At 43.1% G+C, this 72,089-nt stretch overlaps 1 long non-coding RNA gene across 1 annotated transcript; it reads left to right on the top strand.

The window, feature by feature from the left end:
- Positions 1 to 37,937: 37,937 nt before the first annotated feature.
- LOC115080692 lies at positions 37,938 to 52,089 on the top strand. The gene is made up of 5 exons (XR_003853633.1): positions 37,938 to 37,978; positions 38,291 to 38,356; positions 41,763 to 41,801; positions 45,036 to 45,191; positions 51,975 to 52,089. It is a non-coding gene; the product is annotated as an uncharacterized LOC115080692 (long non-coding RNA).
- The last annotated feature ends 20,000 nt before the right edge of the window (positions 52,090 to 72,089 follow it).

Genomic DNA, 72,089 nt, shown 5'->3' on the forward strand with positions numbered 1-72,089 from the left:
TCATGTTTCCCATTCATTTCTATAGTCCATTGAAATCTATGGCTCCACAATTAGTCAGGCCGATACAGAACGGTGCGCTTGGCTGAGCACACCATTTAGCCCCATTTGGCCGTGTATTTTTGATGCGCTATTATTACCCCTTATACTGTAAGGGGTAATAGCGCATGGAAAACGGGCCCCCCCCCCCCCCCCCCGAAAACTAATAGCGCTCATCACATGCAAATGCAGAAAAGAAGAAAAAAGGGTTTTCTGAACACCGATAGTTCTTAGCACACACACAGTACCACCTCAGGGGTCATGTTGTTACTGATTTGTCTGTGTCATGCCCCTTATACTGCCTTAGGGATTTTACTGCTATTGATGTCTACCTACCATGCCCCCAATGTACCACCTTAGGGGTCTTTCTGCTACCACTCTACCTTCGTACCTTGCCCCTGATATACCACCTTGGGGTCATGCTGTTAATATGCCTATCTTTCATGCATAATATGTATCAGCATAGAAGTTTCAGTGTCTCCATGTTGTTTGCAGTTTGTTGGTTACACTGAGGTGTTTCTTTTGACCCCGAAAAAAAATTGAAAAAAAAAGAAAAAATACATGTTTCTTAGGGATGTGAATCGTGTCCTCGATCGTCTTAAACGATCGATTTCGGCTGGGAGGGGGAGGGAATCGTATTGTTGCCGTTTTGGGGGGGTAAAAATAATGTGAAAAATCGTGAAAAAATCGTGAAAAATCGAAAAAATCGCAAAACCGGCACATTAAAACCTCCTAAAACCCACCCCCGACCCTTTAAATTAAATCCCCCACCCTCCCGAACCCCCCCAAATGACTTAAATAACCTGCGGGTCCAGCGGCGGTCCGGAACGGCAGCGGTCCGGAACGGGCTCCTGCTCCTCAATCTGTTGTCTTCAGCCGGCGCCATTTTCCAAAATGGCGGCGAAAAATGGCGGCGGCCATAGACGAACACGATTGGACGGCAGGAGGTCCTTCCGGACCCCCGCTGGACTTTTGGCAAGTCTCGTGGGGGTCAGGAGGCCCCCCACAAGCTGGCCAAAAGTTCCTGGAGGTCCAGCGGGGGTCAGGGAGCGATTTCCCGCCGCAAATCGTTTTTGTATGGAAAATGGCGCCGGCAGGAGATCGACTGCAGGAGGTCGTTCAGCGAGGGTTCCGGCGCCTCGCTGAACAACCTCCTGCAGTCGATCTCCTGCCGGCGCCATTTTCCATACAAAAACGATTTGCGGCGGGAAATCGCTCCCTGACCCCCGCTGGACCTCCAGGAACTTTTGGCCAGCTTGTGGGGGGCCTCCTGACCCCCACGAGACTTGCCAAAAGTCCAGCGGGGGTCCGGAAGGACCTCCTGCCGTCCAATCGTGTTTCGTCTATGGCCGCCGCCATTTTTCGCCGCCATTTTGGAAAATGGCGCCGGCTGAAGACAACAAGATTGAGGAGCAGGAGCCCGTTCCGGACCACTGCCGTTCCGGACCGCCGCTGGACCCGCAGGTTATTTAAGTCATTTGGGGGGGGTTCGGGAGGGTGGGGGATTTAATTTAAAGGGTCGGGGGTGGGTTTTAGGGGGTTTTAGTGTGCCGGCTCACGATTCTAACGATTTATAACGATAAATCGTTAGAATCTCTATTGTATTGTGTTCCATAACGGTTTAAGACGATATTAAAATTATCGGACGATAATTTTAATCGTCCTAAAACGATTCACATCCCTAATGTTTCTCCCCCCACACCACCTTTTCCTGGTTCTTTGTTTTGTTCTACTCCTCTACAATACCAGCCTGGTACTCCCACCCTGTTTGTTGGTTATTCTGTGGTGTTTTGTTGAATAAATACAGGCAGATCTTTTACATATTCTGAAAAGTTTTGAAAGGAAGAGAGAATTAATGCAACACCGGAAAATCAAGAAAGGAACATAAGAACATGCCATACTGGGTCAGACCAAGGGTCCATCAAGCCCAGCATCCTATTTCCAACAATGGCTAATCCATGCTACTGTTGCTAATAATAGCAATGGCTATTCTCTAATTCAACTTAATTAATAGGTAAAGGACTTCTCCTCCAATAACTTATCCAATCCTTTTTTAAACACAGCTACACTACCTGCACTAACCACATCCTCTGGCAACAAATTCCAGAGTTTAATTGTGCATTGAGTGAAAAAGAACTTTCTCCAATTAGTTTTAAATGTGCCCCATGCTAACTTCATGGAGTGCCCCCTAGTCTTTCTATTATCTGAAAGAGTAAATAACCGATTCACATCTACCCATTCTAGACCTCTCATGATTTTAATAAAGCAAACCTCACAAATTACCAGGAAAGCCATATTGGGAAGAAATCATTGTCATGTTCTGACTGTGACAAAAATAATACTGATGACAGATCATTCTCATATACTACTTCTAAGATGTGGCGGATGTTTCCAAACAAAGACTGATACCCCCATGCCATTCTGCCTGTTGCCCCATATACTTCACCTTAAAAGTCTTGTTCCCATTGCTGCCATTCTCGGAATTTTCAGCCTGAGGGTTTTGCCTTCACTCTGCTTACTGTCATATCCCAGATTCTACACCTTAGGGTACATCTGATGTATTCTTGTCACTTTTGGTGCCACTTTGCTTCTCGTGCTGCCTTTGAAGGTTCATGCCATTGTTTTTTATGCTTTCTTTTGAAACCTTCTCTGATGATGCCTTGGAGGACGCCTTTACAGTGTATGTCCTTTTGGTACCACATTGACACATTCTTAATGTTTTGGCATGCTTTCACCCTTCTGATGATGTCTACCCACCATTAGAAATTATTAGAAAATTCAAATTTCGGAGGCTGTGACATAGTGAGGGCAAAGGCGATCGGCGCCATTTTGAAACCAGTCCAGCACCGGCACCAGCACTGAGGGTATGATTGAAGGGATGGCTCCCGGACCCCCGCTAGACCACCAGGTACATATAAAATGTTTTTGGAGGGGTCGGGAGGGTGGGAGAAGCAAAGGGGTAATTTGTAAAGGGTCGGGTGGGTTTTTTTTTATCAGGCCATCGGCGCCATTTTTATCAGTGGTAGCAAAAATGGCGCCAAGGGCCCGAGAGCGGGAGATCGTGCCGGGACCCCCCCCCCCCCCCACTGGACCACCAGGTAATTTAACATTTTGGGGGGGGTTCGGGAGGGTGGGGGAGGGTAACGGATTGGTTTTAAAGGGTCGGGGTGGGTTTAGGGGTTGTTTTGGTGTGCCAGTTTTCCCGCCCTCCCCCCATATAATTCCTGTACTCGATTTAACGATTTTTCACGTTAAATCGAGGGAATTCATATTGTATCGAGTCCCTTACCGATTAATGATGATTTTAAAATTATCGTACAATAATTTAAATCGTTAAAAAACAATTCACATCACTATTGAACAGGCAGAAGTAAGAGTGGGTGGGAATCATAACAGTGATTACTTGTTCAGGAACCAGTTCTTATACCTGTACACAGAATTAATTAAACTCTCAAACTACTTTCCCACTAGATAAAGATACACAGGTTTACATTTAAACCCCAAACTACACACAATTAATTCAAATTCTCAAACTACTTCTCCTACTACTTAACATTTCTATAGCGCTACATGACATACACAGCGCTGTACAAAGATACAAAAAGACAATCCCTGCTCAATAGAGCTTACAATCTAATAAGTCAAACATACAGGACAAGAGACTTAGTTAAAAGAAAAGAAAGTTAGTCAAAACTAAAAGCAGACAATCAGGCATAAGATTTAAAAGCAGTTTCAAAAACAATATTCATACATAATATTCATACACAATAATAATTCAAACCTTCAACAAATTATTTAGAAAGCAAACCAATACTCACAAGTCCTCCTCACCCACCGGCAGCAAGTTCTTCTGCTATCAGCACTCAAAATCTTCCTGTAATGATACTGGCTGTTCAGCAGTCTCCCTGCCAGCAAGGGCCCTTAATGCCTTGAAGGCTGCATGAAGCTGCAAGGTCAGTCCTATAAAACCCTCCCTCACAGGTTATTCTCCACCTCAGCATGGATACTCTTCTCAATTTCTGGACCCTTGTCTGTATATGCTTTGTCTAGCATCCCTGTTTTGGAATTCCTTATTCTTGCATGCCTTGCCTGGTTCTTTGCCCTTTCTTTTGTTAGGCCTCCCAGTGACCTTTCTTGCCTGCATGTTCCTAGCCTTGATCCTGTTGTGTGTTATGCCTTCCAGTGGTCTCCTCGTCCATGTCTTTCCCTTGAGCTATCTGTTGTTGTTGCATTGCCTTGTCTGATCCTTGTTTGGTCTCTGGACCTATTCTGCCTTGTGCTTAATTGTTCATCCCTGTCTAGGTAGTGCTTGCCCTTGTTTGTGTTTAATGTAGCTAGGCCACTTTCCCATTGCTTGCGTCTCACTGTCTACTGGTTACAGTAGCTGCTCTGCCCCTGACCCTGCATACCCTCCCCCCCCCCCCCCCCCCCCCAAATAGAACTGCCAGCCACCAGCACCAGAGGGCTCAATCGAAAGGGAATGTGGCTGGTCAGGCAGAAAACCACACTCCTGACCTGCCTGTTCCTGACTCCTGTATACCCCTGTCTTGGGGTTAACTTCAAATCAGCCAATATGGCCATGACAGCCATTACCAGTGGTGGATTACAATTACATTGAGTTTCATTTCTGCCCTTATTAGTTCACATATTTGGACTGATGCACAGAGAACCATGATTAGATGTGGTTATACCAGGCTTTAGTTTATTCATAGTGACAAAGAAACATGATGTCAGAAAAAGACAATACGACCTATCTACTCCACTCATTCATACCAACTATTCTACTTTATAATCCCTACCACTCCCTCAGAGATCCTCTGTGTTTATCCCATGATTTTTTTAATTCAGAGACTGTTCATCTCTCCACCACTTCCACAGAGAGGCTACCCTGTCCTGCAAAGAAATATTTCCTTTAGGGATGTGCATTCGTTTTGAACGAATGCACAATCTGCAACATATAGCTCCCTATTCGTTGCATTCGTGGGGTTCTGAAACATATGGCGAGCCCCCACGAATGCAACGTATCATTAACGAATAAACCCCCCACCCTCCTGACCCCCCCTAAGACTTTCCATGTGACAGGAGCCGACCAATGGCACCGGTAGCCCCTGTGGCATAGTAAGGGCAAAGGCTATCGGCGCCATTTTGAATACCGGCAGCCGATGGCCGGAGTGCAGATCGCTCTGGACCTCCACTGGACCACCAGGGACTTTTGGCAAGTCTTGGGGGGGGGGGGGGGGTCAGGAGGTTTGGGGGTTGTAGTTAATTAAGTTTAAAGGATTGGGATGGTTTTGTTTTTTTTTTTACTTTAATGGGAAACGAATCCCATATGTAACTAATGGATGAATCGGGGTCCCCTGAAAACGAATGTAATGGATTTGGGTCCCGACGAATACGAATACCATATCAAACGTATCCGTCCCTGCTGCAATCCCTAATTTCAGTGAACCCTTACAACTTACTCATTCTTCCCGCCCCTCCAGAGCGAACCGCAAATACACCTTACAAGTCCCCCCACTTAAAAATGCTCGTATGACAGCCACCAGGGCCCGCGCCCTGTCAATTGCTGGCCCCATGCACTGGAACACTCTACCCCTTAACCTTCGTTTGGAGCCATGCCCTCTTAAGTTCAGAAAAATGCTAAAAACCTGGCTCTTTCACCAGGCTTTCCCGGATTAATTTTCCTCGTTTGACTACTATACACCTCCCTGGCACCTCTTACTCCTCCCGTCGCTCCATGACACCTCTCAGTTGCTCTCTGATGACTCCATGTAGCCACATACTACTGCTTGTATATTTGTAGATATGTTTTACATTTTGCATACTGTATTCTCTTTAGTTTTCATTTTTCATTTTGCTAAATTTCGCCTCTCTGTGCTTCCTTTTGTATTTATCAGTTGCCCCATTCCCCCTTTCCCTGTTTATTGTAATTTTCCACCTTTTTTACGTTAAAATGTAAACCGATATGATGTGTATTTTAATGTCGTTATAGAAAAGCTGTTAAATAAATAAATAAATAAACAAATAAATAAATAAATTTCCTTAGATTACTACTAAGTCTATCCATTTCACCCTCAATCCATGATTCTTTATTCAAGAGCCTCCTTTTCTTTAAAAGAGCCCCACCTCCTGTGCATGGAAACCTTAGAGGTATTTAAATCAAATTTAAGAAGGATAGGTTGGAAGAAAGGGGGAGGAGTATATATTAAAAATAATATTAAAGCAACAGAAATACAGAGTTTAAGTGATAAGGAGGATGAACATCCATTTTTATTGATGTATTATACACAGATCTCCTTTGCAGGCAGATGAAATGAAAATGCTATAAAAGAGAATGCACTATTCCTTGGTGATTTCAGTCTGCCAAATGTTGATTGGGACATCCCAGCTGCAGTGTCGTCAAGAAGCAAGGGGGTCCTAGATCATCTGCATGGAGAATTGTTCCAGCAACTGGTAACAGAACTCACATGGGAGGAAACAATCTAGACATGGTGCTTACAAATGTGGACAGTGTTTCTGATGTCATTGTATGGGATAACCCGGGATCCAGTGATCACCATCTGGAATGGTTCAGTATTTAAACACTGGTGGTGGGAATTCATTTAAAGGTGAGGGTCCTAGATTTCAGGAAAGCTAACTTTTTTGATGGGGGCATAACAAACAGTAGGAAAAAATAGGTGAAACAGATGATCAGTCTGCAAAACAAAACAAGATATCATATGGGAAAAAACGTTCTGTTAGAAATGTAAAGGTCAGAGGAAAATAAGAAGCCACTATGGTTTTCTAAGGAAGTGGCTGAAAAAGTAAGGAAAACAAGGTTAACATTCATATATTACAGCTATTAACTGCTATTAATCAAGTTTACTTAGGGAATAGCCACTGCTATTAATTGCATCAGTAGTATGGGATCTTCTTAGTGTTTGGGTATTTGCCAGGTTCTTGTGGCCTAGTTTGGCCTCTGTTGGAAACAGGATACTGGGCTTGATGGACCCTTGGTCTGACCCAACATGGCAATTTCTTATGTTCTTATGATACTGTAGGAAGAGGAAGACAGGCAACAACATCTGGGAAAGCTAAGAGAAGCTAATAAAGTAGTCAGGAGAGTAAAGGTGCAAAGGGAAGAAGAAAAAGCAATATGGCATAAACTGGTAAAATATTTTTTTCAGATGTTAGTGACAGACAGAAGTAGAAAAGTCGATTTGTAAGATTCAGAGGTAAGGGGTGAAATTTGTACAGTTTGACAGAGAGAAAGTACATTTGCTTAACAAATATTTCTTTCCAGAATTCACTGAGTAAGGGCTTGGAGTAGGATCATAGAAAACTGCCACAACAGAAAGAGCTATCAATACTAAAAGTAAATAAAGCTATGAGGCCAGATGAGATACATCTGAGGGACCTAAGAGAAATTTAAAAAGTCCTGGCAGCTCTGCTGGCTGACCTTTTCAATGCTTCTTTAGAGTCCGGAGTGTTTCCAAAGGAATGGAGATAGCCAGATGTGCTTCCTCTTGACAGATGTGGAAGTAAGGGAAGTCTGCGAAATACAGGATAATTAGATTGATCTTGATGATGAGTAACTGTTGCTAAAATAGGCAATAGTACAAATTCTAGAATCCAGTCAATTACAGGATCTGAGGCAGCATGGATTTTACCAGAAATAGGTTTTGTCAGATGAATGTAATCCATTTCTTTGATTCAGTAACTAGAAATTTAGATCAGGCAGTTCATGCTGAGGAAAGGAGGATTACCAGTGGTGTGTTGCAGGCATTGATCCTTGGTCTGGTTCGCTTTGATGTATTCATAAATGATAGTGTGGAAGAGCTCTTGGGTATGGCTTGCCTTTTTGAGGATGATACCAAAATCTGCCACAAGAAGACACCCTGGAAGGTGTAGAAAATATGAGGATGGAAGCTTAAGTTATGGTATAGAGTTTTGTAGCTAAATAAAATAAAAATGCAAGGTCAAGCATGGTCATTTGTGTTGTAAACACCCAAGGGAGCTATACAGCAGAGGTGGAGAACTTCTTTTTGATACAAAAGAAGAGTGTGATTTTGGAGTCATGATATCTAACTTAAAATGGCTGAACAGCCAGATCATGACAAAAGCCAGAAGGATGCTTGGGTACCTAGGAAGAGAAACTGTTGCGCTGTGATTGACGGGACCACTAGGGGGCACTCCCTAGCGTGGGATAAGTAGTGTGTACCCTTGCGGCGAAACATACCTCATCTGGGAACGGAGCACCCAAGCCCTGCCGACCTGCACGCCTCAATGAGACCACCAACGCAATGGTGGTCTCTGAATGGTCCTCCGACCGTTCCAAGCCCTTTCAGACCTGCTGCAGGGAGCAGCAGAGGCGGCAGGCCGGGCAAGAGGCAGAGATGGTTGAGGATTGGAATATGGCTGCTGATGGTGACCAGATTCAGATGATGAAGGATGATACGAGGACTCAGGCGTTGAAGGATGAGACGAGGACTCAGACGTCGAAGGATGAAGGATGAAGGATCCAACGAAGAACATGGAATGCCAAGCAGGAGTGGAGAATGCAGGAAGTGCATGGATACAGAATCAGAAGGACTCAGATTCAGGAGAGACGAGACAAGCTAAAACCAGGACAAAAACTCAAGATGGAGAAGACTCCGGGTAGACTCTAATACCCTCAGCTGGAGAGAACTGCAGTGGCCAGAACGGCCCTCAGTCTATCCACTGGAGCTTATTGCCAGGGGCTAGCCATAGCCGGAGTCCAGAGCATCGGAGAAGAGAAGGGACGAGCCTCCTAGGTGAGGATCCAGGATATCCGGGATGGACTCTCCGGACACTCAGTGAAGAGCAGCCAGGACGGACGAAGCGGACATCCAGAAGACACCATATCCAGTAGACAGACAGAAACAAGGAGATCCTCAGCTCCGACGATGGAAGAGACCCACCAGCACCCTACACATCCCAGCGGGGGTGGTCGTGGACCACTGGGCCGCAGCGCGCCCTACCTGCCCAGCCATGTTAGGATGGATCAACAAAGCCTGGGACATCAGACAGGATGGATATCAAGACATCAGGCTGGATGAAGGAAGATCAGGAAGGACAAGGCATCAGCAGAGACCAGAAGAGAAGACAATAGAGAAGAGGATGAAGGATCCAACGCAGAACATGGAATGTATAGCAGGAGCGGAGAATGCAAGAAGTCCATGAAGACCAGCTTCTTGGAGAACAATTCCAGGGAGGAACTTGCTCCTTGCAAAGGCAAGGAAAAACTGAGCTGAGGAGCGTTTGAAGGCTGAAGCAAGAAACACCCAAAGAGGAGTCAGAAGAGGACCACACCTGCACTGGCCCTTTAAAGCAGGCAGGGAGGCGCGGCCCCATGCCTAAAGGAAGCAGGAACAGGAAGTGCAGGACCATGGACAGCGGTCCTGCTGATGACGCTGAAGCAGAGAGGGAACCAGAGAAGGGCCGCAAGCAGGCCCCGACATAGAAGGCGGCTCCCTGCTGCTGTGCAGAGAGGAGATGGAGCGAAGAAGCTGGGCCTCAGGGCAGTCCCCGATGTAGTTGGCGGTGTCAGCCTCACAGAAGAGGTCTGGGGATGGCACAGCCGAATAGATCCCGGCTTCAGCAGCCTCTAGGCCGCGTTGGAGAGACCCTGCATGGCTCCTGCCGTGCCGGCAAGATGGCAGCCGGGCCGTGGAAGCACCCAGCATCAGCCGCTTCAGGCAAGGCCCTGGCTTCAGCTGCGGCCTCCAGGCCATGAAGGTAAGCACCTCCCATGGCTAGTGCCGCGGGAGAAGTGCAACAGAAACAGCCACTGTAGCAGTCCTTGTATTTTATACCAATTATTGTTTAGCAGTTCTACCAAAATTGGTAATTTCTGCACGATGCCCTGAAATCTGAGAAGCTTGTCATTTTATTGGTCCTTTATCGCCATCTTTAATGGATCCAGACTACAGAGGCCCAACTAACAAGAAATTGTTATGCCCAAAAGATTGTTTTATTGCAGGTACTGTAAATCTTTCTTTATCACCATAATGTTGGATAGTTAACCCAGTCTTGATATGTGGAATTATGAATTGCAATGTTACATGAATTATATGAATCACTAGGAAAATGCTGCCTCCATTTATGTCCAGCCTGCTGAATTCTAGGAGAGTGTCCAACTAACAAGAAATTGTTATTCCCTATGATTCTTTCATTCCAAATGACCTGAATAAAACCCCTTTGGAAATGTAGAGTTGGTATGCAATTTTTAAAAGAAGTAAGGGAATTAGCTATATGCCAAAGGGGAGAGGTCTAGATGCAGGAATCTGATTGAACATAGAAGGAAGGGAGCATCTCTCTGAGGGGAAGAAAGCAAGGTAAGATGGTTATACCAGCAAGAATAAGGAGGTGCTTTTGCCTCTGCATAAGTCTCTGGTGAGACCTCATTTGGAATCTTGTGTATAATTCTGGAGACCGCACCTTCAAAAGGATATAAACTGGATGGATTCTGTCCAAAGGGCCACTACTAAAATGATCAGTGGGCTTCATCATAAAGCATATGGGGACAGAAAGATTTAAATATGTATACACTGGCAAAGTGTGAGGGAAAGGAGTGATATGATAGGGATGTGAATCGTTTTTGAACGATTAAAATTATTGTCAGATAATTTTAAAATCGTCCTAAATCATCAGAGTGCACGATACAATACAAATGTCCCCGATTTATTGTCATAAATCGTCCTAAATTGTTAAATAGGGCACGGGAATTATTTGGGGGAGGGCGGGAAAACCGGCACACCAAAACAACCCCTAAATCCACCCCAACCCTTTAAAACCAATTCCTTACACTCCCCCACCCTCCTGAACCCCCCCCAAAATGTTAAATTACCTGGTGGTCCAATGGGGGGGGGGTCCCGGCGCGATCTCCCGCTCTCGGGCCATCGGCGCCATTTTGGCTGCCACTAATTAAAATGGCGCCGATGGCCCAATAAAAAAAAAACCCACCCGACCCTTTAAATCGACCCCCCTTAGCCTCCCCCACCCTCCCAACCCCCCCAAAACCTTTTAAAATTACCTGGTGGTCCAGGGGGGCCTCGGAGAGTGATTTCCCGTTCCCAGACATCAGCTGCACTAAAAAAAAAATGGCGCCGATGCCCCTTTGCCCTTACCATGTGACAGGGTATCCGTGCCATTGGCCGGCCCCTGTCACATGGTAGGAGCACTGGATGGCCAGCGCCATCTTTAAAGATGGCGCCGGCCATCTTTAAAGATCTTTACTCATCAGCCCCTATTATAGAGTATAGTATAATAGGGGCTGATGAGTAAAGATGGCCGGCGCCATCTTTAAAGCCCCTATTATAGAGTATAGTATAATAGGGGCTGATGAGTAAAGATGGCCGGCGCCATCTTTAAAGATGGCGCCGGCCATCCAGTGCTCCTACCATGTGACAGGGGCTGGCCAATGGCACGGATACCCTGTCACATGGTAAGGGCAAAGGGGCATCGGCGCCATTTTCTTTTAGCGCAGCTGATGCCTGAGAACGGGAAATCGCTCCCCGAGGCCCCCTGGACCACCAGGTAATTTTAAAAGGTTTTGGGGGGGTCGGGAGGGTGGGGGAGGCTAAGGGGAGTCGATTTAAAGAGTCGGGTGGGTTGTTTTTTTTAGCGGCGCGGGCCTCCCTAAAATAAAAATTAGCGATGTGAATTGGAATCGGAAACGATTCCAATTCACATATCTTATCGATCAGATTCCCCCCCCCCCAGCCGAACCTGATCATTAAGACGATCTGGCACACGATTCACATCTCTAATGATAGTGATATTTAAATACCTCCAAGGATTTGATGCATAGGAGGCAGGTCTCTTTAAATGGAAGGAGACTCTAGAACAAGGGGTCATGGAATGAGGGTGAAAAGGGGTAAAATCAGAAGTAACCTAAGGATATAATTCTTACAGAAAGTCTGATGGATGCATGGAACGGCTTCCAATTGGAAGTGGTGGAGATGGGGACAGTGTTAGAGTTCAAGAATGTATGGGACAAGCAAAAAGGATTTCTGAGGGTGAGGACGGGATTGTAAAACTGAGTGGAAGGAATGAACACACAGAATTGGGTTGTGTGATCATTATCTGCTGTCATGTTCTATATTTCTATATAAATTGAGATAATGCACTAAACAAATAAGGCCTTTCAACCTTATCAAATGCTTTCTCTTTATCAACAAGCAACAGAATAGTAAATCTGGCCACAAACTCTACTGTATAATAGAACTCAAGACATTAATCATGATTGTAACTCACCTTAAGCTAAGATTTGGAAAAAGAAGTAATTAAATCTAAAATCCAAATCTAATTGGATATTATCAGAGCCATACCACCCTTCCATAAACCCTGTTTGATCAGGATTGACTTGGGTTATATCATTCTCCACTGTACATTCAGCAATTTCATAAAAATCATATCATCACTAATTCAACATTTAATCAAGAAATTGGTCTATAACTGGTTCATAATAGAGGAACCTTCCCTTCCTTAGGGATCGCCGGGATTATGGCATTATAAAAGAATTAGGCAAATTCCCCATTGAGGTAATGTCACTGAATATTTCTATCAGAATTGGGGCTAACAAGTTTCTGATATGTTTGTACATTTCTGCTGGAAGACAGTCTAGTTTAGCAGCGGCAATATTCACTGTTTTAATTTCCTCCAGGATAAATGGTCTATTAATATTCTCCATAGCATTCTCATCGAATTTCAGTAAATCCAGTTTCTCTAACCATTGCAAAATACTATCCTGTGGTATTGATAACTATGTAGTACATATTGTTTTTCAGTTTTTGGCAAAACATTTTGCTATCTGACTAGATTTAGCTGTTTCCTCACTAGAATTTATTTTAATTCTGTTAATCCTTCTTTAAATCCTTTTTTCAACTGCCATAGCAATACTCTAGTTGGTTTATTAGCCTGCTTATAAAATGCTTATTAGCTTCAACAAATGCACAGCTTATGATAATTGTAAAGCATTAAGCTCACCCCTTGCATTAATTCATCTCTTCTCAGTGAGTCAGCAGCCTGTGTCTTTCTTTTATGTAATTTCTCTAATTGCACAACTTTGGCTTTCAGATCAATAATCCTTGCCTGCTTTTGTTTTTTCCTAGCCATAGATAAAGAGATTACAATTTCCTGCAAGACTCCTGTGGCAGCATCCCACACTGTTAAGTCACTTCATATATTCTGTGTAGGCATTGGAAAGCTTCACCATAAAGTCTGAATCAACCAGCAAATGTCTATGTGGCTTCTCTGTAAAGGGCCTACATCTGGTCCAGGGCTTCCCAAACCTATCCTGGGTTCTGCATGGCTATATGGTTGAATAATGTGGAGCAAAAGTGGCAATTTGCCATTATTACTCTTAGAACAGTTGTATACCTTACTGATTCTCTGACCAGAAAAGATCATAAAAGTAACTGAGGAAGGAGGTCACAAAACTCCCGTGAAATACTAGGAAGTTAGAATGTGTCACCAGCACCACCACCACAAAACACCTATGATTAAATTGCTATTTGGCAATACAACATTTAGGATAACTTTGGTCTCCTGTGCATTTTATTCCAGGGATATTACGGTACATGAGGCTGATTGATTTTTCTGAGTGCTGATGTGTGAGTACAGGTATCCGGGAAGGTCCCAGTAGTGTAGGTGTGTGAGAGTTAATGGAGAATGTATGAATACTGGGGGGAGAGGGGGGAAGTCTATGTGGTTGGTGAGGGTATTGGAGTCCTTGCCCAGTAGGTAGACCTTATCTAAGATACTTATAAACAGTGCTGCAATTTGCAATATGCTATGTCGATCACAACACTACATCTTTAAAAGGGCTGAGAAAAGACTCCAAAATAGTACTTTTTTTTCTGAATCCATTTTAATGGAAAGAGAATAAAAGAAGAGAATGTTCCATGGGCTGGCTCCTATAAATTTTCATGAGAAGAGAAGAATATTTAAAATTTATATTTTCTCTCACATGAAATAAACGGAGCTATGCAAGCAAAGGAGTCCATCCATACTTATTCTCTAAGGGGGAGGGGTGAATTACTCATTGTGGGCCAGATCTTAAAAAATAAGCTCAGGCGTAGATTTGTTCGTGCACCCCGGCGCAAACAAATCTACGCCCGATTTTATAACTTGCGTGCGCTGAGCCCAAGGGGAGTCCCGATGACTTTCCCCATTCCCTCCAAGGCCACACTGAAATCGGAGCAGCGTTGGAGGGAACTTTTTTTTGCGATTCCCCCCCACCTTCCCCTCCCTTCCCCTATCTAGCCCACCCCCCAGCCCTAACTAAATCCCCCCCTACCTTTTGTTTCCGAAGTTACGCCTGCCTGAGGCAGGCATAACTTGCGCGCACCTGCTCGCCATCCCCCGGCACAGGCTGCTGTGCTGGAGGATTCCGGACTGCCCCCGAACCACTGCCACGCCCCCGGCCCCGCCCCAGACCACCCATTTTTGAAAGCCCCGGGACATACGCACGTCCCGGGGCTTACGTGTGCCACCGAGCCTATGCAAAATAGGCTCAGCGTGCTCAGGGGTAGGTTTTTGGGGGTAACCCTTTGAAAATCTACCCCTGTGGTTTGAGCTGGTGGTAGAGTGTCATCTGACAATAACATATATAGCTGACCTCTGTCTTCTGCTTGCTTTGAATATTCTTATTTATTTATTTGTTTGTTTGTTTGAAGTATTTATATTTATTTATTTATTTTATTTAACAATTTTTATATACCGGCATTCGTAGGACACATCATGTCGGTTCACAATTAACTGAGAAAGGAAATTACAATGAACGAGGATAGAGAGAGTCAACGATATTACAATGAACTAGGAACAAGGATAGAGAGAGTCAACGAGCAGGGATACAACTTTGTAAAACGAACTGGATGATGATTATCCATGTTAAGAATAGGTATGCATCAGGATGTTAAGGATGCATGTACACTTAAGAACTTAACATATGAACTTATTTACAATATTAATATTAAATGCAGGGGCAGGGAGAAGGGGGAGAGGGGTAGCGAGGAGGGGAAAGGAAAGGAGGGGGTAGGGGTATAGGAGAACGTTAAGGCAATGGCACTTTCAAGGAAAGGCTGTTTGTAGGAAGAGAGGGGAGGGGTAGGGGAGAGGCAGCAGGGTGCTGGGGAAGGGTGATCAGATAAAAATCACAGCAATTTACAATAAACTTATTCTCTGAGTTAGAGTAAATCTATTCAGGATAGAGGCCTGAATCTAAGGGGGAGGGGTGAATTGCTCATTGTGGTTTGAGCTGGTGGTGGAGTGTCATCTGATAATAACATATATAGCGGACCTCTGTCTTCTGCTTGTTTTGAATATTCTTATTTATTTATTTATTTGTTTGTTTGTTTGAAGTATTTATATATCTTGATCAGATAAAAATCACAGCGATTCACAATAAATTTATTTATTTATTTATTTATTTAGTGGTTTTTTTTATACCGGCATTCATGAAAGGTATCACATCATGCCGGTTTACAATAAACAGGGTGTGAGCTATACAGCGAACAAAGAATTATAACAAGTGCATGGTAAGAAAATTGCATAAATATAATATAATATAAATATAAATAATATATATAAATATATTATAAATATAATATATAAATAATATATTTAAATATATAAATATATATATAAATATATATAAATATAATATAAATATAAATAATATGTTTTAAATATAATAAAACATAACCGGAAAGTATAATATTACAAGAAAACATTGGTATAATAAATATAAGATAATATATCAAAATACATAAAAATGAAATACAAATAAAAATGTAAAATCAATCTTATGAAATATTTAACGTTAAAATAAACAGAAAAGGAACATAAAATAAATGGAATGCCTCATTAGTATTCCAGTTTCAGGACTATAAAAGAGAATAGAGTCAGCTTTTAAGCCTTTTCTTCGTAGGCTAGTTTAAAAAGCCAGGTTTTCAGGCATTTTTTTTAAAGTGGTAAAATCATTCTGAAACCTTAATTCAACAGGCATTGAGTTCCATAGTTTAGGACCAGCTATTGATATAGATATGTCTAACTTTACTTAAATGTGCCAAACGAACTGATGAATTGTTAATAATCCCCTATTTGCAGTTCCCAGATCACATTGTGGAGTGTATAAATGAATCATGGAGTTTAAGCATTATACTTTCTCTTTATATAATCATTTGTGAAGAAAACATAAAACTTTAAAATCTATTCTATAGTTTATTGGTAACCAATGCAACACTATGAGAGTTGGAGTAATATGTTCATACTTATTCCTTCTTAGCAGAATTCTTGCCATGGCATTCTGTAACATCTGTAACAGTCCTAAGGTGCTTGATAGAAGACCCAACAACAAGGCATTATAGTAATCAAGATTAGAAAAAATCAGTGTCTATAATACAGAACAAAAGTTGTCTTTTTTAAACCAGAAAAAATTTAACAAATACAAAATCAACCCACCAGAAACAACTAAAACTAAACAAAGTGGCTGATAAATTATCTTCAACAGTTGTCAAGTCAAAGTGCCATCAATTCGTCACCTATCAAATAGCACATAGGGGAACACAGGTTTTAATTATTCACCCTTTTTTTTTTGTTTGGGCAGCAGCAGTGTTCTGAGCGAGATTTAGAGAAGAGCCAGGAGCCGGTGGTAAGATTCCCCTTCCCCATTAATACTTCTAAGCTGAGGTGCTAACGTCAGAGGGAGGCCCTGCCCAATGACCTAGTTCATCTGAGTGGCAGTGGTGCGCACCCACTGGTGTGCTGCCAAAGCCGCGTGCCAAAGAGGCATGCCCCTTTGCATGGATTTTTCTCTGGTTGTTTTTTTTCTTCATGGGAAGGAAAAGGAAGGCTACGATCTATATGACATCTCCCACCGTCCAAGGTCCGATGGATTGTCATCTAACCTAGCAAATTGAGGAAGCCATAGTAGCCTGTGAGGGGGAATCGTCCTCGATTTCAGAGGCCTCCCTTCATACAGGCATGAATTCACCACCTCTTCAACCAGAAGTAGTTACCACCACCCCAATATAGAACAGTTCTCCGGGTAGCGAGTCTCCCTTACAAGAGCAGAGGGGAATTGATGTTCAGTTAAAGTGTAATGTTCCTTCTATAGCTGATCCACTTATGAACTTATGAATTTATTATCAATTTCCTCAGCATGTGAAGCTTCTCTTTTGGTTGGCAGTGTTCCTTTATCTGCTTTTTTTTTTTTTTTTCAGAGAAGCCTATTGACTAGAGATGAGATTCGTTTTTCTGGCTCGGGTCGGGTTTCAGTTCGGGCACTTCGTGGGAAAACTCATTTTCCCACGGGTCATTTTTTGCCAAAAATGAAACTAGAACCCGAAACCAGAAAAACAAATTAAAAAAAAAAACATGAATCGGGAAAAAAACCCACTCCAACCCTTAAATTTTACTTTCTTACACCCCTCCCCCCCCCCATCCCGATCCCTCCCCAAGACTTTAAGGGTTGGGGTGAGGTATTTTTGTTTTGTTTTTTTTAATAAATGTGCCCCTCCCCCTGCACTAACCCAAAAAATGAATTTTCCCCGAAGCTTGGGGAAAATCCGTTTCGTGGTTCAGGTCCCTCCGAACCACAACGAATTAGGCAATTTCGTTGAAATTGCCTAATTCGTGATAAACGAATGCACATCTCTACTATTGACTGCTTTAATACTAAGGACATTACTCTGTTGCATATTTGGTAGGTGGTAACTTGGGTTTATAAATCCCTATCCACCTCTATGTTGCATTAGCATGTGCCAGGCTTGCCCACGTGCCTGGTGGCCAAAACCGTGCAATATAGGATGGCCAGACCCACCAGGGGGTACAATTCTTATTGCATGCTAACACACTCCCTCTGAGCAAATACCAGTTCAATGCTGTCCTCAAGTGCACCCTGGAAATGGCCAGTTTGAAGCCGGAGCAGTTCAGGACTCACTCCATCCAAATCAGGGTGGCCTCAAGTGCAGTGGCATCAGATTTGCCAGGCACTGCATCCAGCGTATTGGAAAATGGTGTTCCCCAGCACAACTATCCTACATCAAGCAAGGGAGTGAAGTCCCACATCCGATTGCACCTTATGTGCTGGCAGTGACTCACGTATCCCACCAGTGTGCTCTCCCATCCCATACCCCTATGACATCGTCACTAACACTTTGGGGTAGATATTCAAAAAGGGCGCCCTCGCGTACTTTTGTAGGCGCATCAGGCGCAAACAAAAGTACGCTGGATCGGCGCGCGCAAGGCTACCGATTTCGTGTAGCCGGCGCGCGCCGAGCCGCGCAGCCTACCTCCGTTCCCTCCGAGGCCGCTCCGAAATCGGAGCGGCCTCGGTGGGAATTCGCTAACGCCCTCCCCTCACCTTCCCCTCCCTTCCGCTACCTAACCCACCCCCCGGCCCTGTCTAAACCCCCCCCCCCTACCTTTGTTGGGGGATTTACGCCTCCCAGAGGGAGAAGTAAATCCCCGCGCGCCAGCGGGCCGCTGGCGCGCCTAGACGCAACCCAGGGGCGGTTCCGGAGGGCGCGACCACGCCCCCGGGCCCGCCCCCGAAACGCCACGTCCCGCCCCGAAAACGGCGCGCCACTCCGCCCCGCCCCTGACATGCCCCCCTCGGAAAATCCCGGGACTTACACGAGTCCCGGGGCTCTATGCGCGCCGGCAGGCCTATGTAAAATAGGCGCACCGGCGCGCAAGGCCCTGCTCGCGTAAATCCGGGCGGATTTACGCGAGCAGGGCTCTTAAAATCCGCCCCTTTATGTTTTTCTGGCCCTCATCGGCAGTGTCAAGTGATTTGGATCATGGGACTTTCTTTTGTATTTTGGAAGAATAGCGGACCAAGAGAAATACCCTCAGTCGGCAGCTGGGCGTTATGCCAAGAGACGGCATAGTGTCGTTTCTGGGCCACGGGGCATGAGTTGCGAACAGTTGGTTCCCCTGATTCGGCCGCAATTGATGAAGTTCACCCCCCAGAGGTTCTGGTCATATATCTTGGAGGCAATGACTTGGGAGTAACGCCCAGGCGCCTGCTAATAGATGAGGAGTGGCATTGCTGTCATCTTATCCTTAATGCCCAGTACCAATCTCATCTGGTCAAAGATCATCCCTCGCTGCCAGTTTCTAGACTCACCACTCTGGATGCATTGGATGAGGAAAACTGAACAAACAAATTGGGACTTTTGTCAAGCGCCGGGGTGGCGTGAACATAAGACATCAAGTCTGGATGTGCGCTGATTGCTCACCCCTGTTTTGCAACAATGGGGTACAACTTTCAGATATGGGACAGGATCTGCCCTTGGCCAACTTGAAATGTGCCATACACGGAGTCCTGTTGGTCCCCGGCCCTCGCCTGAAAGGTCCCTAGCCCTAGTGACAGTGCACAGCACATAATAAACAGCATCAATGTGTGGGGGGGTTGTCTGTCACCAGGGCCCGCTGGCCCCAGTGTGGCAGCAGACCGGATGCCCACACCCTTCCTTGGGGAAGTCACCTTGCCTGGACACAACAGGTGCCCGGAGCGCCCTGTGATTTTCTCCCGTGTGGCAAAGGTCCTTGCTTGGTGTGGTGGGCCCGGGGCTGGAGGTGCTGTGCTGTCTGCACAGTGATGACTCTCGGATAGTTTACCTATGTTATGGCTCGGGTATGAAGTTTATAACACCATTTATTGTAATAAAGCTATGGCCAATTTTACCCCACATCTGGTTTTGGTTTACTGAGTGCATTTTGTATTATATATATATGTAAGCTGTGTTACCACGTCCTCCCCTCCCTCCTTCCTCCACAGCGAAGGGCAGTTGTGGCTGCCCGGGTTAAATAATACAAAGAAAATATATCTAATTATGAATTATCTTTACAAAAAGATAAATGTTGAGGGGGGACAGTAATAACTGGGAGATACAAAAGAAAAAAAGATAAAATTAGAAATTGCATAATGTGTATAATGACAGCATTTCAATTGTGCTATAGGAACAATATGTGCTATAGGAACAATACAGGACTGTTAATTCCCAGGAGAAGAAAACAAAATACTCCTGGAATTAATAAAGGATTTAAACTGTTCAGACAGGAAGAACACAAAACATTCATTGCAAAATCGAATTAGATATTTACAGGGATATCTAAGCACAAAAGAACACCCCAAGGATATGGCCTGAGACCTGAAAGCAAGAAAATCTCTCTGCCTCTCTTGTGTAGAACAAGCAAAGTCAGGAAAAATACAAATCATCTGGCCATAAAAGAGAGAAGAGAGATTTCTGAAATATCTTTTTATCACCTCACTCAATTCTTGTTCAGAAATAAAGGAAACAAGAAGCGTAACTCTCAGCGTTAGAGTTACATTTCCAAAAACATCAGTATGTTCATCTTGAGGAGAGCTCACTTTGTTAATCACAGGAAGAAAAAAAAATTATTTATTGAAGGAACTTTATTAGCATCAAACTAAAGAATTTCAAGGAAATATGTCCTCAAGGTAAAATAGGGATCCTCCCCCACCACCTTTGGAAAATTCAGGAAACGAAGATTTAGATACTGAGTATAGTTCTCAAGTGAGTCCAGTCTGCAAGAGAAATTATTTGAATGTTTAACCACCTTCACATTAAAGGACTGGATTTTGGAGATAGCAAACTCAGAAGTCATAACCTGGGCTTTTAAATCACAAAGCTGTTCATCATATTTAATCCCCATAATATCAACTTTGGTAGAAAGGTGATCAATTTTTGTGTTGCATTCAATTCAAACTGAAGCCTACAATTAGGTCCCATGTGGCTTCTAAGGTTACCACCGCCAGCTCAATTGGTAATACAGAGAACTCACCGAGATGTCCAGGAAGCAAAGTACCTGAAACAATTCTCGCCGTTGGTGTAACAGTCTCCACCAGTTTTTCCTTGGTCTCAGCAGGGGAAGAATTGGCTGTGCACGAAGCTAAACCAGGACTCCCCAAGTCCTCGAATACATGAAGAGAGAGTGGGAGCTGAAGCAACGAGACTCCACTCTGACACCCCCTCCCCCCCGGTGCTGACACAGCATTATCATACAGCGCCAGGGTCAGCAGAGGAGATTCAGCAACTCCAGGAGCAAATGGGAGCCGAAGATCCAGGGGACTCAGAGTACTATCCCAGGCGAGACGGGTGCTCCTTCACCTGACAATGCAACTGGGCTGGATACCCCCACAGATGCTGCCAGTCCAGATGCAAAAGATGGAATTAGCTGCTACCCGAGAAAAAGGTGAGTATCTGGAGGGAAGACACTCACCTTCCCCTTACGTTTAGAAGGCATTACTTAAGAAAAAAAGAGGAAAACAGAGAGCAGTTTATAGAGCTGATCCACGCCACCAAACTACATTCACTTTTGACAACCAGATTATTCATATCTCCCAAAAAGTGCAGAATCTTGGCGTCATGATTGAGCCAACTTTATCTATGCAAGCTCAAACGAAAACAATAGTACAAACCTCTTTTGCCAAACTCAAACTGCATTACCACCTTAACCCATTTTTTGACCCATCTGACTTCAGGACAGTACTTCAAGCCCTACTTTTTTCATCACTTGATTATAGTAATTCCCTATTTACTGATCATTCACATTATACAATTAGAGCATTATAAATTTTTCAGAATGCCACTGCCCACCTTCTGACCAGTGCAAAGATACATGGTCATATCACTCCAATTCTGAAAAAATGAAATTAACTTCCAGTTTATTGACAAGTGCAATATAAACTAGCAATTATAATACACGGTCTTCTGAATAATATTACATCTCCCTAGCTAAATGCCACATTCAGGCTTTACACTCCATCAAGAAAACTACGATCCTCCAGTCAGCATTTTATAAATGTTCCATCACAGCAACAAGCATGGTTCTTGCAACCCATGAGAGAGCATTTTCCATAGCTGGCCCTGTTCTTTGGAACTCACTCCTCCCCAGGGCCAGTGCAAGGGTAGTAGGCACCCTAGGCAAACCTTACAGTCTGGCACCCCCTCCCCAAACACAATTTTAAATTATGCATTTATAACATATTTTACATGAAAAATGACATTCTGAGGTAAAATTAATATACAAGTTGTTGTGATAATTTCATGCATTGTTGTGATGTCAACAAGAAAACTTTGCATCTTGGAATTCATATGGCATCATACCTATTGTGATATATTTCGGCATGGTCCTCCCATATCAACACAGTACTATTTGCAAGCACTCAAAGAATAACAACCCCACCTATGAAAAAGAATACCACAATGTAAACCCGAACGTTACCTGTTCAATACTCTATTGTTTAATGTAACGCCTTACGGCGAAAGTTTTGTTCTTTGGAAACCGTCTTGATTTGATTTGCATATCGAGAAAGTCGGTATATAAAAACCCTAAATAAATAAATAAATATTACACCAGAATCTAAAATATCAATACACCTCCTATCAGGAAAACAGAACAGGCCACGCTACAACAGATCCCTACAGAGAAACCACATGCTAAAAGAATGCTTCATCTCAGTCTTTGCATGCAGAACACAAACCCTCACCAAATACAGAATAAAGCCACATAAAGTATAAATAGAAATGTGCAGACAAAAACTGAACTGTAAAATACATCACACCAGACTCTATAGTGTAACAATGGAAAAACAAAAATTTCACCATTCCTCGTGAAACAAATCAATAAAATCAACATATATAAATCATTAATCATAATTATAACATCATACAAATAAAATACTTTCAAAACAGCTGATGAATAGAATATCCAATAATTAAAGACTCATGCAAATTTTGAAAGCTTTACCAAACACCAATAAAATATTTCAAACAGCAGACACATCACATACTACCCAATAATTAAAATGGTAGTCAATCAAGAAAAATGAACTTAAAAAGCCACCTTTACTTACCCTCTCCAGAAGTTCTCCTACTCCTTTCCCTTGCAGGCCACACCAGAAGCAGCAGTAGCTGCTAAAGGTGGCCTCACAGTCCTCTTCCTTAGGGACCACAACCAGTCTCTTCTCTCTCTCTCTCTCTCACACACACACACACACACACCAGTCACACCCTCAGGACCAGTTTCTGTCTCTCACACACCAATCATCTCCCCAACCAGTCTCTCTCTCTCACACACACACACACACACACACGCACACACAAGCACACAAATACCAGTCATCTCCCTGATCAGTCTCTCTCACACATACACACGTCACCTCTCTGGCCAGTCTCTCTCAATCACACATTTCTCTTGCTCTCTCTTACTTACACACAGGATTTTAATCACACACATGCTCTCTCTATTTCACTTACACACAAGCTCTCAACCACACACATATTCTATCTCACTTACAAACAGACTCAATCACACACATGCCCTCTCTCACAGCCACAAGCCAGCCAAAAACATGCTCCATCTCTCTCGCACACACACATTGACACACACAAGCACCCTCCCTGACATACACATTACACTCTCACAGAAGCACCTTGCTTTCAGACTTGCAGCATGATTTTTCACTTTTACTAAAAGTGAAAGTAATGCTCCCAACCGTTAAATTAAAAAAACACATTCCTATCAGAAGGCGAAATGACACCCTTCCTTCAGGTTCTGTCCTCCCAAGGGACAGCCACCCACACCGTACAGCTTCTTTTGTTTTATGCTTTCAGACAATAAAGCAAGTGTCTTTCTTCAAGCTATCAGTCATATGATTATTCATGTCAGAGATATGGAACAGAAAGACATCCTTAGTCAGCTTCCCTTTTTAGTCATTTAAAAATATACATTTTCTAAAGGCTTTAAAAAAAAAAAAAAGCAAAACCGTTTCAGATTGAAACTATTCTAGTCTTCATGCTTAAATTATGCTTCAAAAAAAAAACCAAACCCCACCTGGCATCAGTATCTTAAATTTGTGATTTTGCTGAGACGAACATTTTAAATACTTTAATTTTATTTTTTTTTTGCTTTAGTATTTGTCTCTACCCACTTTGATAAATTTTATTTTCCAGAAGAGGGATGCTTAAAATTCAGTAATTTCATCTTTCATCCAACTTTTCAAAAGTTGCGGTACCAGCACAAAAGTTGAGGTATATGTATTATCACATTTCATTTTTTTAAACTGGCAGAATCCCAACATAAAGGTTGTTAATACCTGTAGCACACACCTAGATATTTGCAAGATATTAAAAGAAAAAGTTTGATCAAATAGGCCGCATGACCAAGGGCCTCATTTTCTAAAGTATCGCAGGCCTGTGATACTTTAGAAAAATGTGGTAATGAGGGGCGGGGGGCCGAAACGGGGGGGGGGGGGGAAGGCGGTCCTGTGCTAGCCGGCAGCAATCGCACCTCCGCTGTGCGATCGCTGCCGGCACCGCGCCCAATAACTACACCATAGAAGGTGTAGTTATTGGGTGCGAAATAGGCAGCGAAAAGGCCCTTACCTTTTCACTGTCCGTGCCATCGTCACAAGTCGGCCCCGGTGACGCCCCGACTCCTCCTCTTCTGGGGCCGACTGTAGGTAGCGCAGGCATGCGCTACCTTCGCTAGCTATCGCAGGCTTGCGCTGTTAGCGCAAGCCTGCGATAGCCTTGGAAAATAAGGTCCCAAGTATGTTAAAAAGTATGTCTTCCTATTAGAAGGGATATGTACCTCGTTTCCCCCATTATAGTACCCTTTTTTTTTTTTTTAGATCCCATCTAGGATAAAATTTCATATTTTTTATTCCCATAGTCATTGGTCAAAACACCCTGCTGCGTATGGATGGTGTGCGCTTAAATAGCTACTGCCATAGGTCATGGACACGCAGTGTCGGGTCTCTGTTTCTATGGTGGCCTGCATGGCGACAGGTCTCTGGATAGGAAGACTCTGTGCCACAGGCTGGAGGCCAGCCTGGAAGCTGGTGGTATAAAGCCCTGTCTTACACACAGAAGCACCATTCCTTTCTCCGGGAAGGCGTTAATTTCTGATTGCTAAAATGTGCGTCCTAGACGCACATTTTTTTTTTTGCATAGGGAGTGAATAGCTAATAGCCTCATTCACATGCATTTGCATGTGATAAGCGCTATTAGTTTCACTCTGCCTTGGAGGTGCATTGTAGAGGCACTAATCCCCTTATGCTAATCCCCTTTAATCCTACCTCTAGTTTCCTGTCTTCTAACCAGCTTGCAATCCACAAAAGGACATTGACTCCTATCCCATGACTTTTTAGTTTTCTTAGAAGCCTCTCATGTGGACTTTGTTGAATGCCTTCAGAAAATCCAAATAAATATTTATTCATCTCTTCCAAAAAATGTAGATTTGTGAGGCAAGATGTCCCTTGGGTAAATCCATGTTGGCTGTATCCCATCAAACCATGTCTAGCTAAATGTTTTGTGATTTTATTCTTTATAACAGTTTCCACGATTTTTCCCGGCAATGAAGTCAGGCTCACCGGTCTATAGTTTCCCAGATCACCCCTGGATCCCTTTTTAAATATAAGGGTTACATTGACCATCTTCTAATCTTCAGGTACATCGTTTGATTTTAATGATAGATTACAAATTAATGGAAATAGGCCTGAAATTTCATTTTTTTAGTTCTTTCAGAACCCTGGGGTATATATCATCTGGTCCAGGTGATTTATTACTATTCAGTTTGTCAATCAGGCTTACCATATCTTCCAGGTTCACCATGATTTGGTTCAGTTCATCTAAATCATCACCCATGAAAACCTTGTCCAGAATGAGTATATCTTCAACATCCTCTTCACTAAACACTGAAGCAAAGAAATAGTTTAATCTTTCTGCAATGACCTTATCTTCTCTAAGTGCCCATTTAACCCCTTGATCATCCAACAGTCCAACCGACTCCCTCGCAGGCTTTTCGCTTCGGATATATTTTTAAAAGTTTTTATTGTGAGATTTTGCATCTATGGCCAACTTCTTTTCAAATTATCTCTTAGCCTGTCTTACCAGTGTCTTACATTTCACTTGCCAATGCTTATGCTTTATCCTATTTTCTTCTGATGGATCCTTCTTTCAATTTTTGAATGAAGATCTTTTGGCGAAAACAGCCTCTTTTATCTCACCTTTTAACCATGCCAGTAATTGTTTTGCCTTCCTTTCACCTTTTTTAATGTGTGGAATACATCTGTACTGTGCTTCTATGATGCTATTTTTTTAACAACATCCACCCCTGTTGCACAATTTTTACCTTTGTAGCTGTACCTTTCAGTTTTTTTCTATTTTTCTCATTTTATCAAAAGCTTCCCTGTTGAAAGTTTAACACGAGAGCCGTGGATTTACTTACTGTCCCCCTTCCAGTCATTAATTCAAATTTGATCACATTATGATCACTATTGCCAAGAGGCCCCTCCACCGTTACCTTTCTCACCAAATCCTGAGCTCCAACAAGAATTAGATCTAAAATTGCTCCCTCTCTCGGTGGTTCCTGAACCAATTGCTCCATAAAACTGTCTTTTATTCCATCCATGCCCTGACATTTCACGCACCCAATCAATATTGTGGAAATTGAAATCTCCCATTATTACTGTACTACAAATTTGGTTAGCTTCCCTAATTTCTCTTAGCATTTGTTTATAATGAATTAGTTATTGCCTAGGGATGTGAATCATTTTTTGACAATTTAAAAAATCGTCCGATATTTTTTAAATCATCAAAAATCGTTAGAGTGCGCGATACAATACAAATTCCCACGATTTATCGTGAAAAATTGTTAATCGGGTGTGGGAGTTATTTGGGGGGAGGGCGGGAAAACCGGCACACCAAAACAACCCCTAAACCCACCCGACCCTTTAAAATAAATCTCTTACCCTCCCGAACCCCCCCAAATGTTTTAAATTACCTGGTGGTCCAGCGGGGGGGGGGGGGGGGTGTCCCGGCGCGATCTCCCACTCTCGGGCCATCAGCGCCATTTTGGCTGCCACTAATAAAAATGGCGCCGATGGCCCGATAAAAAAAAAACCCACCCGACCCTTTAAAACTTACCCCTTAGCCTCCCCCACCCTCCCAACCCCCCCAAAACCTTTTAAAATTACCTGGTGGTCCAGTGGGGGCTGGGGAGTGATCTCCCGCTCTCGGGCCATCGGCTGCCACTAATAAAAATGGCGCCGATGGCCCTTTGCCCTTACCATGTGACAGGGAAGCCGTGCCATTGGCCGGCCCTGTCACATGGTAGGAGCACTGGATGGCCGGCGCCATCTTTAAAGATGGCGCCGGCCATGGCCAGACATGGCCCATGCCATCTTCACGAACATCTTCACGCCATCTTCACAAACACATTGTTATAAATGGGTGTAAACACCATCACTCTATCATCAACCTCATTCACGACTTCATTCAGTCCACTTTGGATTTAATTTTGCATCTCTGTAAATATTCGTTGTAAATAATTTGTTATCAATCAATCTCTTTTCTTCTTCTTCCTCTGCTCCCAGTTGTGTACTTCCCTGTTTATTGTAACTGCAATTCCTGCACCAGTTATAGTTGCTCGAGTTTTCTGTACAATGCACGCTCTGTTAAATGTAAACCGGTTTGATGTGACCCTTGGTCGTGAAAGCCGGTATAGAAAATAGTAAAATAAATAAATAAATAAATGGTTGGGTAGGCTCTTGTTATTACTCTTCAGCAGTGGGGCGCAAAGCTGGAACGGCTATCCTAATTCACAAAAATTTACACTTTGAGCTTTCCCAGCAAGTCACTGATGATATGGGTCGAATTATTATAATTACTGGAAGGCTACAAGGCAGTGCCGTGACTATCTGCTCCTAGTATGCCCCAAATGCGTACTCTCATCAATTTTTTCAAAACTTGGTGAGTAGGTTGATTCCTATTCAAATGGGACCACTTATCCTTTTGGGAGATTTTAATTGCGTACATGAGCAGAGCATAGACCGATCCCAAGCACAACCTCTTACTAGGACCTCATCGGACAGGGGGATAGCATATTTATGTAAAGAGCTACATGTATTGGACATTTGGTGCACACTACATCCTACCGAACGTGATTAAAAGCACGTCTTGAGGGCTCACGCCAGTATGTCCCAGATTGATTGTATACTAGTTTCTGATACCGTTCCCTAAAGCGCAGAGGGGTAGATTTTCAAAGGGGTACGCGCGTACCCCCCGAAAACCTACCCCAAACCCCCCTGCGTGCACCGAGCCTATTTTGCATAGGCTTGGCGGCGCTCGCAAGCCCCGGGACACGAGTGAGTCCCGGGGCTTGGCAAAGGGGGCGTGTCGGGGCATGTCGGGTGGGTGGCACTAATTTTGGGGCGGGGCAGGAGGCATGTTGGGGGCATGGCGCCGGCCAGGGGGCATGGTCAAGGCCTCCGGAACAGCCCCCGGGTCGAGTGATGGCGCTGGCACGCGCAGATTTACACCTGCTTTCAGCAGGTGTAAATCTGCCAACAAAGGTAGAGGGGGTTTAGATAGGGCTGGGGGGGGTGGGTTAGGTAGGGGAAGGGAGGGGAAGGTGAGGGGAGGCAGAAGGAAAGTTCCCTCCGAGGCCGCTCCGATTTTGGAGGGAACAGGCAGCGCGCGCCGGGTTCAGCGCGCGCAGTTTGCACAAATGTGCACCCCCTTGCGCGCGCCAACCCCGGATTTTATAAGATACGCGCGGCTACGAGCGTATCTTATAAAATCCAGCGTACTTTTGTTCGCGCCTGGTGCATGAACAAAAGTACGTGTGCGCGTAAATTTATAAAATCTACCCCAGAGTGCGCAGATCGGGAACGTAGCAATATCTGACCACGCTATGGTGTGGCTCGACTTACAAGGGGGTAGGACAGCGGTGAGACGCCACTGGCAATTTCCGTCCCAGTTGGCGAATGACAAGAACTTTTAGGAGTACCTGAGAAAAAAATGGCATGAGTATGTAACCCACAATCAAGGGCACATGGAGGATCCCAGTTTATTCTGGGAAGCCAGTAAGGCGGTACTGAGGGGGGACATTACTTCCTATCTCATAGCAAAAAATAAGGCAATGCATAAAAGCATTCTTCAGTTAGAACAGAAGGTAGGATTGGCAAAACAAAAATTGGCCCAACAAAAGACTAACGAGACTCAAAGGGAGTACTATGATCTCCTGAGTACTTTGAACACGCTATTACATGTCAGAGCACAAAAAATGCTTCATAAAGGTGCACACAAATTTTTTCAATTTGGTAATAAAACCAGGGGGCTGTTGGCTAATATGATACGGAAGCAACGGGGCAAAACTTATATTGACAAACTTAAAAATGAAAAGGGTGACCCCATTACTTCGAGTGCAGAGGTTTGTGTGAGATTTAGGACTTTCTATGAGGCCCTTTACAAAGAGGATAGACTAGGTGGTTCCAGGGAGGAAACTGAGTTCTTTAAGGACCTTCACATTCCTCAAGTTACTGGCGAACAGCTAGCGCGTCTGAATGCACCAATTATGCTGGAAGAGCTCATGGATACCATTAAGGGTAGTAAGAGAAATAAGGCTCCTGGCCCAGATGGGATGAGTCCGAATATTACAAAGTATTAGCTAACCAAGCGTCAGGGGCCCTGTTAAAATTTTTTCAAGATGCACAGCAAAAGCGTCATTTTCCTATAGGGGTTACAAAAGCATATATCACTGTTCTTGAAAAACCAGGCAAAGACCTCGCCTCCCCTGCATCCTGGGGCCAATATCGTTGCTTAATTTTGAAGCAAAGTTATTCGCCAAGATTATGGCAGATTGCTTGAGTGTTGTGTTTCCAGATATTATTATACCCCAACAGGCCGGATTTGTTAAGGGGAGGACTGTTAGTGCAAACATGACTAAGCTGCTTATAGCCATGGAATCTTGCCAAAGACGAGGACAGGAGGCCATTGTGGTGGGCTTTGATTCGGAAAAGGCCTTTGATAGAGTCTCCTGGCCGTACCTGTTCTCAGTCCTGACCACGCCTGCCTTCTCCGTGACTTGAACATTGCTCTGTCTGACCACAGATGCCTTCTCTGTGCCTTGACCATTGCTACGAATGTCTTCGCCTCAGATTTTCTTGAGTCCAGAGTTCCACGTTGTTTGCTACACCTTCCAAGTGCCACCAGCTTCCATTCAAGCTTGACAATGATGCCTCTGTCCCTATTCTCTGGACATGGACTATAAAGGCTTCAGTCTCCCTTTGCTCAGGCACCTTCAGTTCCTTCTTGTTCCTTGGTGCTTGAGTTCCTGTTCCATATCCCGTCCAGGATAGGACCACGCCATCTGCTGGCTGCTGTCTCTGGGCTGAACCATCTACTACCTGTACTTAACCTTGAGGCCCGCCTAAGTCCTGCCGGCCCCGGCACCCAAAGGCGTAACCCGAGGGGAACGTGAGCTGGTATAGGTGAAGCTCCAGTGGCCTCCAGCTTCAGTCCACTCCGCCTGTTGATGGTGGTGACCCGTAGGCCCTCGCCTACGGGTTGTATCAACGCCACCTCAACCCAAGGTTCCACCTCCTACGCAACAGTTTGCAAAGGCCATGGATTCGGTGGAGCCACATGCCCTCCAGGCCATCCCAGGCCTGGCTTCCAAGGTGTAAGAACAGCAGCAGTTCCTCAAGGCATTGGCATCTTCCATGGATCATCTTCATGCCTGGGTCGATGCCTTCGTCAGTGACCCAGCTTCTCCTCCTCCACAGCCATCTCCATCGTCACCACATGCCTTGTTGGCACTTCCAGCACCTCCACATTTCAATGGCGACTCCAAGCTCTGCAGAGGGTTCATAAATCAGTGCTATATGCAATTTGCTCTGCAGCCTTCTGTCTTCCAGGATGACTTGACAAAGTTCACGTTTATCCTGTCTCGCCTCAAAGGGAAGGCCCTGGCCTGGGCTTCCCCCCTGTGGGATTGCTCAGACTCCTTGCTAAGAGAACTGGTTCAATTTGAGTCTGTATTCAAATGGACCTTTGATGATCCAGGGCGGCATGCTGTAGCAAGCACCAGTCTACTACATTTTCGTCAAGGACAATGAAGTCTTTTTGATTATACAATATAGTTTTAGACTGTGGCTACTGAGCTTGTTTGTCAGGAAGACTGCCTTCGAGCTATTTACTTGGATGATCTCTCCTCGCAGTTAAAAGATGAGCTGGCTGCTCGGGAGCTCCCTCCCTCCTTGGAGGACCTTATAGATTTGACAGGCCGAATTTACCACCATCTTCAAGAGTGTCACCGGGAGAGTCAGATGCCCAAGAGGCCCGTGCAGGTTTGCTCCCGCTTATCACCCGTTACTAACTCCATATCTAGTGACAGCAGAGTGGTCAAGGCGGAAGAACCCATGCAATTGGGTCAAGGGCGACTGACACCGGAAGAGCACCTCCAGTGAAGACAGGCTGGCTTGGGTCTATATTGTGGAGCTCCAGGCCACCATCTACAAAATTGTCCCATCCATCTGGGAAACTCCAGGGCCCAAGTTCAGTAGGGGCCTTAAACTTGGGTGCAACTTCTCTGGCCCACCCAACTCTCAGTTCCAGTCACACTAATTTGGGACTCTCAGTCCTTTCCGCTTCTTGCTCTGGTAGACTCCGGAGCAGGAGGTTATTTTATCCTCAAAGATCTTGTGCAACTCCTGTGTATTAAAACCCGTTTGCTTAACCCTTCCTTGTGTATCGCCTCTATCTATGGAGAGCCACTTCCTGGCTGTATCTCTTTGACCACTGAACCTGTCCAGTTACATAAAGGGGACTTACACCTTGAGGAACTCAAGTTACTGGTGATGGATAAGTCAATCCATTCCATTGTACTTGGACTTCCTTGGTTACAGAAACATTCTCCCCAATTTAATTGGACTTCGCTACAACTGGTAGAGTGGGGTCCAGCCTATCACCAATCCTGTCTTCAGAAGATGACAATTCCTTTGGTTACCACCTCTTCTGGCATACCTCCTCCATATGCTGCCTATGAGGATGTATTTTCTAAACAAAAGGCTGATTTCCTCCCGCCTCTTCGTGGGTTCGATTGTCCAATCGACCTTCTTCCTAGAACCACGCCTCCTTGTGGATGCACCTATCCTCTGTCGCTACCTGAGACAAAGGCTATGACCGAATATATTCAGGAGAATCTAGCAAAAGGTTTTATCTGTCCATCCACATCACCCGCCAGAGCAAGATTCTTCTTTGTGACCAAGAAAGATGGATCACTCAGACCGTGCATTGATTACCGTGGTCTAAATGCTAACACCCATAAGGATAAATATCCTTTGCCATTGATTTCTGAACTATTTGATCGTCTCCAAGGTGCTACCATCTTCACAAAGCTGGATTTACGTGGAGCATATAACTTGGTGAGAATCCACCCCGATGACATCTGGAAAACCACCTTTAATACTAGAGATGGCCACTATGAATACTTGGTGATGCCTTTTGGCCTTTCCAACACACCAGCTGAATTCCAGTAGATGATGAATTAAATTTTCAGAGATTTGCTATATATCAAGGTCGTGATCTATCTGGACTATATCCTCATATTTTCAAAGGACCTCAACAACCACCGGATCGATGTACGAATGGTACTACAACGCCTATGAGAAAACCACTTCTTTGCAAAATTGGACAAGTGTTTGTTCGAGAGGTCCAGTTTTACCGTTCCTTGGCCTTATAATCTCTTCTCAAGGCTTCTCCATGGACCCAGATAAATTGAGGGCAATCCAGGATTGGCCACAACCAATGGGACTTAAAGCGCTCCAGCGCTTCTTGGGATTCCTTAATTATTATCAACACTTTATCTTGCATTACTCCACACTGGCTGCTTCTCTGATGGCCGTGACCCGGAAGGGCCAAAATACACAGAATTGGCCGCCTGAGGCTGTTAACGCTTTTCATCATTTGAAAGAAGCCTTCCAAAAAGGATCCTGCTTACATCATCCTGATTCGACTCGTCCATTTTTAGTCGAGGTAGACGCTTCCGCCATTGGGGGCTCGAGCTATTCTAAGTCAGCACACTGCTTCTGGTACCACAGTCCCATGCTCATTCTATTCTCAAAAATTTTCATCAGCAGAGCAGAACTACAGTATTGGGGACCACGAACTGCTCGCCATTAAATTGGCTCTTGAAGAGTGGTGCTCGTGGCTCGATGGCACACAGCATAAATTCACGGTGTTCACTGACCACAAAAACTTAGAACATCTAAATCATGCCCAGCGCCTCAATGCCTGTCAAGCTCAATGGGCCTTATTTTTTTCAAAGTTCAATTCCATCCTCCGTTACCACCCTGTGGATAAGAATCTCCGGGCAGATGCCTTATCCCGGTCTTTTGAACCTGAGGACATCCCCAAAGAGCCAACTCACATCATCAACTCAGCTTGTAATTCCTTGTCTGCTGCCCATCCAGTTCCTCCTGGGAAAACCATGGTGCTCCGACGACTCTGGGAAAGAGTTCCGCTTGGCACATGACTCCAAATTTGCCGGCCACCCAGGACGTGCGTGAACTGTGGCACTGCTCCAGAGGTTTATCTGGTGGCCTACTTTGGTCTCCGACACTAAGGCATACATCGAATCCTGTAATGTGTGTGCACAACAAAAACCCCTGGTCGGGCGACCTTGGGGACTTTTACAACCACTTCCAGCACCCGAGGAACCGTGGACTCACTTATCTACGGATTTCATCATGGATCTGCCCCCTTCTCAGGGTAATGCCGTGATATGGTTCACCATAGACCGTTTTTCAAAAAAGGCCCTTTTTGTACCTCTTCCGGGCCTACCATCTGCACCAGAGCTAGCACATCTCTTTTTTCATCACATTTTCAGACTGCATGGCCTACCAGTGGATATTGTTTCCGATCAAAGTCCTCAATTCGTCGCCAAATATTGGCGCTCCCTTTGCCGAAAATTTGGTATTAACATCAGCCTCACAACCGCCTATCACCCCCAAGCCAATGGGCAAGCTGAATGGATAAACCGCTCCCTGAAGGCATTCCTGCAGGCCTATATCAATGACCAACAAGACAACTGGTCGGACCTCTTATCCTGGGCAGAGTTTTCCCACAACTCTCACATTGCCACAGCTACTGGAACATCACCATTCTCTATAGTCTATGGGAAACAACCACGACCACCATTACCCATACCTCTCTCCGTGCCATCTCCTGCGGCACAGCTACTGCGGATACCCAAAAGACATTGTGGGAACAGACAAATCTTCGCCTGTGCCAGATCGCTTCCCAGGCCAAGAAGACTGCTGACAGTCATTGCCGCGCATCTCCTGAATTCCTTCCTGGCCAGAAAGTCTGGTTGAGCACAAAGTATATTAGATTCCAAATTCCTTTGCAGAGATTTGCTCCAAACTTTATTGGACTGTTCCTGATTACCCGACGCATTTGACCTGTGACTTACCAGTTCCGGTTGCCTCCTTCCTTGGGTATACATAATATCTTTCATGTTTCTTTGCTTAAGCCGGTAGTGTTGTCCTGGCCTACCCGGAAGGTCCCTGAGCCACCTGCATTAGTGGCAGAGATTGATACAACGTATAAGGTCCATAAAATTCTAGACATCCACCGTAGAGGCCGCTGATGGGAGTACCTCCTTTCTTGGGAGGGTTATGGACCCGAGGAAAATTCATGGGAACCTGCTCGCAACATCTTGGACAAGACCCTCCTCTCGAATTTCCATCGTGCCCATCCGGGCAAACCCCGACCTCCAGGAGGGGGGCATAAAGGGGGGGTACTGTTACACTCATAGCCCATGGCAGCCCTGCGGTGCGTCCCTCTCACCTCTCTACACAAGCTTCAGGCTCCAGATCCTCATCGCTGGTGGTGGTGGTGGGCCACCAGTCCTGACCTCGGACTTCCGCCAGCATCTCCGGCCCTGTTCTGCTTCCCAGGACCTCCAGCCAGGATGCATCCATCTGTTGGGCCTCTCCGCGGGGTTCGCGGAGAGACACTGCCGGCGGTGCCAGTCCCTTCCCTATGCGCACGCATATCAGTGAAACTTTAAAGGGCCCGCGGCGGGAACCTGGCCACAGACCCGGATGCTGACGTCAGTTCCCTCAGCGCTTAAATGCTCAGGCCTTGCACTGAAGCGTGGCCTTTGCAACAGGTCTCCTTGGTCTCGTGTTCCAGGTTTCCTCGTACTCGTTGCTTCTCCGTAAGCCTTGCTTCATGTTCCTGTTTCTCCAAGTTCTTGATTCCTGTTCCATGTTCGTCTCGTCTGTGTGTTGATTGACTTCCTGGTTCTGACCATCGCTATGCCTGACCTTGCCTGCCTTCTCCAAGCCTGACCACTGCTATGCCTGACCTTGCCTGCCTTTTCCAAGCATGACCACTGCTACGCCTGACCTTGCTTGCCTTCTCCAAGCTTGACCCCTGCTTCGCCTGACCTTGCCTGCCTTCTCCGAGCCTGACCCCTGATATGCTTGACCTTGCCTGCCTTCTCTGAGCCTGACCACTGCTACGTCTGACCACGCCTGCTTTCTCTGTGCCTTGAACATTCCTCCATCTGACCATGCTCGCCTTCTCCATGCCTTGACCATTGCTCCATCTGACCACGCCCACCTTCTCCGTGCCTTGACCATTGCTCCATCTGACCACACCTGCCTTCTCCATGCCTTGACCATTGCTACGTCTGACCACACCTGCCTTCTCCGTGCCTTGACCATTGCTACGAATGTCTTCGCCTCAGACTTTCTTGAGTCCAGAGTTCCACGTTGCTTGCTACACCTTCCAAGTGCCACCAGCTTCCATTCAAGCTTGACAATGATCCCTCTTCCCTATCCTCTGGACAGGGACTATTAAGGCTTCGGCCTCCCTTTGCTCAGGCACCTTCAGTTCTTTCTTGTTCCTTGGTACTTGAGTTCCTGTTCCATATCCCGACCAGGATAGGACCATGCCATCTGCTGGCTGCTGGCTCTGGGCTGAACCATCTACTACATGTACTTAACCTTGAGGCCCACCTAAGTCCTGCTGGCCCTGGCTCCCAAAGGCTCAACCCGAGGGGAACGTGGGCTGGTATAGGTGAAGCTCCAGTGGCCTCCAGCTTCAGCCCACTCTGCCTGTTGATGGTGGGGACCCGTAGGCCCTCACCTTCAGGCAGCATCTACCCCACTTCAGCCCAAGGTTCCACCTCCTACACAACAGGAGTTGAGTTACCTGGCTAGGTTATCTGGCTAACTCTGATATTCAGAGTCTGGTTGGGCAAAAGAGCTGTCCTACAGTTAACTGGCTATCTAAGATATCTAGTTACATTCATCTCATGAACAATATTTAATGCTTTTAATGTTTTAATGTTTTATATACCGCCTTTACAATTCAAAGAATTAATCAAAACGGTTTACAGAAAAACATACACAAAGTTCCATAAATTAAGCCGCCAAAACATTTGATAAAAATTAACAATATATGGCATAAACACTTAAAACAAATAATAAAAACTATAAAAATGCATCAATTCAGGTAAATATTGAAATGTGAAAAGGTGAAAAGATTATTTTATGATGGTGAGGAGTACAACAAAATGATGATGATACCAGAGTTATGAACTGGTTAATGAACTATAAGCTTTTTGAAATAGATACGTTTTTAACATTTTTTTGAATTGTGGAATAGAGGATGTGAGACGAAGAGAATAAGGGAGACCATTCCAAAAAATAGGGCCGGCAACTGAAAAGGCCCTTTTCCTTGTTAGTTCCAGTCTAGCCGATTTAATAGTGGGTATATCTAATAAATTTTTTGAGAGAGACCTAAGCTGTCTAGCAGGTTTATAAATACGTAAATTTGAACAAAGCCATGTTGAATTTGTATTGTAGATTAGCGCATGTATAATATTCAGTACCTTATAATGAATCTGATATTATATTGGTACCCAATGAAAAGAGAAAAGAATAGGAGTAATATGTGTTCTACGGGTGTCTCCAGATAAAATCCGAGAAATGCAGAAACCAAACTACAATAAGGTGTTAAGGAATGGTCAGAATACATTAAATAAACTTTAAAAAGGGAGCATTTTTTAATGCCCAGATTTGTTTTTTTTAACACCTGATGTAGTAAGCTAATGTTATGTAAATATATTGGGAGTTAAAAAAGTACAAAAACTTTAAAATGTGCATTTGGCCCAGGCACTTACCCAGAGAGTTACAGACTTTTAAAACTTTTTTTTACTATTTTTTCCATAGCGCAGGAAACCTAAATCCAGCCCTGATCCAGGAGTTAGGTTTCCAGTGCTAAAGAAGATGTGCTGGCCAGAAGATGTGCAGTCTCTCTGTATCGGGGGGTATTGCCTAATGCCCTCATTTCCATGGAATATCCATGCAAAGGCGCTAAGCAGTACTCCCATTAAGGAACATACATTTCCAGCACACAAAACTCCTTGCTGCATCGGGAGTAAGTTTTGCGCCCAGAAAATGTGTGCTAAAGTATAGATTAAAGTATAGGCCGATGCAGAAGGGAGAACACACCTTTCTGCATTGGCCTATCGGGTTACCAAATTGGATGCTTGATAAACATAAAAGCTTTCACCTATGGATCATGAGTGTTCCCCTTTAATTTTGTCATTTGCTGTCACTGGTCATGTAGTTCATTTAGAAACCACTTCTCCAGATTAAAAAGTAGTTGAAAGCAATGTAGAACACATACCATATAGCGGCATACAGATTTGAAATATCTAGAAGTGTTGCCAGGAACTACTCACATTCATTAACCTGATAATGTTTATGCCTCTTGCTTTGAGCTTTGCTGCCTAATTATTAGCGATTTACAACTTATTTTACAACAAGTATTGGGCAGCCTGAAGCTCAACAGTAATAGATTGAGGAAGTCTGCAAAGCATTAATTTAATAAAAGTATCATTCTTATTTTGAGAACAATAAGAATTTTCCAAAGACTCCCTTGATTCATTTGTAACCACAAATCATCTGCTGAGTCATAATTTTATATCTAATCCATCATAGATACCAGATTAGAGAGAGCCTATAAATTTCAGAAATGCTTCTTTCAATCATCCACACAGGACTCAGCGAAGGGCTTGTTCATTACTGACCACTGAGGTAAGATGCAATTGCAGAACTCTTGTTTGAATTGAGAAGTTGTGCACCTTTCCCCAGTGTTTACATGCCAGTTGTCTTGTGTATGTAATAGGATTCTGAAGAAGAAACAACATTTAATATACAGCATGAATTAATAGGTTTCCCCACTGATCATCCATCATTCTAAAACCAGATAATGCCATTTGCCACTGAAGTAGCAAGCTGTGAAAACTTTATAATATCACTGAATCAGAACTTATTTTCTTCTTTTCCCATCAAAATGTATTCTATTGTTTACTTCACAATGGCTTTCATTTTTCTTTTGTTTTACAGTTCTGTACCAATATGAAGCGGATCTTCCTGCTTACATTCACTTTGGCCTTGGTTATTGGTGCAATGGTAAGATAAAACTCACCTTGTTCATTCCATCAAGCCTTTTATCTCTTTATTTTCCCGAGACTTGTCCTGGGCAGAATACTGAATAAATGTGTAAGGATAGATCAAAGGTGATGCAAATAGGGTACAGAAGTGGAAGATTTTGAAAAATAAGAGGACAAGGATTGCCTTTGAGGTGGGGAGTTACCAAAAGAAAGGGTTAAGGGACGGGGCACACGATGTGGAGACTCTTCTGGATAATTCTTGTAGTGGCATTTTGAAAGCATGACAGAGGAGGAACTGGAAAAGAGAAGGACCAAGAAAAACTAGTGCCAAGTATTCATGTGGGAAATGATAAGAAAATGAGCTGAGATTCTACACAAGCTAACAGGATGGGAGGATACAGAGGATGAAAACCTTTGCAGAAATAGGACTGGATGTGGTGAGAATGAGGGAAAGAAAAGTCAAGGGGACAGCAGGTTAGCCTGAATGTGTGTCAGGAATGATTGTGCTAGTAGCAGTCTTTTATTGATAGAGATGGGAGAAGGATGGAGGAGGGAGGTGAAAATGCTGCAGAGTCCTCGGATTTCATCGCGTTTAAGCACTGGTGCAGGGTCAGACAAGCAGATACAGCAGACACCTGTTTGAAGGTGACTATTAAAATGGTGGGATTAAATGAGATCACCAAGGAGAGTGAGAGAACAGAAATAAAGGTTCACAAAACAAAAGCAAAATATATAAGGTGATGCCTTTAAATTGGACTAAAATAACACAGTTCTTGATTGGCTTTCGAGAGCCAGTCCTCTCTTCCTCAGGTCAGAATAGAATGAGCAAACGATGATATTAGCAGTAAGTATGAGCTATGCTAATCAAAGTGTGAAGGAATTCCTTCTAGGATTTGTTTATATTTCCTGCTAATGTCATCTTTAGCTCATTGTATTCTGACCCGCGTCCCTGGCTCTTGAAAGATAGTCAGGAAATGTATTTAGCTAGTCCAATAAAAAGATATCACGTGATATAATTATTTTTTGTTTTAATTTCTTAACCTTTATTTCTGTTAATTCAAGTGGACTAACACAGCAACAGCACTGCTTTATCCAAAAGTGAGTGAACACAAAGAATAAAAGGATCCAAAATTAACCTCTGGAAAAGAACCACACAGATGGGATGGATTTGCTGGGCATCCAGAAAAGTGTATGGCATTTTAATAGTCACCTTTTTAATAGTCACCTTCAAACAGGTGTCTGCTGTATCTGCTTGTCTGACCCTGCACCAGTGCTTAAACGCGATGAAATCCGAGGACTCTGCAGCATTTTCACCTCCCTCCTCCATCTCCATCCCATCTCTATCAGTAAAAGACTGCTACTAGCACAATCATTCCTGACAAACATTCAGGCTATCCTGCTGTCCCCTTGACTTTTCTTTCCCTCATTCTCACCACATCCAGTCCTATTTCTGCAAAGGTTTTCATCTTCTGTATCCTCCCCAAACCAAATGTGCCCATACAGTACAGTTTTTTTATTTTATTGCATGTAAGATTTTTTTAAATGAAAGTTTACTATTTATTTCTAGGACTGCACCCTGCATGTTGCCCTGATATGACCTTTTCTGTGGTTTTCTAGTTTTTGCATGAACGTGTACAATTTCCCAACTGATATGGTTTGAGTACTACATCCCTGACCTTGTTTTAATTATTGTTTTCCCACTGTAGAATATCACAGCTTTATTTCACATTCTATCCCTTAGGTACTTTAAACAGTCAAAAGCTGCCTGATCTGATCACCGGCCCATTATTTCTTATTTGTGTCAGTATCCAGTTTATTAACAGAAGCATGCTTTACACTTCACAACTTCGGCCAGCATCCTCCCAACACCTTCCCCCCTCCCTCCTCCTTATATTTCCCTCCTGCCCCTGATTAAGATACACCAGACACAATTTAAACATAATAGGAGACAGCTTTCTTTTATCATGTAAAAAACAATTATTATAATTAATACAGTTTAATACACAATAACTTCAAACTATAATAATATAAAATAACATAACGCTTCATCCACAATGAAAAATATTTGTATCCTTTCTAAAATCCAAATCACTTATTACCAAAGGGCTTGATATACTAATATATTTTTCCCATTCTTTTGTCAATAGAGAAATGCTTAGTAAATAAGCCCATAATATACTCAACCCTCATTCCAACTGCTCTGTGTCTATGAATCTAGGGCCTGTCATCAAGCAGCAAGCACACTCTGCTGAAACCTCACTACTTATAGTGACTTCCCTAGATTGCCCCTAATAGAATTTTAAAACTGGGAATCTAGTCCTCTTCGTATTCATAGGGGCCTGGGTATGATCACTAATGTGTATGCTAACCATGTACCGTGTAGAGATGTGAATCGTGTCCTCGATCGTCTTAACGATCGATTTCGGCTGGGAGGGGGAGGGAATCGTATTGTTGCCGTTTGAGTGTTTAAAATATCGTGAAAATCGTTAAAATCGTGAGCCGGCACACTAAAACCCCCTAAAACCCACCCCCGACCCTTTAAATTAAATCCCCACCCCAAATGCCTTAATACTTCATCAACTTTGGGAGGGAAGTACTTACTTGCCCTAAACCAATGGCAGGAAAACCGGCACACTAAAACTAAAATATATCGGACGATATTTTAAATCGTCAAAAAACGATTCACATCCCTAGTACCGTGAACCCAGGCACTATTTCCTTAATAGCGTTTTGAGTATCTTCTTTTTGTTCTGTATCCCCTTTGTTTGCTGGTGAGGCTGCTGTGACATGAGCCTTAATCTCCAGTCCCTGCTAATCTCTATGTGCAATTCCACTGTTACCATTTACCACGGGCCTATTGACTTGAGCAGGCTGCTTTAGCTGCTGTTCTACCAGCCCCAAGCCCTTTTGTTTTCATTATCTCAACCCCTGCTGAAACTCTCTAGACCTGGCAGAGAACTGCTAAGGTACTACATATTCCAGAGCTTCCTCAGACATTAGACTTTTAAAACTTAAAGCCTTCAACACATCAGTACCACAGTGTGCAAGACAGTTTAACATTTTTAAAGTTATCAATTTATATACTGTGTCACATCTTGCATTTCTGTTTCACAAGGCTCTGACGATTTGTCTTGATATGATTAGTGAAATTAGATGGAAGAAATTGCAGGTTGTCATCTAACTAAATTAAATGCTCCAGTCCAGACTGATATTTTCTTTCTTCTTAATCTAGATTCTGATGTAAATCACTGATATAGTCATAGAAAAATTCACAAAACCTCAAAAAATAATAGTGTTGGTTTATGGACAAGATATTTTGAATGATCATAGGAAACAAAAACTGCCTCAAGCACAAAATTAAAAAACATTTACTTACATAACCTTTTGTTGTTTTTGCTATTTTATATTTGCTGATTGATCTTCAGGCTGAGAAGAAGCTTGAGAGACGTGCCAGGGCGATAAATGTAAGTTGTCTTAGTGCCCTGTACAGGTTTTTGTTTTTTTGGTGTTGCAGCTTTCCTATGTTAGTTCCTTTGCTTCCCGTCTTAGAAGGAAAATTCAAGATTGCTTTCTCTGCAAAAGGGCAGAAATGAAATCTTAGCAAATAAAAATACATGTTACATGTTATACATTAGCCTAATAAAAATGTATCACCATATTTCTGTGCATTCAAGAGAACTAACATGGCAGCCAAACTACTTTCTGCAAAAGGGAGAAGTGAAATCAGCTTTCACACTCCTTGCAAGCAGTATCAGAACTAACAAGAAGAATCTATTACCTTTCATGCTTTCGTTTCTATTCTTAGGACTGATTTTCTCCATTGCCTGTTATAGTTGGAGGTGTTGGTAGGGGACTCAAGAAAATTGAAATCATTTTTTGGGTTAAAATCTCAAACTAACTTGATGGAGATCCTCATTTTTTAAGTCCCCCCTTCATTTTTGAAAACTGAAAACTGTGGTTAAAGGTTCCGAATCACCATGCTTGAAAACATTCTATTATAGATTTCATCTAATTCAATTTCAAAAAATATATTTACAATTTTGAAAGCTCATTACCCCCTTGAAATTGAAAATGATGCTGTCTCTTGTTTCCATTTTTCTTACGACTGATTTTCTCCTTTCTTTGATATGGAGGGTCTGGGGTGCCCTATGGCTAAGGCTTCATTCTCAACTACCAGGAATTTTGTATCTTGTTTGCATATCCCTTGCCCCCAATAGCCCAGCCATCACAGTGATCATCCTTGGCCAGGGCCCCCAAACCACAGCTGCCTAAAGAACTGAATGGATATGACCCTGTCAGGTCGCTGTTGGGATTCTTATCAAATAGATCTAGTCCGCCAACTAGGGAATTAGCTGGCTAGATCTCCTGGAGTAAAACCTTTGCCCTGAAGAGTGAATGAATATAAGTTTACAAGGCAGTTATATTTAAGTGCTCTCAAAGCAGGCATTTTAGGAAAAATGGTGAGACTGGGAAGGGATCTTAGTTAGCTAGCCCCAATTTCCAGTGTTAACTGGTCATGTTAACTGCATAAATTTGGGACCTTCAACGCCAAGCTTAAGTTAGCCAGCTAGATTTAAGTGAATTTTCAGCCAGAAACTAACTGGCTAGGATACCTTATATTATACTTATAAAAGCAAGATATTGCAAGATATTGGTTAATAAGGGCATATTAAACCTGAATTGAAAAACTAAACTAATAAGATAACATAAAATTTAAGACCAATAAAGTGAATTTTAAAAGCCCAGTGCACGCCAACATCGGAAGATGCACGCACAAGCAATTAGATTTTGTGTAATTTCATAGGTGCGTTTTTTCCACTCCCTTTGGAGTGTTTTTCTTTGTCTATTATAAGCACCAGTTAGTTCCACATATTGCCCAATTTTTGTTTTCCTATATAAAATCTACATATTGGGGTAGATTTTAGAACTTGCACGAGCGTGTCCATGTGCGTGCGCTACCCAGCGCACATACATGGACATGCGATTTTATAACATGTGCGTGCAGGCGCATGCATGTTATAAAATTGGGGATCAGCACGCGCAAAGGGATGCACAATTGTGCAAATACTGAAGGTTTTGCAAAAAAGGGGCGGGGCAGTGTCTGAGCATGGGTGGGGCATGGGCAGGCTGGAACAATGCATCAAGTCCGTGTCACGCAGAAGCACGCACCAGGATTGGATGACCACATAACCTGTTGCTGCTACGTACTGCATATTAAATACTATTAAATATTAAATATTTATATTTATATTAATAAATACTATTAATATTAATTAATTAATGTTATATTAATTAAATACTATTAAATATTAAATATTAAAACAAAAACATCTAGGGTAGGCAGCAGGGTTTTAGGGGTTGGGGCTGGTAGGGTAAAAGGTAGGCAGGTTTGGTAGGGGTGAACTGGGAGGGAACAGGAAAATGGGCCTATCACATCGTTGCGCGTACCTACTAAAATTCCCCCCAAGGTGGGCTCACATGCACCCACTGAATTTTAAATGCCACCTATATGCACATCTCATTCGATTTTAATAAGGGGCATGGTCTGGGAGGGGCATGTGTGTGCAAATACTTACGCGCCCTGGCACACACCCAGGTCCACTGCCGCATAAGTTTACTTCTGCTATGGAGAAGGTGTAAGTTGTAAAAAAATGTAAAAAACCAGCCATTTTGGAAGGACTTAAAGGGTTTGGGGTAACTGAGGGGAGTGCAGGCTTTTAAACCAGGGCGGTTTAGAGGACCTAGCTCAACACTGGGCAAACTAGTGAACAAACTGATGAAACTAGTCAAGTCATGGATGCGTGCCAATTTAAAAATTACCCTGACTTACACAGTAAAAATGGGATTTAGGGACCTAGGTGCGCACCTACTTAAAATTAGGCACACACGTGCACGCTCTCAGATTATTTTATAATATGTGCGAAAGCTATAAAACCACCATGTCCCTGGTGCACACACGGACGCACATGTGCCAATGTGTGCCCGTGCACTGCTTTGAAAGTTATCATTATAGAAAGTAGGAGTTCCAGGGTGCAGAGTTGGAACAAGGGAAGGATTTACATGCATAATTGCAATTTTCAAAAGTATACATGTAAATGTACATGCACAAAGTAGTACCTGTTCTTGAGAAGATGTAACTTTGAGTGTATATATCACACCGTGTTCCTCATACACCTGCAAATTTTCAAAGCAGATATTTGTACATAAATCTCCTTTAAAAATTTGGGCTAAAGATTGCAGGTAAAATCTATGCACAGACTTGGGGGTACTGAAAATTACTCTTATAATATTTGGGGGGTTTATTTTCAGTGAAACACTGACATGAGAATCAGCAGTAGATAATTCATCTTGTATAGTTTATGGGTTAAATGCTACAGCTAACTTTCCATTCACTATTTGGGCTTACATGCATATGACATTCTCATTTTATGCATTTTTAATGATATATTTAAGCTTTTAGATTTCCCTTCAGATTACATAGGATGCCCAGAGCAGTTTACAAAATAGAAATAAAAAAGAGCAACACAAACAATACAGTAAATAAAGATAAAAACATTGAGCTCCTAAATTAGAATTTATTATTAAAATAAGAGCAAATCAAAGCACAGGCATCCTATTGAAGAATTTAAAGTGTATGAAATGTTTAGGCTCCAAAAGGTATACATAGTAACTAATCTAAACATTGATTTATTTCACAGCCATATTATTATTTTTATTCAACACTGATGCTATCACCATACTACAGATTTCTGGGACTGCAGCCTCAGTTTTTTCCTATGTATGTACCAGTCATAACTCCTACAACTACTACTACAACCACAACCACAACCAAGGCTAAAGAATAAAACAATGAGGTAGGTACAATATAAAACAGCATTAAATCCGACTAGGTTAAACCCAATAGAGTAGATATTGAGCGGTGGGGTGACCAGATAAGTTAGTTGGATGAACTTATAGAGCCTGATTTTCAAAAGCATTTACATGCTTAAAACTGGGGTTTACATGTGTAAATGCACTTTAACCATGAAGAGAGCTTGTGAAAACAGATATAGTATATGCCATTGAATTGTCAACAGGTTTTACCCAGCTTAAATGCACCTGTCATGGAGTAAATGGGCATTTGAAAATTGCTAAGAAAGTACAGTGTGTTAAAATTTGCATTTATTACTCCTTTCAAAATTTACCTGTTAATATTTGGCTAATTTATACTAGATATTCAGTGGTGTGGCTGTGCCACTAAATATACCAGACTATGGGAGCTGGGAGATACTGGTATTGGGCACAGGGTACTGGTGCTGGGCAGAGGGTAGTAAAAGTAGCACAAGGAGTGGGGTGGGAGGCCTTGCATTGGAGGTCATCAAGTTCCATCATTGTTCTTGTAGGGGATGGGGATGTTCTGCTGGGGAGGAAGGGGAAATAACATAGGGGATTGAGAAAAAGACCTGATGGGGAAGATTGTGTGAGACCCTACTTCCAGTTCTTGAGGGTCTTAAGGTACTGCACATTCTGATTCCTTGGCTCTTGGGATGTAAAAGGCTGGCCACCCCTCCATTAAAATCTTTATGGATAGAAATCCAATAGAGATGGGGAAGAATGTAGTGAAAATGATAAGATGGACGATGAAGTGCTAAGAGAAATAAGGAAAGAAAACCAATTTGACAATATAGTAATAATGGGAGATTTCAATAATCCCAATAAATGTAACATTAGGTCATGCTAGAAAGGTAAAGTTCCTGGATGGAATAAATGATTGCTTCATGAAATAATTGGTTCAGGAGCCGACGAGAGAGGGAGTTATTTTAGATCTAATTCTTAGTGGATCGCAGGATTTTGTAAGAGACCTAATGATGGTGGGGCCGTTTGGCTTTAGTGATCATAACATGATCCAATTTAAATTAATGAAGGGGACAATAAGTAAATCTACACTAGATTTACTCTAACACTAAACATTCCAAAGGAGAATTTGATAGAATTTGGAAGATAGAAAAAACTAAAAGGTGCAGCTACAAAGATTAAGAGTAAACAACAAGTGTGGACATTGTTTAAAAATACCATCTTTGAAGAGCAGTCCAGATGTATTCCATACCTTAAGAAATGTGGAAGGAAAGCCAAATACCTGCTGGCTTGGTTAAAAGGTGAAGTGAAAAAGACTCCTTTAGTCAAAAAAACTTCCTTAAAAAATTGGAAGAAGGATCCATCTGAAGAAAATAGGAAAAAGCATAAGCATTGGCAAGTTAAATGTAAAACACTGATAAGACAGGCAAAGAGAGAAGCTGGCTGTAAAGGAAAAAACTCATAATAAAACCTTTTAAAATATATCTGAAGCAGGAAGCCTGCGAGGGAGTCAGTTGGACCATTACATAATTGAGGCATTAAAGGGGCACTTAGGGAACATAAGGCCATTGCGGAAAGTCTAAATGAATTCTGTGCTTAAGTGATTACTAATGAGGATGTTGGAGAGATATCCATTCCGGAGACAGTTTTCAAGGGTTATGGTTCAGATGAACTGAACCAAATCACGGTGAACCTGGAAGATATAGAAGGCCATATTGACAAACTGAAGAATAGCAAATTGCCCAAACCAGATGATATACACCACAAGGTTCTGAAATAACTCAAAAATGAAATTTCAGATCTATTGCTAGTAATTTCTAACCTATCATTAAAATATCCATTGTACTTGAAGACTGGAAAGTGGCCAATGTAAACCCAATATTTTGAAAAAAGGCTTCAGGGGTGATCCAGGAAACTAAAGACCGGTGAGCCTGAATTCAGTGCCGGGAAAAATCATGGAAAATATTCTAAAAAACAAAATCACAGAATATATAGATAAACATGGAGTAATGGTGCACAGCCAGCATGGATTTACCGAAGGGAAATGTTGCCTCACAAATCTGCTAGATTTTTTTGAAGAGGTTAATAAACGTGGAAAAAGGTGAGCCGGTAGATTTAGTGTATTTGAATTTTCAGAAGGCATTTGACAAAGTGCCCCATGAGAGGTTTCTAAGAAAATTAAAAAATTATGGGATAGGAGGCAATGTACTTTTATGGATTGCAAGCTGCTAAAAAGGCTGGAAACAAACATTAGGATTAAATAGTCATTTTTGTAAGTGGAGAGAGGTAAACAGTGAAGTGCCTCAGAGATCTATACTTGGATCAGTGCTTTTTAATATATTTATACATGATCTAGGTAGGGGAATGACGAGTGAGGTTATCCAATTTGCAGTGATGCATATAGGGAAAAATAACCCATGTTGTAGTTACACCATGTTAGGTTTCATGTTAGGAATTACCAGTCAGGAAAAAGAATGAGGTGACAATACATTGAAATTGTCTCAGTGTGATGCCCACGTTATAAAAGCAAACACAATGTTAGGAATTATTAGGAAGGGAATGGTGAATAAAATGGAGAATGTCATAATGCCTCTGTATTGTTCCATGGTGCGACTGCACCTTGAGTACTGTGTTCAATTTTGGTCATTTCAAAAAAATATAGATGCACTGGAGAAAGTACAGAAAAGGGTGACCAAAATGATAAAAAGGATGGAATGGCTCCCCTGTGAGGAAAGGCTAAAGAGGTTAGGGCTGTTCAGCTTGGGGAAGAGACAGCTAAGGGGGGATATGATGGAGGTTTAAAAAATCATAAGAGGTCTAGAATGGCTTAATGTAAATCAGTTGTTTACTCTTTCAAATAATACAAGGACTAGGGAGCACGCCATGAAGTTAGCAAGTAGCACATTTAAAACAAATTGGAGAAAAATATTTTTCACCCAATGCATAATTAAGCTCTGGAATTCATTGCCAGATGATATCGATAAAGCAGTTAGCTAATCTGGGTTTAAAAAGAATTGGACAAGTTCCTCGAGGAGAAGTCCATAAACTGTCATTAGTCAAGATGACTTTGGAAATAGCCACTGCTTACTAGCAGCATTAGTAGCATGGGATCTATTTAATGGCTGGGTACTTGCTATGTACTTGTATCATGGAAACAGGAAGCTGGGCTTAATGGCCCCTTGGTCTGACCAGTATGGCAACTTCTTTTGTTCTTTCATGGAAGGCCACAGTGAAAGGATAAGAGGAGCATCTGAGGATACCAGAAGATATATTCTGGAATGTGTTCCTGCATTGTTGGCCTCCTGCTACTATTTCTGCTGTGACCCAGCGAAAATATGGCTACAACCGAGTATAAAAATTTTTAGAAAGGAAGTTAAGATCTGGCTATTCATGAAGCACCAGACCCCAAATAAAACACTATGTACCCTTTCAGATCTGCTTTACCCTATTTTATCAAAATCAGCAAATCAAATCAATCAAATCAGAAATACAGTACATAAAGAAAGCAAGTAGACATGAGATAGGGAGTGGAGGAAGAACAAGGTGGAAAAAACAAGGAAAAAATGGAGGAAGAGGAACGTAGAATGAAGGAGGAAAGAGGAATATGGAAGAGATGAGAGATGGGAGCATGAGATGGATTAGAATGTGAATAAGGAAAAGATGAGGTTAAATAGGAAAATGGGAGATTTGGAGAAAGGAAGGTTAAAACTGAGATGAAGAGAAGGTTGATATGGAGATGAGGTAGCAGTGAAAGGGAGATTGGACAGAGGTAAATGGGAAAAAAAAGAGAGCAATAGCTAGAGGAATGAGACAACGCAACATTTGATGGAAAAAGAGAGGTGTTATAGAAGAGAAATGGTAAGAAGAAAAATAAAATCTGGTGGAAGACCATAAGGCCCATCAGATCTGCCTACTTTTTATTCCTAGTACAATGCCTTATACTGAGGATGATCAGTGTTTCTCAGCCATCCCCTTCACTTCTTTACAACTTGGATACTCTTGCATTATGTTGCTGTTTTTGCCTCTACTACTTCCCCTAGAAGATCAGTCCTTCACCACTCTTTCTGTGAAGAAATATTTTCTGCTTTTACTCCTTGTGTTTATCCCCATGGAAACTCACTATGATAATCAGTTCCTCATCTGAAGTCAGAGCAAATAGTGAAAGAGATGAGTTGGGATAGCAGAAAAAGAAGAGGTATGAGAGAGATTAGACAAATCCAAAAGAAGAGAGTACCCACACTTTTTTCAATCAGCTATTGAGCAGGGCTTTAGTTAGTCTGGAAGGGCAGTGTGGGAATGATTGCACTTCTACAATCTTTGGGGCCGATGCAATAAAGGCGCGTAGAAAGCGGACGCTGAACAGTCAGCGTCAGCTCTCTTAACACGCGCATGGTGCTCCAAGAAGTTGACTAAAGTTCAGTTCTTTTTATTCAAGTTTAATATGCCGTATTTTCTGGTGTATGTTGCACTGTTGTATAAGTCACACCCCTCTATAAACAGCCACTTTTTACAGAAGTGTTAGAACATAAGTTGCACCTTTATATAAGATGCACCTGCGTTTCTCCTTGCAGGGCTCTGATGAGAGTGTAAGAGATAGAAAGAGCGAGAGAAGCAATTTATAAGGAAAAAACAGCACGTCACACCATTGTATAAGATGCCCTGACAAATTTGAAAAAAAATGTGACTTATACACCGGAAATAAGATTCTTATTAACCAATTGCTTGCTTGCATACATAAAATATAAGCAAAAAAGTGGATGGCACAATATATAGCAACACCGTCAAAGGCACTGAAAGCATCATGAAATATCACACAGTATAATATTGAAGATCAAGGGGTCTATGTACTAATCCATGTTAGAAGTAGCATGTAACATGTTCCCAGGCAATCTAATGCAAGTGTTATATCCAGCTTTAATGCAGTATGTTTAAAACACATGAGATGCAGATATGGTGGCACTAAAATAGCCATGCTAAACTGAACATAGCCATTTTAATGTTGACATGTTCTGTATTTTGCCGTGCAGCGTGTATTAATTAGCCTTAAGCAATGTAGCCAGTTGGCATTGACTGTAGGAAATCCGACACAGGAGGGAGAGGGGACCACCAATGCCTGTGCTTTCTTTTCCTCACACCCCCACAGCCCAAGATTGGATCTCTCACTGATAGCACTGCCTCCCTTGCAAAGATCAGATCTTCTGGCTCTGGTACTCACAATCATTCCCCTAGCCATCCCCATCCCCAACCCCAAAATAAAAAGTGGGTCTCTAGGCCTGAACCCCTCCCCATGACTCCAAAATAAGCATGCATGGGTCCAGCAGAAAGAAAATAGGCTCCCTCCTGATAGTGAAAACTGCTGGCTTCCCAGGAAGAGGGGCTGTAAGTGTAACTGTAAGAGGTGATGGGGGCATAACAACCCCACTAACAGTACTAGAAGGCATTTTTGAGATCTAGAATACCGGAGAGTCAGCAAATTAGATGGTCGCCTAGCGCACCAAACTTTTGGGGACAACAAAATCCCATCAGTACAAGGCCCAAAGGGGCGCTGTGCTAGAGCCACTGCCACAGGTAGGAGAGAGTGTTGTGCTGGAGCTGCTGCCAATTGGTAAGTTGGGGGAGGTGAGTGCATTAATGAAGTTTTGCCTGGGGTGCCAAATACTTTTGCACTGGATCTGAGAGTAGGGGATTCAGGCCCAGAGGCCATCTTCTCATTTCAGAAAGAAGGTCGGAGGAAGTCAAGCCATGAGGCCTTTTTCACATTTCATGGAAGGGGCAGTAGGTATTCTTGAGCCCAGATGCCTAATCTTGGCAAGGGATATGGGAAATTCCAGGTCCTAAATGCCCAATCTTTATCACGGAGTTGGAGGTACCATGACCTAAAGACCTAATCAGCACTGGCTTTCCTAATACAGGATTCTTAACTATCCCTCCTCAACTGCAGATAAAGTCCTACATTAGAAGGTCTGCATTGACTCTCGTGGGTATTAATGCTGGATACATCTTGCATTTATAAGGGCATAATAATCATTTTGATTATTTACTCATGTTCATGTGTATTGGAATTACCATTGGGAACTCTAGAAATAATGGTAATACACATATTTTAAGGGCTGTAGTACATGGGCATTAGCTAACACCAACATTCAGCACAGGCTTTAATGTTAACAAACACCCATTACCTCATTAGCACTCAAAGTATTCTTATGTCACAGGGTATCCAATATATATATTGGCTGGCTCATTTTGCAAGTATTTAATCGATTGTTTTTGAATTATGAATTAAAAACACTTGTTTTTTCTATAAATCAACTTTTATCCATTTTCCCCCCATTTTTCTTCCTCTTTTCCACAGACCTTTCCCCCCAACCAAAATCCTCCCTTCTCAAGTTTGTCTCTTTCTCTCTCTCAATTCCCCTTCCCTGGAAGTCTGCATATTTGTCATCCACTGTCATATACAGCAGCCTTGCCTGCAACAATCTGTGGGAAAGATTCCTTTGGCTGCTATAACAGTGGTTCTGTTCTTCACATCTCTAATTAGGACCTTCAAAAAGGACGTTCTATTTAATTGTAGTGTCCACACCAAAGGCAACCTAAATGGTTAGAGATAAGTGCTAAAACTGATAATATGCAAAGTAGGTTAGGAATTTCATTTTATTTTATCAGGAAAAAACAGTTCAGCTAATAAAGATCTGATTGGCACTTACTATATACACTAAGATATGTGATAATATTAAACCATTTAACCATATGTCAAAATACTTAAGAAGGATGGACAATAATTCCTATTTCTCTTTTTGTTACAGGGAACCACAGAATGAAAACTGGTTTTGTAACTAGATAACTATGCAATCCAGAAAAAAATGGTCTATGTGAAAATTATGTTACAGCTTTGAATAAATGCATTCCTTTCAGCAGCCACCTTTCTGGTTTCTATGCTAAGAAAAAAGTTAGACATGAGTCAATCAGAATATCCTTTAGTGTTCCAAAAATTATCAGTAGGATTGTTTGTAATGAAAATCTTGCTAATACCTATGAAACTCATATAAGAGAGCCTATGCACTAAACTTTAATATGCATATTAATAGCCTTATTTCACACACAAAAAAATAGTGTGGCAAGCAATACAGCATTAACACACACATTAGAAAGATCAGAAGAAACATTAACATCCGCATGTAAAAATGATATCCACACATGTGCAAATGAAGGAACGTCATTTACAAATGATGCTTTGCTGTCTAGATGGTAATTTATTTATTTCTTTACAAGTTTTTAGATACAGCCTATAACAGAATAACCATGCTAGGTGGTTTACAGCAAAACATGAACAATAATACAAATAAAATTAACATTCTAAAACATCAACACAATAACAGCTAAATAAAACAAAAATACATAATTGTCAGTAAATTTAAACAAAATGTTAATTCAGGGAAAAGCCATCTGAAAATAGTGAGCTTTCAACTTTCTTCTAAAGCACTTGCATTCAGCAATGACCCTAAGCTCTATAGCTAGTGCATTTCACAAGGAAGGGCCGATGACTGCGATTGTCCTCATAAGAGAAGCCTGCAAATGAAAAATTTTCATGTTGGGAACTGAAAGCATTTGTCTGCGGACCTTAGAGTGCACTGAGAAATATAGCTCACCAGCTTTTTAGCCAGATAAGCCAAACCATCTTCTTGAAGGGCATTGTAAAATAAGGTCACTGGTTTAAACTGAATCCTTTGAGTAATTGGAAGGCAATGAAGTTGCTGGAGCACAGGGTTAATGTGCTGTCTATTGGGGCAAACTGTGCCACCGAATTCTGCAACAATTGTAATGACCTTAATATGTACTTGGGTAACCCAATATACAAGAAATTGCGATAATCTAATGTTGTCAAATAAATGCTTGGACCAGAGTTCTAAAATCAGCAACAGGCAACAGATATATATATGCATACGATAGATTTGCATAAAATGGAGGGAGTGCATGCAAATCTATCTCTTGCATATTCATTGTGGATATCCTGAAAACCTGGCCTGTTTGTGGCTCTTGAGCACCGGAGTTGGCCATCCCTGGCCTAGGTATTTCATAGAGTCCAAAGTCCATCTTAGTGGGAATGAACCACTCCACCTGCCTGGTAAGTTTACATTAATAGAGAATGCCTCCGATTTACCATAATTGATCTTCAGACCTAAAAAGGAACCAAAGCTATGAATTATATTGATAATGGCCATCAAGTTATTCCTGGGATTGCCTATAAATAGCAGCATAACATTTGCAAACAAGATGATTTTCACTTGTTTTCTTTTGATTAATATGCCTTGAAATATAGATAAATTACATAGTTTAATTGCCAAAGGTTCTATAACTAAAACATAAAGTAATGGAGATAATGTACATCCTTGTCGAATTCCTCTTTTCAAAGAAAATGTATGAGATCGAGCTCCATTGACTAATATTTGGGCAGTGGGATTAGTGTATAATGCCTGAACCCATCTCATAAACTGATTCCAAAAATTATATTGTTTTAGAACCCACCACATATAAGGCCATGCTTCTGTAAACATCTCCCTCAATTGGGTAAGAATAGTGTCACCCAGTATTGTAGAGAATTCTACCCCAATTTCATTCAGTCTAGGAACCTTCCCCAATTTCAAATTAACTATAGCTGTCCTGATTTCTTCCTTATGAGTAGGAGCTTCACGCACACTTATGTCATCAGGCAATAGCTGAGGAATTTTGACCTTCTGAATAAAGGCTTGCCTGTTATCCAAAAATATGGGTTTGTTTGTATATAACTGTTGAAAAAAGGTATTAAAACATGACAGAATTAGGGCAGTGTTAGTATGTACCTTATTTTTATGTGATAATCTAGTTACAAAAGACTTAGATTTAGCATTTCTTATAAAATTAGCTAACAACTTTCCAGATTTGTTGTCCCCCTGTATTGATAGTACAACAAATTCTGCTTTGCTTTGAATTCCAGTATCACATCTATTTCTCTATGCATTGCGGCTATTTGCTATTTAATATCTATTGTATGTGTGTGGGCATGCAGCCTTTTAAGAGTATTTAGACATTTAGTAATATATTGTGACAGGGGCTACTGGTGCTATTGGAAAGAGGAAGATTGGGGATGGAGAGGAGGGAAATAAGGGAGGAGAGGAGATAGGGATGGAAGAAGAAGGAAGATCGGGATGGGGTAAAGTAGGAAGGTAAATTTGTATGGGGTGGAGAAGAAAGGAAGAAAGATTTGGGATGAGTGATGGAGGGTGGTCCTCAGATCTTGCAGTGAAGGGGTACAGAAATCTAGAAGCAAGAGAGGGAAATGCTCCTCCTTTGGCTCCAGCCCTGCTCCCCCTCACATCCCGAACCACAATCCCTATACTCTCTCTCTCTCTCCCTTCCTCTCTCCACCCCCAATTCTTTAATTGTCCCCATCCCACCTGCCCATACACACTCGCCCATCCACTCTTCCCCACTTCCACTTTCACACAAACCCCTATTCTTCAGGACTCCTATCACACACCTCCCCCAGACCCTTTGCCATAACTCTTCCAACCTATCCCTGTTTCACACAAACCCTATCACACCCTCATCTCCTCTTTGCCTTATCCTCCCCTCACCCTGTTTCATACAATCGCCCCATCCCATCACCTTTTTCCTTATTTCTCCCCCTCATTCTCCAGCCTTTTTAACTCCCTTACCCTCCCCCCCCCCCCCCCCAACACACACATCCCCAGAACTGGTCACTGCAAGGAGGAGGAGAAGAGTGGATGCACATTGGGTAGTGTGCGCCTCCTCTGCCAGCCGAACTTTACTGCTGCTTTTAATCATGGGACACTGTACAGCCCCGTGTTGTGGTCCGGCAGGCAAAGGAGAAGGAGTATGTGCCCTGATGTGCTTCCACCCTTCGCCTCCTCTTCCTCCTCCTGCCACATGATCAAAACATGCATGGGGATGGTGCAGACCAGGAAGTGGTCTCTGGCATTGCACCAGGAAAACATATGCAGAATTTGCAGCACCCTAACCAGACATAACCCAGGGCTCTGGTCTCCAGCGGGGGACCTGTGCATTCTGGGGGAAGGGGCAGATTTTGCGGCCCTTCCCACAGCCGCAGAATTAAAGGAGACCATGGGGCTCTGGTGCCTGTGTTTCACATGAAAGCAAGCTCATCCACTCACTGTCCAAAATTAGTGAAGCCCATGTGAAATATAACCTAACATTTTCAATTTACATGCCACCCTCTTTCAAAAAGGACAAAAGAGCAGCTTGCAGAGCTGCAAAATTATCAAACAAAATACATAAATAAATGCAACAGCATATATCAAAATATAAAGCAATCAGCAGATCACCACCGCTATCTACATTCCCTGCTCTAAGAGTTGGAAGACATAGAGGATGATGTCTGGAGAAAAGAGCAAGGCTTTTTTTTCAGTGTTCCTGCAAAGGGCTTGGACTCAGGTGTAGGAGGTGATGCCCAAGTAACAGATCAACGCTTTCTCTACACTCCCTGCAGTAAAGCTTAGGGGTTGAGGCAATAGAGCAAAGCTTCTCACTGCACTTCCCAATGGTGGTTACAACTCTGAGACCAGGAAGTTTAAAACATTGATGTCAGAGATGGCAAAGCACATGGTGACAGTTACTTTCTCATACATAGTGAAAAAATCAGGCTCCCCACTATATTATTTTATTTATTTATTTTTACAAGTTTTTATAGACCACTTATAATAGAAAGACTATGCTAAGCAGATTACATAAAAAACATAAGCAATAAAAAAAACATAAACCTAGTCAAACAATGCAATGCAAACAAGCACAATTAAATATAATAAATATAACATGTAAAACATCTTAGAAATACATATTAAAGAAAAGTACAGATAAAATCATCAGGGAATAACTATGTGAAAAAGGTGGCCTTTTAGCTTTTTCTAAAAAAAGTGAATCCTCTGTTTCCTGAAGCTTGAGAGGCAAACTGTTTCATTGAATTGGCCCCCACTCTTCAGAAACACAGTTACAGGTAATCTGAAGATGAAATTCTTTAAAAGAGGGAACATTCAACAGCTGCCTTGCTGCTGAACATAGTGAATGAGATGATATACATTTAACAAGCTGAGCTGCAAGATAATTGGGACTCTCCCACTGAAGAGCTCTAGAAACATGAGTAAGCATCTTAAAAACAACATGTTGCACAGTAGGTAACCAACGTAATTAAGATAGAAGTAACAATTTGTTTTTAAACCTTCCTAAACAGAAGCAGTGTGGGTTGGTTGGACACCGATCCTTGAGGAGCTGACCAATCTGTCAGTTGATGGTGCTTTACTTCAATTTGCTGACAGCATTAGAAACGTAGGGACACTATTTGAATTCCCAACTATCTTTTAAACCACATTTTTTAAACTTACAATGATATGAACACAGTGGTATTTTCTTTTTAAGCGTGACTTTTGCGCGGTTGTTCAAGCTTTTATTTTAACAATTGTGGATTATTGCAATGGTTGGTATGTAGACTTACCAAAATATTCACTTAAGGTTTTACGGTTACTACAAAATGCTACAGTGCTGTTGTTTCTTATTTTGTTAAAAATCATATTTTGTCTTAACCAAGAACTTACAACATTCAGACAATTTAACACAGACTCAATAAATTATTTCCTACAGGAAAAAGTAACTATAACATTGGCGTATATTTTAAAATGTAAGTTGTTATAGATGGAAAGAATGGTATATAAGGGTTGTAGATAGATGTTGAACAAGGCTGAGGATAGTGTGGAGCCTTGTGGGACCCCTGAAAAAAAAACACCATGTCGGATAATAATGTCCTATCCTACCTTGCTGGTGATGGTCCAAAAAATATGATCATAATCATCTCACCGTACCTTCTCCCATCCCAAGTGATAATAGCCTATCTAGAAGGATGGAATGACAGACAGTGTCATATGCTGCCGAAATATCTAGGGTGATCATGCTTAATGGACCGCCATTACCAAGGTAGCACAGCATATAGTCAGGAGACTGTGCAGATAAGTTCTCGCATCATCAAGCATACTTTTTGCTCTTGCTGTGGCTCCCTGCAGAGCCTGATAGCAGAGATCATGTCAAGTCAAAACAACAACCGATGCCATCAGGAATACTAGGCAACCAGTTTATGGGGATGGGCACCTCCATCCTTAATTCCTGCTGCAGCCTTCCTCCTTCATGACATAACATCTGCCAAGAGGAAGAAGGAAAACACTGTGCTGCAGCTTCCAGTCACATGGCAGCTACTTCCCCTCACCTCATGTTATACCAACATGGGCAATACATATTTCTTGTGTAAATATGAACTGCCTACATACAAGACACAGAATGAGAGAAAAGCCTTAGTGATTCAGGCCCTTCAACAAACTTGTACACCATATGCTGTCAATCATATGTTTTCTTTGCTGTTAAAAGCCAACACACATAATCCAAGACAACAAAACAATGCAAAAGAAACTACATATTTTGCATATTCTTGATGATGACTCAAGAAGTCTCAAAAGTACTTATTGGTTTACCACAATCCACCTGCTATTCAGATCAATGGCACATTTGGCATTAAAACATCTTCGGATTGTCTGGGGATTTAGTAACTAATCTCTCGGAACTTGTTCTGTAATTTGTCACCTCTTTGACTGACAAATGTTTAGCAATAATCTGACCTGCTAAATACTGTATTGCACAATGTGGTCATACTCAACTGGTTAGACAATTTCACAGGATTAGTAGCTACTAAAGCAAATCAGCAGTCATTTGTCATTGTGTAGTATTTCTCCTTGGTGCACCGAGTCATAGAAGTGATTTGTTTTATAATAGCAAAACTATGAAGTCCCTTCATTATGTGAAAGTTGAGTACTATATAGTAAAACAAGATTAATAATATGTATGAAGCCCTATTTTCAAAAGAGTTTCTTCTATTTTGTGCCTATGGGAAAAAAATTGCAGGACCCATAGTTAGTAAAGAAAGGAAATAATGCAGTCTGCAGGCATATCCAGACCTGTGGAGCTCAATCGTGCTTTAAAGGTGTGGTCTGATCATGGAGCAATAGAGAGGTATTATGACAGTCTCCATTTTATTGTCCATTCCTTTCCTAATAATTCCTAACATCCTATTCAATTTTTTCACCAGTTCCATACACTGAGCTGAGGATTTCAAAGTATTGTCCACGATAATGCCCAGATCCTTTTCCTGGGCTGTAACTTCTAATATGAAATTTAACATCGTGCAACTACAGTGTGTGAGTTATTTTTCCCTATGCATCACTTTGCATTTGTCCACATTAAATTTCATCTGTCATTTGGACGCCCAATTTCTCAAGGTTTTCCTGAAATTTCTCACAATCCATTTGAGATTTTACTATTCAGAATAATTTTGTGTCATCTGCAAATCTGATCACTTTACTTATTGCTCCATTTTCCAGATTGTTTTTAAATATATTTAAAAGCACCAGTCCCGGTATAGATCCATGAGACACTCCACTGTTTACCTTTCTTCACTGAGAAAACTGACAATTTAGACCTACTCTCTGTTTCCATTTTTTCAATGAGTTTGCATTCCACAACAGGACATTGCCTCCTATCCCATGACTTTCAATTTTTCTCATGAAACACTCATGAGGGACTTTGTCGAACACCTTCTGAAAATCCAAATACACTATATCAATTGGGAAACCATTATCCACATGCTTATTAACCCCTTTAAAAAATGTAGCAGATTGGTAAGACAAGACTTCCCTTGTGTAAATCCATGCTGGCTGTGTCCCATTAAACAATACCTTTCTATATGTTCTGTAATTTTATTCTTTAGAATACTTTCTACAAATTCTCTCATCACTGAAGTCAGGCTCACTGACCACCCTCTAATCATTAGGTACAAAAGATGATTTTAATGATAAATCACAAATTAATAGGAATAGGTCTGCAATTTCATTTTCTGAGTTCTTTCAGAACTCTGGTTGTAAATAATCTGGTCCAATTGATTTGCTACTCTTTAGTTTGTCAGTCTACCCTATTACCTCATTCAGGTTCACTGTGATTTACTTCAGTCCTTCCAAATCTTCTTCAGTAAACAATGAATGAGTCCATTTTATTTGTGAAGAGAGCAGAGTTCGAGAGACCCCTGGTCTCCAGGTTTAGGTGTATGCCTGTGTGAACAACCACGACTTTAATTTCTGCTTAAATTCCTTGGGGCAAGGTTCCTGACGTAAATCTGCTGGCATTGTGTTCCATAAGACAGGTCCGGCTATGGAGAGCGCATGAGCCTTTGAGGTTGCAAGGTTGGTGAGTTTGGGAGAAGGTGTACGTATGGTGGCAAGGTATTGATTTCTGGTCGGTCTAGGGGAAGAGTGGAATAGTAGGGAATCATTGAACCATTTCATATTGGGATTATGTAGTGCTTTATGTATGATAGATAGGGTCTTGTATTGGATACGGGATGCGATTGGGAGCCAGTGTAAATCCTTTAAGACGGGAGAAATATGCTCATTTCTGCGGGTGCTGGTGAGGATCTGGGCAGCAGTGTTTTGCAGAATTTGAAGTGGGTGGATGGTATTTTTGGGTAGACCTAGGAGAAGTGAGTTGCAGTAATCGATTTTTGAAAAGATAGTGGCTTGTAGTACCATGCAAAAGTCAGAGAGATGGAGCAGGGGTTTTAGTTTTTTTTAGGGTGTGTATTTTGAAGAAACACTTTTTCAGTGTTGAACTAATGAATTTTTTTAGGTTGATTTGATTGTCTAGAGTGACACCAAAGTCTGGTACGTGTTGAGAGAATGAAATTGAGGGTAGAAGTGAATAGTGCAGGGGGAGGGTGTTGGGGTGATTTTGTGGTGAAATGAAAATAAGTTCAGTTTTTGTGGTGTTAAGGGCAAGATGAATATTGGTTAGGAGCTTGTTGATTGAGAGAAGGGTGGATTCCCAGATGTTAATGGCTTTAGGAAGGGTATCAGTTACAGGTATGAGTATTTGCACATCATCTGCATATATAAAGTGGGGTACATCAAGATCAGATAGGAGGTGACAGAGCGGTAGGAGGTAGATGTTGAAAAGGGTAGATGACAGGGAGGAGCCTTGCGGGATACCTTGGTCAAGGGGAATTGCTTTGGATTCACTGTTTCCAATTTTGACTTTAAAGTTCCTATTGCTGAGATAGGATTTGAACCAACTGAGGGCAACTCCAGTTATTCCAATTTCACTGAGGCGCTGAAGGAGGATATTATGGCTAATGGTGTCAAAGGCCGAAGAGATGTCTAAGATGGCCAATATATAAGATTGCCCATTATCTAGGCCTTTAATGAGATGGTCTGTTAAGGACAAGAGGAGGGTTTCCATGCTGTGAAATTTACAAAAGCCATATTGTGAGGGAGAGAGAAAAAGATGGTCATCAAGATAATCTGTGAGTTGGCGAATGATCGTTTTTTTGAGGATTTTTTAGATGAACGGTAGGTTCGAGATGGGGTAGTAATTGGACATGTTGGTGGGGTCAAGCTTAAGCTTTTTTAGTATAGGCTTGACAATAGCTTGCTTGAGGGGGTTGGGTACTGTGCCTAGGGTGATGGAGGTATTTATAATGTTGGCTATAGGTTGGGCTATTAAGTTGGCAATGGAAAGGAGATATTTTGTGGGGATTGTGTCTGAGGGGTGAGAGGATAGTCTGGCTTTCTTTAGTATTGATTCGATTTCTAGAGCAGTGGTGGTTTCAAAGGAGTTTAGGTCTGTGGGAGGGTTTTTTGGAGGGGTGAGTGGGGTTTTTAGGGGAGTGTTGGTAGGTAGGGGATTTGAAGGAAATCGTGTTAACAGTTTGTTGATTTTGTCTTGAAAATATAGTGCGAGATACTCACATTTGGCTTTGGTTTCTTCTTCAGGTATAAGAGTTGGTGATGATTTGGTTAGCATGGCTACATATTCAAAGAGGGCTCGTGGATTAAACTGAAATTGGTGGATTTTGAGGGCATAGTAGTCTCTCTTGACATTGTTTAACATTTCATGGTAGATATGTAGTAGTGGTTTGTATTTGGCGAGGAATGTAGAGGTCGGATCTTTGTGCCGGTTCTTTTCAATTTTTCTGAGATTGTGTTTCACGTTTTTTAGTTCCTGTGTGTACCAGGGTTTTTTGTATTTTGAGAAGATTTTATTTGTCTGGTTCGAATAGGGCAGACATTATTGGTCACAGTGTTAGTAAGGTTGTGCCAGGATCAGAGGGCAGAATCTGCATTCGACAGATCTAAGTTGTCAAGAGCGTTAGAAAGGGCCGAGATTAGGTCATCCCTTTTACATGTTTTTCGGAAGTGTATGGTACTGGTTGACAGGTCAATACAGTAAAGTGCGGCTGCGGTTACCCTGCTCCTAACCCGCTTTCTACTCACTTTTCGGCCACGTTAGTCCAACCCGCGATACACTATCCCCTTTAACCCATTCTTACCGCCTCTTCAAATCACCGGGTAACCCCTTCCGCCCACGGAATATATATTAGATGTAAACAATCGAGTTAGCTATTCCCTCCCATACAGTAACGCGTGCCCCGACTATCGCTTTTTTAACCTGTCGTTTTGCTGCGCGTTTAACCTGCTAACTTACCGCCTATCCTTACCCCTGCATTAGAGGCAGGGGTAAGGGTAGGCAGCAAATTTTCCCCCAGCCCCCGCTCACCTGCCCTGGCCGCGTCCATAGGTGCTGGTCTCCGGGTCAGCCCCAGTCCTCTCCCCTCCTCCCGAAGCAACAAAAGTGGAAAAAATCGCAAAAGCAAAAAAAAAAAAAAAAGCGAAAAAGCGAAAAAAAAAGTAGCAACGAAGTGGACGGTTCTCCTACACTCGGGATTGCCAGTCCTCTCTCCCCTCCTCCTGAAGCAAGGCGCGTAAAGCAGCCTTGCTTCGGGAGGAGGGGAGAGAGGACTGGCAGTGTAAAGCAACGAAGTGACTTACTCTTCTTGCAGCCCCCCTCCGGAGACAGACATCGGTGGAGACGGACCGCGGCTCCCCTGCCTCCCGGAAGCAGCTGCCGGCGAAGATGGATGCCTGCATGGGTGAAAGTGGCCCCTGTGCATGCAATTGGGCTGCTCAAGGCGTCACGGCATGTGATGTCACGTCTTGAGAGGCCCAATTGCACGCACAGGGGCCGCATTCGCCCGTGCAGGCATCCATCTTCGCCGCAGCTGCCTCTGGGAGGCAGGGGAGCCGCGGTCCATCTCCGCCGATGTCTGTCTCTGGAGGGGGGCTGCAAGAAGAGTAAGTCACTTCGTTGCTTTACACCCAAAGGCTGCATAAAGCAGCCTTGCTTCGGGAGGAGGGGAGAGAGGACTGGCAATTCCGAGCATAGGAGAACCGTCCACTTCCTGGTACCTGTCATTTTAAATGTCATTTGAAATGACATTTGAAATGATAGATACCAGCGTGTCCGTGAAGCATTAAGCCAGCGCACCCAGGATACTGTATAGCGCTCTATACAGTAAAATGGGTTGCGTGGGCCTAACGCTTCACGGACGCTTCTTGGACGCAGCTTGCATTTGCAAGCTATTTAAATACAGTATCGAGCGGTAGGTGAGCCGGACTGTGCGTGCGGCAACCGCGGGTGTGCCCGGCACTAACGCAGCTCTTCCTACCGCTCCTTACTGTATCGGCCTGTGAGTTAGTGGGAGTAGGGGGCTTCTTTATGGAACAGGTAGTTCTTATAAAGTAGTGGTCTGACCAGGGGATAGGAGTGCAAGTAGGCGGGTCCACCTGTATATGGGAGTTAGTGAAAATTAAGTCGAGGGAATACCCAGCTCTATGTGTTGGAAGGTTGATGATATGTTTAAAGCCTATGGCATTCAGGGCTTCGAGAATGGTGACGCAAGATGTGCTCGTGGAGTACTGTCGACATGGAGATTGAGATCTTCGAGAATGATGGCTAGAGTGGCAATGGTTACATTTTTGGCTATGTATTCGATAAAGGAGGAGGGGTTACTGTCTAGAATTCCTGGTGGGGAGTATATTAAACAGATTTGAAGAGATGGGGATTTAAAGAGGCCAATTTCAAGTTTAGGTGGAGAGGTGATGGCTTGGTGTATTATTTTAAATTCCTTTTTTACAGCTAGTAAAATTCCTCAGCCTTTTATTTGGGGTCAAGGGATGGAGAAGATGTTGTAGATGTCAGTGGGGAGTTGGTTAAGATGTACAGCGTCAGTTTCCTTAAACCATGTCTCTGTTATTGCACAAATGTCTGGTTTATCGTCAAGGAGGAGGTCGTTAAGAATGGGAGTTTTTTTGCTTAATGACTGTGCATTAAAAAGGATGAGTGAGAGCTCAGTCATACGAAAGATTTGGGTGAGGGGGGAGTAATCATGATAGGGAGGAGTGTTTTAAGGTGTGAACAATGTCGAGGGGTGAGGAGGGTGGTGGGTCTGTTTGTTGTGTCTGAATATGGGTATGTTGTAGGTCTGCATATTTGTGGTAAGGGTGCTAGAAAGGACTAGCAGGTATATGAAGATAATGAAGGCGGCTGCAGGTATTGGCTGGATATGATGGGTGAGGATATGGGGTGGAGTGTCGTTTGGGTATTGAAACAAATTTTGCAGGATGGGGAAAGTAGGAGATGTGGGGTTGTGGGTATTGCAGGTAGGTAGGGGCATCGTAGGGGAGAGAAGGGGGGTTGTGTATATGGATGCGGGCATACCTCATTGGAGGGGAGGAGGCTGGTGGGGTGAGTAGCAGTGTTATAAGAGTAGCCAGTGCAGGGGGAAAGGGGTATGAGTAGGAAAGTTGAGTTAGGATGGGCTGTACTGAGTGAGAGGCCAGAACTAGTTGCGGGTGGGCTGAAAAGGAAAGGGGAGAGCACAAGGAGAGGCACAAAGGAGGGCACTAAGGGAGTAGGCCCCTTAGTCACGCTCGTTCAGCACACAACACCAGGTGCACGACGCCGGAGGTCGGCGCCTGCCTTTAAAGCAGGAAGGAAGTCCCTTACGGATGATGTAGGGGCCGCCGTCGCTGCTGATGCTTCGGGGGCGGTCCTTCAAGGCAGGCAAGGCAAGCGAGGTCCAGTGTGTAAGGTAGGCCGCGGTGGAGAATGTGTTCGCTGGCAGGAGGGGCCGCTCTCGGGCTGAGCACCCTGACCCCGGTGGGTCAGTGCCGATCGCACGGGTGTGGCAGCGGAAGGCTCGGGCAGTGGCAAGGCGAATGAGGAGCGCGGAGAGGTCGGCGCCTGCTTTTAAAGCAGGAAGGAAGTCCCTTACGGATGATGAAGGGGCCGCTGTCACTGCTGACGCTTCAGGGGCGGACCTTCAAGGCAGGCAAGGAGAGCGAGGTCCGGCATGTAAGGTAGGCCGCAGTGGGGAATGCATTTGTTGGCGGGAGGGGCCGCTTTCGGGCCAAGCACCCTGGTTGGGTTTACCATATGCCAGGAGAGCACCTGAGTCTTTCTGACTGGCATGGGAGCAACTGTAAAGATTCCAAAAACCTTTCAGTCACTAAAATAAAACTCCTTACTTCCAAAAATATTGTTAGTATCTTTCTTACAAGTGACAAAAATATTGGGTCTTTCTTAAAAGGAACTGAGCCTTTCATCTAGATCTTTTCTGTGGACAGGAAGGTTGGACAACATTTCCTTCTAAACAAAAATCACATAACAGAGAAACAGCTAACTCAGTACAGGGTGTGAACTAGCAGCTAATCTCTCTCTTTATACCTAGGATCTCACCAAGGCTTTGGGCCTTTAAAATCAAGCAATGAGGAACAGGATGCATAAAGCTCCTGCTCTCTCAAAATCTTAACTCAAAAATCCTCACAGACACTAGGGGTCATGCATTACTAAGGAAACAGGCTTAAACCAAGCAGCAACTTCCTAGAGGGATAATAAGGCAAAGCTGGTACATTCTTCTAAACTACATTGTACTGCTTGACCCTTCTACAGGGGCATATTCCTTAGTAGGTATCCTAATGGGGGCTCTATGTAATGAAAAGCTTTGAAATAGGGATGAGAGTGGATTAAAGTGTTGCTTAAGGTATGTCCATAAAATAATGGCAAATCACTGGAAGAAATTGGAGAATGCTTTGCCCTGGGGTAAAATTTTGCTCTTCTCCTTTGTCTCTTCAGGAGGCTGACCCCAGCTCAGGCTAACAGAATCTACCCAGCCTCTCTGCTGTATGCAGCCCGCAGCTTTCCGCTAGAGATGTGCATTTATTTAAAATGAAAGTATGAAACTTGAGGAATAAGCCTGTTTTTGTTTTGTTTCAAACTGAAAATTTAAAAAAATTTAAAAATTTCAGCAATTTTTCATTTTCTGAAAATAATGTGCACTATTAACAACTTGAGTGCAATATTGCCCAGAAATAAAAATAAAACAAAAAAAAAAAAATTAAAAGCCTGAAAATGAAAATGAACAAAATAATCTCTGAAAAACAACAAAAAACAAAACAGTATGGGGCAGATTTTAAAGGCCCGGTGACACGCATAAAGCCCCGGGACGAGTGTTACTCCCAGGGCTTTTCTGAATGGGTGGGCAGGGGGCGGGACGGGGTGGTCCAGGGGCGGGGTGGGAGGCGGGGCCGAGGATTCAGGCACAGCGGCTATGCCGGGGGATCTCTCACCGGCAGTCGGCTGGTGTGCGCAATAGGCGTAACTTGTGAAATCAAGGTATGAGAGGGGTTTTTTTGGGCTGGAGGGCGGGACAGGTAGGGGAAGGGAGGAGAAGGTGGAGGGAGGGAACGGGGAAAGCCAGCTGGTCTTCCCGAGGGCTCAGCGTGCGCAAGGTGCATTAGTGTGCACCCCCTAGCGCACACCGACCCCTGATTTTATAACATGCGCACAAAATGTGCAACAGATGCCTACTGAATAATCTGCCCCTTCTTAACTCTCTCCTTCTGTGTGGGAGGGAAAAGAGGGAGCAGGCAGGGGCCAAGACCAGGGCTAAACCAGGAGAGAGGAGTATAATGAATCATGTGGAGCAAGATCTAGGATTAGGAAAGAGCCAGATGTCCTCTCCTGAGCACCACCAATCTTGGTCTCCCAGAACAGGAAGCTGGCGACAATGGACTGGCAAGCCGCATCTGCTGTGCACTGAAAAGTCATTAGCACAGCGAATTGCATGAGCCAAAATGAAAGAAAGCGGCCCAGTTTTGGGGGAGGGACAAGAAAGGAAAGAGTTGACCTGGCTAAGGAGGCAGGTGGGATGGAATGAAAGAGAGGCAAACTGATTAAGAGGAGGTGGACAAGTAAAAAGTAAGTTGGCAGGTGAAGGAGGAAATAAAGAGGGGGTGATATTGGAAGAATAGGGGCACCAGCAGCAGTGGGAGGATTACTGATGTCCTGCAATTCTGTGGCCATGGAGTCACAAGAAACCAGGGATCCCTGGCAATAGCATGCTCTTTTCCAGAGCCATGCCAGACAGTTTGGCACCTATGGCCAAGTGAAAAAGTGTCATCTCACCCTGTCCATAATACATGACGCCACAAACTGGGAGAATCTGTTAAATGTTTTTTTTGGGAGGGGGGGCGGGGGTTGAGGGGGGAGTATATTTAAAACATAGTATTATTATTAGTATTTATAACCTATAAGTAGAAACAAATGTGACCCTGATCTTAAAATATAATTCTTTGTATAGATGTGATCTTTATTTATTTATTGACATTTGTCAATTGCTTTACTGATTAAAAATCGCTCGTAGCTATGTACAAATTTAAATTCAAGGGGGTAGATTTTAAAAGGTACGTGCGCTACCTGGCGCACACACATGTATTCTCGATTTTATAACATGTGCTCGCAGGCGCGCGCGCATGTTATAAAATCAGGGGTCGGCGCACACAAGGGGGTACACAATTGTGCACCTTGCGCACGCTGAGCCTGCTCCGAGCCATGCTGCCTTCCCCCGTTCCCTCCCAGGCCGCTCTGATATCCCCCGCCCCCGCCCCCACTCCGAAATCCCCCGCCCTTTCCCCCCTACCTTTTCGTCTTCTTTTTTTTTGTTACAAAACTTTTTTTTTGTTACAAAAAGTTGCACGCGCCGGCCGACTGCCGGCACACGATCCCCGACATAGCAACCGTGCGCAAGCATCTGGCCCCGCCCCACCCCCAGACTGTCCCGCCCCACCCCCTCCCCGCCCCCAGACCACCCCTTTTTGCAAGCCCTGGGACTTACACGGGTCCCGGGGTTTACGCACGTCGCCGGGCCTTTTGAAAATAGGCCAAGCACATGTATGACCGGTTACGCGCGTAATTCTTTGAAAATCCGGCCCAATGTGTACAATACATTACAAGATACAATAAAATCAAATCATGATCCCAATCCAGCAGCAGAAACAACTTCCCAAACCCTTTTCTCCACACTCCTACAGATACAGTTAATCAGTGAAAGCTGTAGATATATGCCACATTTTCCACTTTTTCTGAAACTGCTTCAAATCACCTTCCGCTATTGAGTCAAGTGGAAGGCCATTCCTCAAACTTTGTATGGCTGCTCTATAGCCAAGAGTGACAAAAGGTTTTTATGAATGGCAGTTGGAGTAGATATTTACCAGCTGATTTTAATTCCTACCTGCCTCATACCATTGTAAATGATTTTATAGCTGAGGTGGACCTAGGTCTACTTTGAAGGCCATTACCAAACACTTAAATTTGCTTCGCGCCACCACTAGTAACCAGTGTAAGTGTAACAGTAGTGGAGTAGCCGAGGTTTTCTTGAGCTGTCTGTGATAACACGGGCTGCTGAATCATCTGTAATTTGTGAGTCATCTTACCAGGTAACCCTAAATATATTGCATTGTAATAATCTATATGAGAAAGAACTAATGCATATACTATTATTTCTAATGGTTGAAATTCCAGTTAAGGCCTCAGCTGTCTTTCCATTTTGAATTTCACATAAGTGTCTTGTGCAATTTATGCAATTTCTTTTTCCAAATTCAACTGTTCATCTATCCTGATTCCGAGTGATCTAACTTCCTCTTTTGGATATAGATTAATCTCAGCCAGTTTAAGTCAGTTCTTTTTTTTTTTTATTTTCAAAGATTTATACATTTATCACAAGGATACAAGTGGGGCCTTATTTTCTAAATGTATCGCACGCAATAAGGGACGTTTCGTACGCGAAATGTCCCTTTTCGCGTGCGATACCAAAATGGGGGCGGAGTCGGCCCCGGAAGAGGAGGAATCGGGGCGTCACCGGGGCCGACTCCGCGAATACGCCACGGACGACGAAAAGGTAAGGCCCTTTTCGCATCCGTGTTCGCGCCCAATAGCTATACCTCCTATGGTGGCGCTATTGGGTGCAAAACCGGCAGCGATCGCACCGCGATGGTGTGATCGCTGCCGGCTAGCGCAGGCCTGCCCCCCGTTTCGGCCCCCCGCCCCTCATTCCCTAAAGTATCGCAGGCCTGCGATACTTTAGAAAATGCGGCCCTTGCATTGGTAAAGTTGTGCATATCAGAAGTAGTGCCAAATAAGAAAACATTCCTTTTAAATTATACAATACTTGCACCAAAATTATAAGAAATATAAGGGGAGCAGAAAACAGAAGCATCTAAATAAGAAAAATAGAGAATACTTATTTTATAGTAATGGTTACGTCGAGTAGTGCTGAACTTATAACTATGCCAAATCCCCGATGGAACCTATAAGGGCATGCACAGAGGGAAAGACTTTAACCTGATCGAGCTTGAAGAATACATAATTTGTATTGAAGTATCTTATACAACATTTACATGGGTATCTCAAATTGAATCTATCTCCTAATTGGAGTGTCTCGGCATGCATAGTAAGAAAACTTTTTCTATGTATTTGTGTTGATTTAATCACGTCTGGATACATCCAAATCTGCAGGCCATAAAAAGGAAATTGTTGGTTTCTAAAGAAAAATTTCAAAACGTTATTACGGTCGGACAAAAATGCAAATGAGACCAAAAGTGATATTCTTTGATTAATTTCCATTTCTTGCGACATCTCTAAAATCTGTGAGATATCCAGCATTGACATTTGTCTAGTAGCTTCTCCTTCTGCCCAATCTGCCTGCTGAAGATAGTAAGCCTTGGTAATTACTGGCATTGCTGATTATGGGATTTTCAAGATTTGCTGAATATACTGTTTAAGCAATTCCAAAGGGGAGATCATACTTTTAACCGGGAAATTCAACACTGTTACACTCCGCGGTCGCAGACGGCTGCAACTGCTGTTACTCACCTTCAGGAGGATGTGGTGAAGACCAGAACTGTGAAGGACTTCAAAGAGGCGTGGGATAAATACTGTGGATCCATAAAGTCAAGAGGCCGTCAATGAAGAGTGGGTGACTCGCCAGAATGATGGCTACTGCCTGGAGACAATACCCTTATTCAATAAACATATACATGCTTACTGTGACTCCAACATCGCTCTAAGCTTCAACAGCAAGAGGAAACGTGGAAAAAAGGATTTGCACTCACAAAGAGGGGAGTAGCTGGCTTGTTACGGCGGTTACTACCCCAAACCAAATAAGCCTGATACTTCACTTTCAATGCATATACAGCATAGTTCTCTGCTTCAACGGCAGGGGAGAAGAAAAAAGGGTTCGCACTCACAAAGCGGGGAGTAGCTGGCTTGTTACGGCGGTTACTACCCCAAACCAAATGTGCCTGATACTTCACTTTCGATGCATATCCAGCATGGCTCTCTGCTTCAACGGCATGGGAGAAAGGCTGATACATCACACATTTCCAGCATAGCTCTCTGCTTCAACAGCAGGGGAAAAGAAAAACTGATGCTTCACGCATATCCAGCATAGCTTCAACGGCAGGGGAGAAGAAAAAAGGATTCGCACTCACAAAGCGGGGAGTAGCTGGCTTGTTACGGCGGTTACTACCCCAAACCAAATGTGCCTGATACTTCACTTTCGATGCATATCCAGCATGGCTCTCTGCTTCAACGGCATGGGAGAAAGGCTGATACATCACACATTTCCAGCATAGCTCTCTGCTTCAACAGCAGGGGAAAAGAAAAACTGATGCTTCACGCATATCCAGCATAGCTTCAACGGCAGGAGAGAAGAAAAAAGGATTCGCACTCACAAAGCGGGGAGTAGCTGGCTTGTTACGGCGGTTACTACCCCAAACCAAATGTGCCTGATACTTCACTTTCAATGCATATCCAGCATGGCTCACTGCTTCAACGGCATGGGAGAAGACTGATACATCACGCATTTCCAGCATAGCTTTCTGCTTCAACGGCAGGAGAGAAGAAAAACTGATACTTCACGCATATCCAGCATAGCTCTCTGCTTCAATGGCAGGGGAGAAAAAAAAACTGATACTTCACGCATATCCAGCATAGCTCCCTGCTTCAACGGCAGGGGAGAAGAAAAACAACCAATAAGGGCTGTATAACATAGTCTGGGTAAAACAAATAAGCATGGGTGTAGCTTGCTTATTGCGGTGGTTACTACCCCTACTACCCCTAACTAATCAAGCTAGATATTTCACTTGGATGCAGCTCCATCACTGCTCTCTACGTTAATGGTGGGGGTGGAAGGGAAATAGAACCAAGAGCTAAGAGAAACAGATAAGTATGAGAGAAAAAATGTGTGAAGCTTGCTGGGCAGACTGGATGGGCCGTTTGGTCTTCTTCTGCCGTCATTTCTATGTTTCTATGTTTCTATATTTCTTTCTTTTCTGCCTTGGCCCCGTTGAGCGAACTTGCTGCTGCTGCTAGCTACTGCCAGCCATCCGGCCTCCATTCCCGGGCTTCCCTGAGTAGCATGGATGCTGCCGATATCCATCTTATCCTCGGGGTTCCCTAGGCGCACACGCTCTCGAGCCAGCTTTAACCATATCATGGTGGGAACTCAGGGGCGTCCCCTTCAGATGAAGTCACTCATCCTGCATATTTAAGCATGCTGGCCCAGACAGCCTATGACTTGGCCTGTCCACTTCACTGGGAAACTCACAGGCCTAGGTTCTCCTGAAGGACTTCTCCTAGGTCTGACATCAACAGGGAAAGATAACTTGGAAGCTTGCAACAAGCTGGAAAGAAGATGAAGGCAGAAATAAATATAAAGAGTTACCATAGAGCGTACGGGTTAAAAGCCTGAAGGTGCTTTAACCTGGAAGTGTCAGAGTCCATTGTTCTAAAGTATAAATGCCAGACCGGGTAAGAGTGAAGGATGACTAGTGATTGTCTGGTGGATCGGCGAAGGCTTGGTGAAAGAGCCAGGTTTTAAGTCTTTTTCTGAAAGTTAAAAGGCAAGGCTCCAATCTGAGATTTGATGGGATGCTATTCCAGACAGATGGGCCTGCTATCGAAAAAGCTCTGTCTTTGGTCGTAGAGAGGCGTGAGGCTTTTGTGGGGGGAAATTTCAGGGTGCCTTTGTGAATATCTCTAGTTGGTCTGTTAGAGGAGTGGAGTTTGAATGGGATTTCCAGGTCGAGTTGAAGATGATGATGGATGGTTTTGTGAATTATGGTGATTGATTTGTATAGAATTCTGAAATTCACTGGTAACCAATGTAGGTTCCTGAGGATGGGTGAGATGTGTCCGCCGCAGCTGGTACTGGTCAGCAATCTCGCTGCCGCATTTTGTATCATCTGCAGTGGTTTGGTAGTGGATTTGGGGAGGCCTAAGAAAAGGGCGCTGCAGTAGTCTATTTTGGCGAACAGACATCTGAATTATAATCTGAACATTATAATTAAAGGGGCCATGACAGGAAGTTGTCATGACTCCATCCTGAAGATTTTCTTCCACTCAGGTATTTAAGGCAAGGTCTGCTCCTCAGACCTTGCCTTGGTATTGAGGCTTCCGGTGGTTTGGGTTCAGTGCTGGTGTTCCTGGTTCCTGGTTTCTGGTCTTCGTTCCGCTTCTGTTCTCCTCCCTCTTTGGACTGATTCTTTCCATCTGATCCTTGGACCGGCTGTCGTTCTTCTCTTGGCTTAACCCTGGACTGGCTGTGGACCCGTCTTCTGGCTTGCTCCTGGACTGTCTTTGGA

The sequence above is a fragment of the Rhinatrema bivittatum genome, chromosome 1 (assembly GCF_901001135.1).
Source record: "Rhinatrema bivittatum chromosome 1, aRhiBiv1.1, whole genome shotgun sequence".
NCBI classification, from domain to species: Eukaryota; Metazoa; Chordata; class Amphibia; order Gymnophiona; family Rhinatrematidae; genus Rhinatrema; species Rhinatrema bivittatum.